Source organism: Halictus rubicundus, unplaced genomic scaffold (assembly GCF_050948215.1).
Source record: "Halictus rubicundus isolate RS-2024b unplaced genomic scaffold, iyHalRubi1_principal scaffold0031, whole genome shotgun sequence".
In the NCBI taxonomy this organism is placed as follows: domain Eukaryota; kingdom Metazoa; phylum Arthropoda; class Insecta; order Hymenoptera; family Halictidae; genus Halictus; species Halictus rubicundus.
Window position 1 is genome coordinate 1288292 of NW_027488572.1, and position 72089 is coordinate 1360380.

Consider the following 72089-nt stretch of genomic DNA (forward strand, 5'->3'; position numbering starts at 1 on the left):
GGATAGAGGACAGGATCGGATAGTTGATAGGATAGTGGATTGGATAGGATAGAGGATACGATAGGATAGAGGATAGGATAGGGTAGAGGATAGGATATGATAGAGAATAGTATAGGATAGAGGATACGATATTATAGAGGATAGGATAGGATAGAGGATAGGATCGGATAGAGGTTAGGATAGGGGATTGGATAGGATAGAGGATAGGATAGGATAGAGGATAGGATAGGATAGAGGATAGGATAGGATAGAGGATAGGATAGGGTAGAGGGTAGGATAGGATATGATAGAGAATAGTATAGGATAGAGGATACGATATTATAGAGGATAGGATAGGATAGAGGATAGGATCGGATAGAGGTTAGGATAGGGGATTGGATAGGATAGAGGATAGGATAGGATAGAGGATAGGATAGGATAGAGGATAGGATAGGATAGAGGATAGGATAGGGTAGAGGGTAGGATAGGATAGGATAGAGGATAGGATAGGGTAGAGGATAGGATAGGATTGAGGATAGGATAGGATAGAGGATACGATATTATAGAGGATAGGATAGGATAGAGGATAGGATCGGATAGAGGATAGGATAGGGATTTGGATAGCATAGAGGATAGGATAGGATAGAGGATAGGATAGGGTACAGGGTAGGATAGGATAGGATAGAGGATAGGATAGGATAAAGGATAGGATCGGATAGAGGATAGGATAGGGGATTGGATAGGATAGAGGATAGGATAGGGTAGATGTTAGGATAGAGAATAGGATAGGAAAGAGGATAGGATAGGATAGAGGATAGGATCGGATAGAGGATAGGATAGGGGATTGGATAGTATACAGGACAGGATAGGATAGAGGATAGGATAGGATAGAGGATAGGATAGGATAGAGGAGAGGATAGGGTTGAGGATAGGATAGGATTGAGGATAGGATAGGATAGTGGATAGGATAGGGGATTGGATAGGATAGAGGATAGGATAGGTTAGGATAGAGAATAGTATAGCATTGATGATATTATAGGATAGAGGATAGGATAGGATAGAGGATATGATCGTATAGAGGATGGGATAGGTGATTGGATAGGATAGAGGATAGGATAGGGTAGATGATAGGTTAGAGAATAGGATAGGATAGAGGATAGGATAGGATAGAGGATAGGATCGGATAGAGGATAGGATCGGATAGAGGATAGGATAGGGGATTGGATAGGATAGAGGATAGGATAGGATAGCGGATAGGATAGGATAGAGGATAGGATAGGATAGAGTACAGGATCGGATAGTTGATAGGATAGTTGATTGGATAGGATAGAGGATACGATAGGATAGAGGATAGGATAGGGTAGAGGATAGGATAGAGAATAGGATAGGATAGAGGATCAGATAGGATAGAGGATTGGATATGGTAGAGTATAGGATACAGAATAGGATAGGATAGAGGATAGGATAGGGTAGAGGATAGAGGATAGGATAGCATACAGGATAGGATCGGATAGAGGATAATATACGATAGAGGATAGTATAGGATAGAGGATGGGATAGGATAGAGAATAGTATAGGATAGATGATATTACAGGATGGAGGATAGGATAGGATAGAGGATAGGATCGTATAGAGGATAGGATAGGTGATTTTATAGGATAGAGGATAGGATAGGGTAGATGATAGGATAGAGAATAGGACAGGATAGAGGATATGATAGGATAGAGGATAGGATCGGATAGAGGATAGGATAGGGGATTGGATAGTATACAGGATAGGATAGGATAGAGGATAGGATAGGATAGAGGATAGGATAGGATAGAGGATAGGATATGATAGAGGATAGGTTAGGATAGAGGATAGGATAGGATAGAGGATAGGATAGGATAGTGGATAGGATAGGGGATTGGATAGGATAGAGGATAGGATAGGATACAGGATAGGATAGGATAGAGGAGACGATAGAGGATAGGATAGGATAGAGGATAGGATAGGATAGAGGATAGGATAGGATAGAGGATAGGATAGGATAGCGGATAGGAGACGATAGAGGATAGGATAGGATAGAGGATATTATAGGATAGAGGATAGGATAGGATAGAGGATAGAATAGGATAGGATAGAGGATAGGATAGGGTTGAGGATAGGATAGGATTGAGGATAGGATAGGATAGTGGATAGGATAGAGGATAGGATCGTATAGAGGATGGGATAGGTGATTGGATAGGATAGAGGATAGGATAGGGTAGATGATAGGTTAGAGAATAGGATAGGATAGAGGATAGGATAGGATAGAGGATAGGATCGGATAGAGGATAGGACATGATAGAGAATAGTATAGGATATAGGATAGGATAGGATAGAGGATACGATATTATAGAGGATAGGATAGGATAGAGGATAGGATCGGATAGAGGTTAGGATAGGGGATTGGATAGGATAGAGGATAGGATAGGATAGAGGATAGGATAGGATAGAGGATAGGATAGGATAGCGGATAGGATAGGATAGAGGATAGGATAGGATAGAGGACAGGATCGGATAGTTGATAGGATAGTGGATTGGATAGGATAGAGGATACGATAGGATAGAGGATAGGATAGGGTAGAGGATAGGATAGAGAATAGGATAGTATAGAGGATAAGATAGGATAGAGGATAGGATAGGATAGAGGATAGGATAGGATAGGATAGAGGATAGGGTAGGATAGGATAGAGGATATTATAGGATAGAGGATAGGATAGGATAGAGGATAGAATAGGATAGGATAGAGGATAGGATAGGGTTGAGGATAGGATAGGATTGAGGATAGGATAGGATAGTGGATAGGATAGGGGATTGGATAGGATAGAGGATAGGATAGGTTAGGATAGAGAATAGTATAGCATAGATGATATTATAGGATAGAGGATAGGATCGTATAGAGGATGGGATAGGTGATTGGATAGGATAGAGGATAGGATAGGGTAGACGATAGGTTAGAGAATAGGATAGGATAGAGGATAGGATAGTATAGAGGATAGGATCGGATAGAGGACAGGATCGGATAGAGGATAGTATAGGATATAGGATAGGATAGGATAGAGGATACGATATTATAGAGGATAGGATAGGATAGAGGATAGGATCGGATAGAGGTTAGGATAGGGGATTGGATAGGATAGAGGATAGGATAGGATAGAGGATAGGATAGGATAGGGGATAGGATAGGGTAGAGGGTAGGATAGGATAGGGTAGAGGATAGGATAGGGTAGAGGATAGGATAGGATTGAGGATAGGATAGGATAGAGGATACGATATTATAGAGGATAGGATAGGATAGAGGATAGGATCGGGTAGAGGATAGGATCGGATAGAGGATAGGATAGGGAATTGGATAGGATAGAGGATAGGATAGGATAGAGGATAGGATAGGATAGAGGATAGGATAGGGTAGAGGGTAGGATAGGATAGTATAGAGGATAGGATAGGGTAGAGGATAGGATAGGATAGAGGATAGGATCGGATAGAGGATAGGATTGGATAGAGGATAGGATAGGGGATTGGATAGGATAGAGGATAGGATAGGACACAGGATAGGATATGATAGAGGATAGGATAGAGGATAGGATAGAGGATAGGATAGAGGATAGGATAGAGGATAGGATAGAGGATAGGATAGAAGATTGGATAGGATAGAGGATAGGATAGAGGATAGGATAGAAGATTGGATAGGATAGAGGATAGGATGGGATAGCGGATAGGATAGGGGATTGGATAGTATAGAAGATAGGATTGGATGTAGGATAGGATAGGATAGAGGATAGGATAGGATAGAGGATAGGATCGGATAGAGGATAGGATAGGGTAGAGTATAGGATACAGAATAGGATAGGATAGAGGATAGAGGATAGGATCGGATAGAGGATAGGATACGATAGAGGATAGTGTAGGATAGAGGATACGATAGTATAGAGAATAGTATAGGATATATGATATTATAGGATAGAGCATAGGATAGGGTAGAGGATAGGATAGAGAATAGGATAGGATAGAGAATAGGATAGGATAGAGGATTGGATAGGATAGAGGATATAATAGGGGATTGGATAGGATAGAGGATACGATAGAGGATAGGATAGAGGATAGGATAGAGGATAGGATAGAGGATAGGATAGAGGATAGGATAGGATAGAGAATAGTATGGGATAGATGATATTATAGGATATAGGATAGGATCCTATAGAGGATAGGATAGGTGATTGGATAGGATAGAGGATAGGATAGGGTAGAGGATAGGATAGAGAATAGGATAGGATAGTGGATAGGATAGGATAGAGGATAGGATCGGATAGAGGATAGGATAGGATAGAGGATAGTATAGGATAGAGGATAGGATAGGATAGAGAATAGTATAGGATAGATGATATTATAGGATAGAGGATAGGATAGGATAGAGGATAGGATCGGATAGAGGATATAATAGGGGATTGGATAGGATAGAGGATACGATAGAGGATAGGATAGAGGATAGGATAGAGGATAGGATAGAGGATAGGATAGAGGATAGGATAGAGGATAGGATAGAGGATAGGATAGAGGATAGGATAGAGGATAGGATAGAAGATTGGATAGGATAGAGAATAGTATAGGATAGATGATACTATAGGATAGAGGATAGGATAGGATAAATGATAGGATCGGATAGAGGATAGGAAAGAGGATAGGATAGGATAGAGGATAGGATAGGGTAGAGCCTAGGATCTTATAGAGGATAGGATAGGTGATTGGATAGGATAGAGGATAGGATAGGGTAGATGATAGGATAGGGTAGATGATAGGATAGAGAATAGGACAGGATAGAGGATAGGATAGGATAGAGGATAGGATCGGATAGAGGATAGGATAGGGGATTGGATAGTATAGAGGATAGCATAGGATAGAGGATAGGATAGGATAGAGGAGCGGATAGGATAGAGGATAGGATAGGATAGAGGATAGCATAGGATAGAGGATAGGATAGGGGATTGGATAGGTTAGAGGATAGGATAGGATAGAGGATATTATAGGATAGAGGATTGGATAGGATAGAGGATACGACATTATAGAGGATAGGATAGGATAGACGATAGGATCGGATAGAGGATAGGATAGAGGATAGGATAGAGGATAGGATAGAGGATAGGATAGAGGATAGGATAGAAGATTGGATAGGATAGAGAATAGTATAGGATAGATGATACTATAGGATAGAGGATAGGATAGGATAAAGGATAGGATCGGATAGAGGATAGGAAAGAGGATAGGATAGGATAGAGGATAGGATAGGTTAGAGCCTAGGATCTTATAGAGGATAGGATAGGTGATTGGATAGGATAGAGGATAGGATAGGGTAGATGATAGGATAGGGTAGATGATAGGATAGAGAATAGGACAGGATAGAGGATAGGATAGGATAGAGGATAGGATCGGATAGAGGATAGGATAGGGGATTGGATAGTATAGAGGATAGCATAGGATAGAGGATAGGATAGGATAGAGGAGCGGATAGGATAGAGGATAGGATAGGATAGAGGATAGCATAGGATAGAGGATAGGATAGGGGATTGGATCGGTTAGAGGATAGGATAGGATAGAGGATATTATAGGATAGAGGATAGGATAGGGGATTGGATAGGTTAGAGGATAGGATCGGATAGAGGATAGGATAGGGGATTGGATAGGATAGAGGATAGGATAGGATAGAGGATAGGATAGGGTAGAGGATAGGATTGGATAGTTGATAGGATAGGGGATTGGATAGGATAGAGGATAGGATAGGATAGAGGATAGGATGGGATAGAGGATAGGATACGATAGAGGATAGTATAGGATAGAGGATAGGATAGGATAGAGAATAGTATGGGATAGATGATATTATACGATAGAAGATAGGATTGGATAGAGGATAGGAGAGGATTGAGGATAGGATATCATACTGGATAGGATAGGATAGAACAGACGATAGAGGATAGGATAGAGAATAGGATAGATGATAGTATAGGATAGAGGATTGGATAGGATAGAGGATAGGATCAGATAGAGGATAGGATATGGGATTGGGTAGTATAGAGGATAGGATAGGATAAAGGATAGGATAGGGTAGAGGATAGGATAGGATAGAGGATAGGATAGGGTAGAGGATAGGATATTATAGAGGATAGTATAGCATGGAGGATTATATAGGGGATTGGATAGGAGAGGCGATATTATAGGATAGAGGATAGGATAGGATAGATGATAGGATAGGATAGAGGATAGGATGGGGGATTGGATAGGATAGAGGATATGATAGGATAGAAGATAGGATAGGATAGAGGATAGGAGAGGATTGAGGATAGGATAGGATAGTGGATAGGTAGGATGGGGATGGCTCTTTTGCGCACAGACGATTGCGCACGACGGCATGGCACATCGTTCTTTTGGACACGGTATTATTGGACACACGGTTCTTTTGGACACAGTAACATTGGACACAGTGGGTTAGGGTTAGGGTTAGGGTTAGGAAAGAGGAAAACCCACTGTGTCCAATTTTACTGTGTCCAATAGAACCGTGTGCCATGCCGTCGTGCGCAATCGTCTGTGCGCAAAAGATGGCCTCTCGATAGGATAGGATAGAACAGACGATAGAGGATAGGATAGAGAATAGGATAGGTTAGATGATAGTATAGGATAGAGGATAGGATAGAGAATACGATATGATAGAGGATAGGATAGCATAGAGGATTATATAGGGGATTGGATAGGAGAGACGATAGGAGACGATAGAGGATAGTATAGGATAGAGGATAGGATAGGATAGAGAATAGTATAGGATAGAGGATAGGATAGGATAGAGGATACGATATTATAGAGGATAGGATAGGATAGAGGATAGGATCGGATAGTGGATAGGATAGGGGATTGGATAGGATAGAGGATAGGATAGGGGATTGGATAGGATAGAGGATAGGATAGTATAGAGGATAGGATAGGATAGAGGATAGGATAGGGTAGAGGATAGGATAGTATAGTGGATAGGATAGATGATAGTATAGGGTAGAGGATAGGATAGAGAATAGGATAGGATAGATGATAGGATAGGATAGAGGATTGGATCGGATAGAGGATAGGATAGAGGATATTACAGGATAGAGGATAGGATAGGGTACAGGATAGGATAGAATAGAGGATACGGGAGGATTGAGGATAGGATAGGATAGTGGATAGGATAGGATAGAACAGACAATAGAGGATAGGATAGAGAATAGGATAGGATAGAGAATAGGATAGGTTAGATGATAGTGTAGGATAGAGGATAGGATAGAGGACACGATATTATAGAGGATAGGATAGGATAGAGGATTGGATAGGGGATTGGATAGGATAGAGGATAGGATAGGATAGGATAGATGATAGTATAGGATAGAGGATAGGATAGGATTGAGGATAGGATAGGATAATGGATAGGATAGGATAGAGCAGACGATAGAGGATAGGATAGAGAATAGGATACGACAGATGATAGTATAGGATGGAGGATAGGAGAGGATTGAGGATAGGATAGGATAGTGGATGGAATAGGATAGAACTGACGATAGAGGATTGGATAGAGAATAGGATAGGTTCGATGATAGTATAGGATAGAGGATAGGATAGAGGATACGATATTATAGAGGATAGGATAGAGAATAGGATAGGTTAGAGGATAGGATAGGATAGAAGATAGGATCGGATAGAGGATAGGATAGGATAGAGGATAGGATAGGATAGAGGTTAGGATAGGGGATTGGATAGGATAGAGGATAGGATAGGGTAGATTTTAGGATAGAGAATAGGAGAGGAAAGAGGATAGGATAGGATAGAGGATAGGATAGGGTAGAGGATAGAGGATAGGATAGCATAGAGGATAGGATCGGATAGAGGATAGGATACGATAGAGGATAGTATAGGATAGAGTCTAGGATAGGATAGAGAATAGTATAGGATATATGATATTATAGGATAGAGGATAGGATAGGATAGAGGATAGGATCGTATAGAGGATAGGATAGGATAGAGGATAGGATAGGATGGAGGATAGGATATGATAGAGGATAGGATAGGATAGAGGATAGGATAGGGTTGAGGATAGGATAGGATTGAGGATAGGATAGGATAGAGGATAGGATAGGCGATTGGATAGGGTAGAGGATAGGATAGGATAGAAGACATTATAGGATAGAGGATAGGATAGGATAGAGGATAGGATAGGATAGAGGATAGGATAGGGTAGAGGATAGGATAGTATAGTGGATAGGATAGATGATAGTATAGGGTAGAGGATAGGATAGAGAATAGGATAGGATAGAGGATAGGATAGGATAGAGGATTGGATCGGATAGAGGATAGGATAGAGGATATTACAGGATAGAGGATAGGATAGGGTACAGGATAGGATAGAATAGAGGATAGGGGAGGATTGAGGATAGGATAGGATAGTGGATAGGATAGGATAGAACAGACAATAGAGGATAGGATAGAGAATAGGATAGGATAGAGAATAGGATAGGTTAGATGATAGTGTAGGATAGAGGATAGGATAGAGGACACGATATTATAGAGGATAGGATAGGATAGAGGATTGGATAGGGGATTGGATAGGATAGAGGATAGGATAGGATAGGATAGATGATAGTATAGGATAGAGGATAGGATAGGATTGAGGATAGGATAGGATAATGGATAGGATAGGATAGAGCAGACGATAGAGGATAGGATAGAGAATAGGATACGACAGATGATAGTATAGGATGGAGGATAGGAGAGGATTGAGGATAGGATAGGATAGTGGATGGAATAGGATAGAACTGACGATAGAGGATTGGATAGAGAATAGGATAGGTTCGATGATAGTATAGGATAGAGGATAGGATAGACGATACGATATTATAGAGGATAGGATAGAGAATAGGATAGGTTAGAGGATAGGATAGGATAGAAGATAGGATCGGATAGAGGATAGGATAGGATAGAGGATAGGATAGGATAGAGGTTAGGATAGGGGATTGGATAGGATAGAGGATAGGATAGGGTAGATTTTAGGATAGAGAATAGGAGAGGAAAGAGGATAGGATAGGATAGAGGATAGGATAGGGTAGAGGATAGAGGATAGGATAGCATAGAGGATAGAATCGGATAGAGGGTAGGATACGATAGAGGATAGTATAGGATAGAGTATAGGATAGGATAGAGAATAGTATAGGATATATGATATTATAGGATAGAGGATAGGATAGGATAGAGGATAGGATCGTATAGAGGATAGGATAGGATAGAGGATAGGATAGGATGGAGGATAGGATAGGATAGAGGATAGGATAGGATAGAGGATAGGATAGGGTTGAGGATAGGATAGGATTGAGGATAGGATAGGATAGAGGATAGGATAGGCGATTGGATAGGGTAGAGGATAGGATAGGATAGAAGACATTATAGGATAGAGGATTGGATAGGATAGAGGATAGGATCGGATAGAGGATAGGATAGGCGATTGGATAGGGTAGAGGATAGGATAGGATAGAAGATATTATAGGATAGAGGATTGGATAGGATAGAGGATAGGATAGGATAGAGGATCGGATAGGATAGAGGATAGGATAGGATAGAGGATAGGATAGGATAGAGGATAGGATCGTACAGAGGATAAGATATGTGATTGGATAGGATAGAGGATAGGATCGGATAGAGGATATAATAGGGGATTGGATAGGATAGAGGATAGGATAGGACACAGGATAGGATAAGATGGAGGGTAGGATAGAGGATAGGATAGAGGATAGGATAGATGATAGGATAGAGGATAGGATAGAAGATTGGATAGGATAGAGAATAGTATAGGATAGATGATACTATAGGATAGAGGATAGGATAGTATAAAGGATAGGAACGGATAGACGATAGGATAGGGGATTGGATAGGATAGAGAATAGGATAGGCTAGATGATAGGATAGAGAATAGGATAGGAAAAAGGATAGGATAGGATAGAGGATAGGATAGCGTAGAGGATAGGATCGTATAGAGGATAGGATAGATGATTGGATAGCATAGAGGATAGGATAGGGTAGATGATAGGAAAGAGGATAGGACAGGATAGAGGATAGGATAGGATAGAGGATAGGATCGGATAGAGGATAGGATAGGCGATTGGATAGGGTAGAGGATAGGATAGGATAGAAGACATTATAGGATAGAGGATTGGATAGGATAGAGGATAGGATCGGATAGAGGATAGGATAGTCGATTGGATAGGGTAGAGGATAGGATAGGATAGAAGATATTATAGGATAGAGGATTGGATAGGATAGAGGATTGGATAGGATAGAGGATAGGATAGGATAGAGGATCGGATAGGATAGGATTGCGGATAGGGTAGGATGGAGTATAGGTTAGGATTGATGATAGGAAAGGGTTGAGTTCTAGGATAGGATAGAGGATAGGATAGAGGATTGGATAGGATAGAGGATAGGATAGGATAGAGGATAGGATAGGTGATTGGATAGGATAGAGGATAGGATAGGGTTGAGGATAGGATAGAGAATAGGATAGGATAGAGGATAGGATAGGATAGAGGATAGGGACGGATAGAGGATAGGATATGGGATTGGATAGGTTAGAGGATAGGATAGGATAGAGGATAGGATAGGGTAGACGATAGGATAGGATAGAGGATAGGATAGGATAAAGGATAGGATAGGGTAGAGGATAGGATAGAGAATAGGATAGGATAGAGGATAGGATAGGATAGAGGATAGGATCGGATAGTGAATAGGATAGGGGATTGGATAGGATAGAGGATAGGATAGGGTAGAGGATAGGATAGGATAGAGGATAGGATAGGATAGAGGATAGGATAGAGTAGAGTATAGGATACAGAATAGGATAGGATAGGATAGAGAATAGTATATGATAGATGATATTATAGGATAGAGGATAGGATCGTATAGAGGATAGGATAGGTGATTGGATAGGATAGAGGATAGGATAGGATAAATGATCGGATAGGATAGAGGATAGGATAGGATATAGGATAGGATAGGATAGAGGATAGGATAGGATAGAGGATAGGATCGTATAGTGGATAGGATAGGGGATTGGATAGGATAGAGGATAGGATAGGATAGAGGATAGGATAGGATAGAGGTTAGGATAGGGGATTGGATAGGATAGAGGATAGGATAGGGTAGATTTTAGGATAGAGAATAGGAGAGGAAAGAGGATAGGATAGGATAGAGGATAGGATAGGGTAGAGGATAGAGGATAGGATAGCATAGAGGATAGGATCGGATAGAGGGTAGGATACGATAGAGGATAGTATAGGATAGAGTATAGGATAGGATAGAGAATAGTATAGGATATATGATATTATAGGATAGAGGATAGGATAGGATAGAGGATAGGATCGTATAGAGGATAGGATAGGATAGAGGATAGGATAGGATGGAGGATAGGATAGGATAGAGGATAGGATAGGATAGAGGATAGGATAGGGTTGAGGATAGGATAGGATTGAGGATAGGATAGGATAGAGGATAGGATAGGCGATTGGATAGGGTAGAGGATAGGATAGGATAGAGGATTGGATAGGATAGAGGATAGGATCGGATAGAGGATAGGATAGGCGATTGGATAGGGTAGAGGATAGGATAGGATAGAAGATATTATAGGATAGAGGATTGGATAGGATAGAGGATAGGATAGGATAGAGGATCGGATAGGATAGAGGATAGGATAGGATAGAGGATAGGATAGGATAGAGGATAGGATCGTACAGAGGATAAGATATGTGATTGGATAGGATAGAGGATAGGATCGGATAGAGGATATAATAGGGGATTGGATAGGATAGAGGATAGGATAGGACACAGGATAGGATAAGATAGAGGATAGGATAGAGGATAGGATAGAGGATAGGATAGATGATAGGATAGAGGATAGGATAGAAGATTGGATAGGATAGAGAATAGTATAGGATAGATGATACTATAGGATAGAGGATAGGATAGTATAAAGGATAGGAACGGATAGACGATAGGATAGGGGATTGGATAGGATAGAGAATAGGATAGGCTAGATGATAGGATAGAGAATAGGATAGGAAAAAGGATAGGATAGGATAGAGGATAGGATAGCGTAGAGGATAGGATCGTATAGAGGATAGGATAGATGATTGGATAGCATAGAGGATAGGATAGGGTAGATGATAGGAAAGAGGATAGGACAGGATAGAGGATAGGATAGGATAGAGGATAGGATCGGATAGAGGATAGGATAGGCGATTGGATAGGGTAGAGGATAGGATAGGATAGAAGACATTATAGGATAGAGGATTGGATAGGATAGAGGATAGGATCGGATAGAGGATAGGATAGTCGATTGGATAGGGTAGAGGATAGGATAGGATAGAAGATATTATAGGATAGAGGATTGGATAGGATAGAGGATTGGATAGGATAGAGGATAGGATAGGATAGAGGATCGGATAGGATAGAGGATAGGATAGGATAGAGGATAGGATAGGATAGAGGATAGGATCGTACAGAGGATAGGATATGTGATTGGATAGGATAGAGGATAGGATAGGGTAGATGATAGGATAGAGAATAGGATATGATAGAGGATAGGATAGGATAGAGGACAGGATCGGATAGAGGATAGGATAGGGGATTGAATAGGGTAGAGTATAGGATAGGATAGAGGATATTATAGGATAGAGGATTGGATAGGATTGAGGATAGGATAGGGGATCGGATAGGATAGTGGATAGGATAGGATAGATGATAGGATAGGGTAGAGAACAGGATAGGATAGGATTGCGGATAGGGTAGGATGGAGTATAGGTTAGGATTGATGATAGGAAAGGGTTGAGTTCTAGGATAGGATAGAGGATAGGATAGAGGATAGGATAGAGGATTGGATAGGATAGAGGATAGGATAGGATAGAGGATAGGATAGGTGATTGGATAGGATAGAGGATAGGATAGGGTTGAGGATAGGATAGAGAATAGGATAGGATAGAGGATAGGATAGGATAGAGGATAGGGACGGATAGAGGATAGGATATTGGATTGGATAGGTTAGAGGATAGGATAGGATAGAGGATAGGATAGGGTAGACGATAGGATAGGATAGAGGATAGGATAGGATAAAGGATAGGATAGGGTAGAGGATAGGATAGAGAATAGGATAGGATAGAGGATAGGATAGGATAGAGGATAGGATCGGATAGTGAATAGGATAGGGGATTGGATAGGATAGAGGATAGGATAGGATAGAGGATAGGATCGTACAGAGGATAGGATATGTGATTGGATAGGATAGAGGATAGGATAGGGTAGATGATAGGATAGAGAATAGGATATGATAGAGGATAGGATAGGATAGAGGACAGGATCGGATAGAGGATAGGATAGGGGATTGAATAGGGTAGAGTATAGGATAGGATAGAGGATATTATAGGATAGAGGATTGGATAGGATTGAGGATAGGATAGGGGATCGGATAGGATAGTGGATAGGATAGGATAGATGATAGGATAGGGTAGAGAACAGGATAGGATAGGATTGCGGATAGGGTAGGATGGAGTATAGGTTAGGATTGATGATAGGAAAGGGTTGAGTTCTAGGATAGGATAGAGGATAGGATAGAGGATAGGATAGAGGATTGGATAGGATAGAGGATAGGATAGGATAGAGGATAGGATAGGTGATTGGATAGGATAGAGGATAGGATAGGGTTGAGGATAGGATAGAGAATAGGATAGGATAGAGGATAGGATAGGATAGAGGATAGGGACGGATAGAGGATAGGATATTGGATTGGATAGGTTAGAGGATAGGATAGGATAGAGGATAGGATAGGGTAGACGATAGGATAGGATAGAGGATAGGATAGGATAAAGGATAGGATAGGGTAGAGGATAGGATAGAGAATAGGATAGGATAGAGGATAGGATAGGATAGAGGATAGGATCGGATAGTGAATAGGATAGGGGATTGGATAGGATAGAGGATAGGATAGGGTAGAGGATAGGATAGGATAGAGGATAGGATAGGATAGAGGATAGGATAGAGTAGAGTATAGGATACAGAATAGGATAGGATAGGATAGAGAATAGTATATGATAGATGATATTATAGGATAGAGGATAGGATCGGATAGAGGATAGGATAGGCGATTGGATAGGGTAGAGGATAGGATAGGATAGAAGATATTATAGGATAGAGGATTGGATAGGATAGAGGATAGGATAGGATAGAGGATCGGATAGGATAGAGGATAGGATAGGATAGAGGATAGGATAGGATAGAGGATAGGATCGTACAGAGGATAGGATATGTGATTGGATAGGATCGAGGATAGGATAGGGTAGATGATACGATAGAGAATAGGATATGATAGAGGATATTATAGGATAGAGGACAGGATCGGATAGAGGATAGGATAGGGGATTGAATAGGGTAGAGTATAGGATAGGATAGAGGATATTATAGGATAGAGGATTGGATAGGATTGAGGATAGGATAGGGGATCGGATAGGATAGTGGATAGGATAGGATAGATGATAGGATAGGGTAGAGAACAGGATAGGATAGGATAGCGGATAGGGTAGGATGGAGTATAGGATAGGATTGAGGATAGGAAAGGGTTGAGTTCTAGGATAGGATAGAGGATAGGATAGAGGATAGGATAGAGGATTGGATAGGATAGAGGATAGGATAGGATAGAGGATAGGATAGGTGATTGGATAGGATAGAGGATAGGATAGGGTTGAGGATAGGATAGAGAATAGGATAGGATAGAGGATAGGATAGGATAGAGGATAGGGACGGATAGAGGATAGGGACGGATAGAGGATAGGATATTGGATTGGATAGGTTAGAGGATAGGATAGGATAGAGGATAGGATAGGGTAGACGATAGGATAGGATATAGGATAGGATAGGATAGAGGATAGGATAGGGTAGAGGATAGGATAGAGAATAGGATAGGATAGAGGATAGGATAGGATAGAGGATAGGATCGGATAGTGGATAGGATAGGGGATTGGATAGGATAGAGGATAGGATAGGGTAGAGGATAGGATAGGATAGAGGATAGGATAGGATAGAGGATAGGATAGAGTAGAGTATAGGATACAGAATAGGATAGGATAGGATAGAGAATAGTATATGATAGATGATACTATAGGATAGAGGATAGGATCGTATAGAGGATAGGATAGGTGATTGGATAGGATAGAGGATAGGATAGGATAAATGATCGGATAGGATAGAGGATAGGATAGGATATAGGATAGGATAGGATAGAGGATAGGATAGGATAGAGGATAGGATCGGATAGTGGATAGGATAGGGGATTGGATAGGATAGAGGATAGGATAGGATAGAGGATAGGATAGGGTGGAGGATAGGATCGGATAGTTGATTGGATAGAGAATAGTATAGGATAGATGATATTATAGGATAGAGGATAGGATAGGATAAAGGATAGGATCGGATAGAGGATAGGATACGATAGAGGATAGTATAGGATAGAGGATAGGATAGGATAGAGAATAGTATAGGATAGATGTTATTATAGGATAGAGGATAGGATAGGGTAGAGGATAGGATAGAGAATAGGATACGATAGAGGATTGGATAGGATAGAGGATATTATAGGATAGAGGATAGGATAGGATACAGGATAGGATAGGATAGAGGATAGGAGAGGATTGAGGATAGGATAGGATAGAGGATGGAATAGGATAGAACTGACGATAGAGGATTGGATAGAGAATAGGAGAGGTTCGATGATAGTATAGGATAGAGGATAGGATAGAGGATACGATATTATAGAGGATAGGATAGGGTAGAGGATAGGATAGAGGATTGGATAGGATAGAGGATAGGATAGGATAGAGGATAGGATACGATAGAGGATAGTATAGGATAGAGGATAGGATAGGATAGAGAATAGTATAGGATAGATGTTATTATGGGATAGAGGATAGGATAGGGTAGAGGATAGGATAGAGAATAGGATAGGATAGAGTATAGGATAGGATAGAGGATAGAATCGGATAGAGGATAGGATAGGGGATTGGATAGGATAGAGGATAGGATAGGATAGAGGATAGGATAGGGTAGAGGGTAGGATAGGATAGGATAGAGGATAGGATAGGGTAGAGGATAGGATAGGATTGAGGATAGGATAGGATAGAGGATAGGATAGCATAGCGGATATGATAGGATGTAGGATTGGATAGGATAGAGGATAGGATGCGATAGAGGATAGAATAGGAAAGAGCATAGGATAGGACAGGATTGAGGATATGATAGGATAGAGGATAGGTTGGGGATTGGATAGGATAGAGGACAGGAGACGATAGAAGATAAGATAGGGGATTGGATAGGATAGAGGGCAGGTGACGATAGAGGATAAGATAGGGGATTTGCTAGGATAGAGGACAGGGGACGATAGAGGATAAGATAGGGGATTTGATAGAATAGAGGACAGGAGACGATAGAGAGTAGGATATGATAGAGGATAGGATAGGATAGAGGATAGGATAGGATAGAGGATAGGATAGGGGATTGGATAGGATAAAGGATAGGAGACGATGGGGGATAGGATAGGATGTAGGATTGGATAGGATAGAGGATATGATAGGATAGAGGATAGGGTAGGATAGGATAGAGGATAGGATAGCAAAGCGGATAGGATAGGATGTAGGATTGGATAGGATAGAGGATAGGATAGGATAGAGGATAGGATAGGATACATGATATTATAGGATAGAGGATAGAATATGATAGAGGATACGATATTATACAGGATACGATAGGATAGAGGATTGGATAGGATAGGGGATAGGATAGGATAGGGGATTGGATAGGATAGGGGATTGGATAGGATAGAGGACAGGAGACGATAGAGGATAGTATAGGATAGAGGATAGGATAGGATAGATGATATTATAGGAAAGAGGATAGAATATCATATAGGATACGATATTATAGAGGATAGGATAGGATAGAGGATAGGATCGGATAGATGATAGGATAGGGGATTGGATAGGATTGAGGATAGGAGACGATGGAGGATAGGATAGGATAGAGGATAGGATAGGATAGAGGATAGGATAGAGGATTGGTTAGTATAAAGGATAGGAGAGGATAGAGGATATGATAGGATTGAGGATAGGATAGGATAGAGGATAGGATAGGATAGAGGATGGGATAGGATAGAGGATAGGATAGGATAGAGGATAGGATAGGATAGAGGATAGGATAGGAAAGGGGATTGGATAGGATAGGGGATTGGATAGGATAGAGGACAGGAGACGATAGAGGATAGTATAGGATAGAGGATAGAATAGGATAGATGATATTATAGGAAAGAGGATAGAATATGATATAGGATACGATATTATAGAGGATAGGATAGGATAGAGGATAGGATCGGATAGATGATAGGATAGGGGATTGGATAGGATTGAGGATAGGAGACGATGGAGGATAGGATAGGATAGAGGATAGGATAGGATAGAGGATAGGATAGAGGATTGGTTAGTATAAAGGATAGGAGAGGATAGAGGATATGATAGGATTGAGGATAGGATAGGATAGAGGATAGGATATGATATAGGATAGGATAGGGGATTGGATAGGATAGAGGATTGGAGACGATGGAGGATAGGACAGGATGTAGGATTGGATAGGATAGAGGATAGGATAGGATAGAGGATAGGGTAGGGGATTGGATAGGATAGAGGATAGGAGACGATGGACGATAGGATAGGATAGAGGATAGGATAGGGGATTGGATAGGATAGAGGATAGGATAGGGTAGATTTTAGGATAGAGAATAGGAGAGGAAAGAGGATAGGATAGGATAGAGGATAGGATAGGGTAGAGGATAGAGGATAGGATAGCATAGAGGATAGGATCGGATAGAGGGTAGGATACGATAGAGGATAGTATAGGATAGAGTATAGGATAGGATAGAGAATAGTATAGGATATATGATATTATAGGATAGAGGATAGGATAGGATAGAGGATAGGATCGTATAGAGGATAGGATAGGATAGAGGATAGGATAGGATGGAGGATAGGATAGGATAGAGGATAGGATAGGATAGAGGATAGGATAGGGTTGAGGATAGGATAGGATTGAGGATAGGATAGGATAGAGGATAGGATAGGCGATTGGATAGGGTAGAGGATAGGATAGGATAGAGGATTGGATAGGATAGAGGATAGGATCGGATAGAGGATAGGATAGGCGATTGGATAGGGTAGAGGATAGGATAGGATAGAAGATATTATAGGATAGAGGATTGGATAGGATAGAGGATAGGATAGGATAGAGGATCGGATAGGATAGAGGATAGGATAGGATAGAGGATAGGATAGGATAGAGGATAGGATCGTACAGAGGATAAGATATGTGATTGGATAGGATAGAGGATAGGATCGGATAGAGGATATAATAGGGGATTGGATAGGATAGAGGATAGGATAGGACACAGGATAGGATAAGATAGAGGATAGGATAGAGGATAGGATAGAGGATAGGATAGATGATAGGATAGAGGATAGGATAGAAGATTGGATAGGATAGAGAATAGTATAGGATAGATGATACTATAGGATAGAGGATAGGATAGTATAAAGGATAGGAACGGATAGACGATAGGATAGGGGATTGGATAGGATAGAGAATAGGATAGGCTAGATGATAGGATAGAGAATAGGATAGGAAAAAGGATAGGATAGGATAGAGGATAGGATAGCGTAGAGGATAGGATCGTATAGAGGATAGGATAGATGATTGGATAGCATAGAGGATAGGATAGGGTAGATGATAGGAAAGAGGATAGGACAGGATAGAGGATAGGATAGGATAGAGGATAGGATCGGATAGAGGATAGGATAGGCGATTGGATAGGGTAGAGGATAGGATAGGATAGAAGACATTATAGGATAGAGGATTGGATAGGATAGAGGATAGGATCGGATAGAGGATAGGATAGTCGATTGGATAGGGTAGAGGATAGGATAGGATAGAAGATATTATAGGATAGAGGATTGGATAGGATAGAGGATTGGATAGGATAGAGGATAGGATAGGATAGAGGATCGGATAGGATAGAGGATAGGATAGGATAGAGGATAGGATAGGATAGAGGATAGGATCGTACAGAGGATAGGATATGTGATTGGATAGGATAGAGGATAGGATAGGGTAGATGATAGGATAGAGAATAGGATATGATAGAGGATAGGATAGGATAGAGGACAGGATCGGATAGAGGATAGGATAGGGGATTGAATAGGGTAGAGTATAGGATAGGATAGAGGATATTATAGGATAGAGGATTGGATAGGATTGAGGATAGGATAGGGGATCGGATAGGATAGTGGATAGGATAGGATAGATGATAGGATAGGGTAGAGAACAGGATAGGATAGGATTGCGGATAGGGTAGGATGGAGTATAGGTTAGGATTGATGATAGGAAAGGGTTGAGTTCTAGGATAGGATAGAGGATAGGATAGAGGATAGGATAGAGGATTGGATAGGATAGAGGATAGGATAGGATAGAGGATAGGATAGGTGATTGGATAGGATAGAGGATAGGATAGGGTTGAGGATAGGATAGAGAATAGGATAGGATAGAGGATAGGATAGGATAGAGGATAGGGACGGATAGAGGATAGGATATTGGATTGGATAGGTTAGAGGATAGGATAGGATAGAGGATAGGATAGGGTAGACGATAGGATAGGATAGAGGATAGGATAGGATAAAGGATAGGATAGGGTAGAGGATAGGATAGAGAATAGGATAGGATAGAGGATAGGATAGGATAGAGGATAGGATCGGATAGTGAATAGGATAGGGGATTGGATAGGATAGAGGATAGGATAGGGTAGAGGATAGGATAGGATAGAGGATAGGATAGGATAGAGGATAGGATAGAGTAGAGTATAGGATACAGAATAGGATAGGATAGGATAGAGAATAGTATATGATAGATGATATTATAGGATAGAGGATAGGATCGGATAGAGGATAGGATAGGCGATTGGATAGGGTAGAGGATAGGATAGGATAGAAGATATTATAGGATAGAGGATTGGATAGGATAGAGGATAGGATAGGATAGAGGATCGGATAGGATAGAGGATAGGATAGGATAGAGGATAGGATAGGATAGAGGATAGGATCGTACAGAGGATAGGATATGTGATTGGATAGGATCGAGGATAGGATAGGGTAGATGATACGATAGAGAATAGGATATGATAGAGGATATTATAGGATAGAGGACAGGATCGGATAGAGGATAGGATAGGGGATTGAATAGGGTAGAGTATAGGATAGGATAGAGGATATTATAGGATAGAGGATTGGATAGGATTGAGGATAGGATAGGGGATCGGATAGGATAGTGGATAGGATAGGATAGATGATAGGATAGGGTAGAGAACAGGATAGGATAGGATAGCGGATAGGGTAGGATGGAGTATAGGATAGGATTGAGGATAGGAAAGGGTTGAGTTCTAGGATAGGATAGAGGATAGGATAGAGGATAGGATAGAGGATAGGATAGAGGATTGGATAGGATAGAGGATAGGATAGGATAGAGGATAGGATAGGTGATTGGATAGGATAGAGGATAGGATAGGGTTGAGGATAGGATAGAGAATAGGATAGGATAGAGGATAGGATAGGATAGAGGATAGGGACGGATAGAGGATAGGGACGGATAGAGGATAGGATATTGGATTGGATAGGTTAGAGGATAGGATAGGATAGAGGATAGGATAGGGTAGACGATAGGATAGGATATAGGATAGGATAGGATAGAGGATAGGATAGGGTAGAGGATAGGATAGAGAATAGGATAGGATAGAGGATAGGATAGGATAGAGGATAGGATCGGATAGTGGATAGGATAGGGGATTGGATAGGATAGAGGATAGGATAGGGTAGAGGATAGGATAGGATAGAGGATAGGATAGGATAGAGGATAGGATAGAGTAGAGTATAGGATACAGAATAGGATAGGATAGGATAGAGAATAGTATATGATAGATGATACTATAGGATAGAGGATAGGATCGTATAGAGGATAGGATAGGTGATTGGATAGGATAGAGGATAGGATAGGATAAATGATCGGATAGGATAGAGGATAGGATAGGATATAGGATAGGATAGGATAGAGGATAGGATAGGATAGAGGATAGGATCGGATAGTGGATAGGATAGGGGATTGGATAGGATAGAGGATAGGATAGGATAGAGGATAGGATAGGGTGGAGGATAGGATCGGATAGTTGATTGGATAGAGAATAGTATAGGATAGATGATATTATAGGATAGAGGATAGGATAGGATAAAGGATAGGATCGGATAGAGGATAGGATACGATAGAGGATAGTATAGGATAGAGGATAGGATAGGATAGAGAATAGTATAGGATAGATGTTATTATAGGATAGAGGATAGGATAGGGTAGAGGATAGGATAGAGAATAGGATACGATAGAGGATTGGATAGGATAGAGGATATTATAGGATAGAGGATAGGATAGGATACAGGATAGGATAGGATAGAGGATAGGAGAGGATTGAGGATAGGATAGGATAGAGGATGGAATAGGATAGAACTGACGATAGAGGATTGGATAGAGAATAGGAGAGGTTCGATGATAGTATAGGATAGAGGATAGGATAGAGGATACGATATTATAGAGGATAGGATAGGGTAGAGGATAGGATAGAGGATTGGATAGGATAGAGGATAGGATAGGATAGAGGATAGGATACGATAGAGGATAGTATAGGATAGAGGATAGGATAGGATAGAGAATAGTATAGGATAGATGTTATTATGGGATAGAGGATAGGATAGGGTAGAGGATAGGATAGAGAATAGGATAGGATAGAGTATAGGATAGGATAGAGGATAGAATCGGATAGAGGATAGGATAGGGGATTGGATAGGATAGAGGATAGGATAGGATAGAGGATAGGATAGGGTAGAGGGTAGGATAGGATAGGATAGAGGATAGGATAGGGTAGAGGATAGGATAGGATTGAGGATAGGATAGGATAGAGGATAGGATAGCATAGCGGATATGATAGGATGTAGGATTGGATAGGATAGAGGATAGGATGCGATAGAGGATAGAATAGGAAAGAGCATAGGATAGGACAGGATTGAGGATATGATAGGATAGAGGATAGGTTGGGGATTGGATAGGATAGAGGACAGGAGACGATAGAAGATAAGATAGGGGATTGGATAGGATAGAGGGCAGGTGACGATAGAGGATAAGATAGGGGATTTGCTAGGATAGAGGACAGGGGACGATAGAGGATAAGATAGGGGATTTGATAGAATAGAGGACAGGAGACGATAGAGAGTAGGATATGATAGAGGATAGGATAGGATAGAGGATAGGATAGGATAGAGGATAGGATAGGGGATTGGATAGGATAAAGGATAGGAGACGATGGGGGATAGGATAGGATGTAGGATTGGATAGGATAGAGGATATGATAGGATAGAGGATAGGGTAGGATAGGATAGAGGATAGGATAGCAAAGCGGATAGGATAGGATGTAGGATTGGATAGGATAGAGGATAGGATAGGATAGAGGATAGGATAGGATACATGATATTATAGGATAGAGGATAGAATATGATAGAGGATACGATATTATACAGGATACGATAGGATAGAGGATTGGATAGGATAGGGGATAGGATAGGATAGGGGATTGGATAGGATAGGGGATTGGATAGGATAGAGGACAGGAGACGATAGAGGATAGTATAGGATAGAGGATAGGATAGGATAGATGATATTATAGGAAAGAGGATAGAATATCATATAGGATACGATATTATAGAGGATAGGATAGGATAGAGGATAGGATCGGATAGATGATAGGATAGGGGATTGGATAGGATTGAGGATAGGAGACGATGGAGGATAGGATAGGATAGAGGATAGGATAGGATAGAGGATAGGATAGAGGATTGGTTAGTATAAAGGATAGGAGAGGATAGAGGATATGATAGGATTGAGGATAGGATAGGATAGAGGATAGGATAGGATAGAGGATGGGATAGGATAGAGGATAGGATAGGATAGAGGATAGGATAGGATAGAGGATAGGATAGGAAAGGGGATTGGATAGGATAGGGGATTGGATAGGATAGAGGACAGGAGACGATAGAGGATAGTATAGGATAGAGGATAGAATAGGATAGATGATATTATAGGAAAGAGGATAGAATATGATATAGGATACGATATTATAGAGGATAGGATAGGATAGAGGATAGGATCGGATAGATGATAGGATAGGGGATTGGATAGGATTGAGGATAGGAGACGATGGAGGATAGGATAGGATAGAGGATAGGATAGGATAGAGGATAGGATAGAGGATTGGTTAGTATAAAGGATAGGAGAGGATAGAGGATATGATAGGATTGAGGATAGGATAGGATAGAGGATAGGATATGATATAGGATAGGATAGGGGATTGGATAGGATAGAGGATTGGAGACGATGGAGGATAGGACAGGATGTAGGATTGGATAGGATAGAGGATAGGATAGGATAGAGGATAGGGTAGGGGATTGGATAGGATAGAGGATAGGAGACGATGGACGATAGGATAGGATAGAGGATAGGATAGAGGATTGGTTAGTATATAGGATAGGAGAGGATACAGGACAGGATAGGATTGAGGATAGGATAGGATAGAGGATAGGATAGGATAGAGGATATGCTAGGATAGAGGATAGGATAGGCTAGAGGATAGGATAGGATAGAGGATAGGATAGGATAGAGGATAGGATAGGATAGAGGATAGGATAGGATAGAGGATAGGATAGGATAGAGGATAGGATAGGATAGAGGATAGGATAGGATAGAGTATAGAATAGGAAAGAGCATAGGATAGGATATGATTGAGGATAGGATAGGATAGAGGATAGGATAGGATAGAGGATAGGTTGGGGATTGGATAGGATAGAGGACAGGAGACGATAGAAGATAAGATAGGGGATTGGGTAGGATAGAGGGCAGGTGACGATAGAGGATAAGATAGGGGATTTGCTAGGATAGAGGACAGGGGACGATAGAGATTGGATAGAATAGATGAAATTATAGGATACAGGATAGGATAGGATAGAGAATAGGATAGGGGATTGGATAGGATAGAGGATAGGAGACGATGGAAGATAGGATAGGATGTAGGATTGGATAGGATAGAGGATAGGATACGATAGAGGATAGGATAGGATAGAGGATAGGATAGGCTAGAGGATAGGATAGGATAGAGAATAGGATAGGGGATTGGATAGGATAGAGGATAGGAGACGACGGAGGATAGGATAGGATAAAGGATAGGATAGGATAGAGGATTGGATAGTATAAAGGATAGGTGAGGATAGAGAATAGGATAGCATTGAGGAGAGGATAGGATAGTGGATAGGATAGGATAGAGCAGACGATAGAGGATAGGATAGGATCGAGGATAGGATAGGGGATTGGATAGGATAGAGGATAGGAGACGATGGAGGATAGGATAGGATAGAGGATAGGATAGGATAGAGGATAGGATAGGATAGAGGATTGGATAGTATAAAGGATAGGTGAGGATAGAGAATAGGATAGCATTGAGGATAGAATAGGATATTGGATAGGATAGGATAGAGCAGACAATAGAGGATAGGATAGGATAGAGGATAGGATAGGATAGAGGATAGGATAGGATAGAGGATAGGATAGGATAGAGGATAGGATAGGATAGAGGATAGGATAGAGGATAGGATAGGATAGGATAGAGGATAGGATAGGATAGAGGATAGGATAGGATAGAGGATAGGATAGGAAAGGGGATTGGATAGGATAGGGGATTGGATAGGATAGAGGACAGGAGACGATAGAGGATAGTATAGGATAGAGGATAGAATAGGATAGATGATATTATAGGAAAGAGGATAGAATATGATATAGGATACGATATTATAGAGGATAGGATAGGATAGAGGATAGGATCGGATAGATGATAGGATAGGGGATTGGATAGGATTGAGGATAGGAGACGATGGAGGATAGGATAGGATAGAGGATAGGATAGGATAGAGGATAGGATAGAGGATTGGTTAGTATAAAGGATAGGAGAGGATAGAGGATATGATAGGATTGAGGATAGGATAGGATAGAGGATAGGATATGATATAGGATAGGATAGGGGATTGGATAGGATAGAGGATTGGAGACGATGGAGGATAGGACAGGATGTAGGATTGGATAGGATAGAGGATAGGATAGGATAGAGGATAGGGTAGGGGATTGGATAGGATAGAGGATAGGAGACGATGGACGATAGGATAGGATAGAGGATAGGATAGAGGATTGGTTAGTATATAGGATAGGAGAGGATACAGGACAGGATAGGATTGAGGATAGGATAGGATAGAGGATAGGATAGGATAGAGGATATGCTAGGATAGAGGATAGGATAGGCTAGAGGATAGGATAGGATAGAGGATAGGATAGGATAGAGGATAGGATAGGATAGAGGATAGGATAGGATAGAGGATAGGATAGGATAGAGGATAGGATAGGATAGAGGATAGGATAGGATAGAGTATAGAATAGGAAAGAGCATAGGATAGGATATGATTGAGGATAGGATAGGATAGAGGATAGGATAGGATAGAGGATAGGTTGGGGATTGGATAGGATAGAGGACAGGAGACGATAGAAGATAAGATAGGGGATTGGGTAGGATAGAGGGCAGGTGACGATAGAGGATAAGATAGGGGATTTGCTAGGATAGAGGACAGGGGACGATAGAGATTGGATAGAATAGATGAAATTATAGGATACAGGATAGGATAGGATAGAGAATAGGATAGGGGATTGGATAGGATAGAGGATAGGAGACGATGGAAGATAGGATAGGATGTAGGATTGGATAGGATAGAGGATAGGATACGATAGAGGATAGGATAGGATAGAGGATAGGATAGGCTAGAGGATAGGATAGGATAGAGAATAGGATAGGGGATTGGATAGGATAGAGGATAGGAGACGACGGAGGATAGGATAGGATAAAGGATAGGATAGGATAGAGGATTGGATAGTATAAAGGATAGGTGAGGATAGAGAATAGGATAGCATTGAGGAGAGGATAGGATAGTGGATAGGATAGGATAGAGCAGACGATAGAGGATAGGATAGGATCGAGGATAGGATAGGGGATTGGATAGGATAGAGGATAGGAGACGATGGAGGATAGGATAGGATAGAGGATAGGATAGGATAGAGGATAGGATAGGATAGAGGATTGGATAGTATAAAGGATAGGTGAGGATAGAGAATAGGATAGCATTGAGGATAGAATAGGATATTGGATAGGATAGGATAGAGCAGACAATAGAGGATAGGATAGGATAGAGGATAGGATAGGATAGAGGATAGGATAGGATAGAGGATAGGAGACGATGGAGGATAGGATAGGATAGAGGATAGGATAGGATAGAGGATAGGATAGGATAGAGGATTGGATAGTATAAAGGATAGGTGAGGATAGAGAATAGGATAGCATTGAGGATAGAATAGGATATTGGATAGGATAGGATAGAGCAGACAATAGAGGATAGGATAGGATAGAGGATAGGATAGGATAGAGGATAGGATAGGATAGAGGATAGGATAGGATAGAGGATAGGATAGGATAGAGGATAGGATAGAGGATAGGATAGGATAGGATAGAGGATAGGATAGGATAGAGGATAGGATAGGATAGAGGATAGGATAGAGGATAGGATAGAGGATAGGATAGAGGATAGGATAGAGGATAGGATAGAGGATATGATAGGATAGCGGATAGGATATAATGGAGTATAGAATAGGAATGAGGATAGGATAGGGTTCAGGATAGGATAGGATAGAGGATAGGATAAGATAGAGGATAGGTTAGGATAGAGGATATGATAGAGGATAGGATAGCGGATTGGATAGGATAGAGGATATTATAGGATAGAGGAAATGATACGATAGCGGATAGGATATAATGGAGTATAGGATAGTAATGAGGATAGGATAGCGTTGAGGATAGGATAGGATAGAGGATAGGATAGGATAGAGGATAGGTTAGGATAGAGGATAGGATAGGATAGAGGATAGGATAGGATAGAGGATAGGATAGGATAGAGGAGAGGATAGGATAGAGGATAGGATAGGATAGAGGATAGGATAGGATAGAGGATAGGATAGAGGATAGGATAGGATAGAGGATAGGATAGAGGATTGGATAGGATAGAGGATATTATAGGATAGAGGATATGATAGGATAGCGGATTGGATAGTATAAAGGATAGGTGAGGATAGAGAATAGGATAGCATTGAGGATAGAATAGGATAGTGGATAGGATAGGATAGAGCAGACAATAGAGGATAGGATAGGATAGAGGATAGGATAGGATAGAGGATAGGATAGGATAGAGGATAGGATAGGATAGAGGATAGGATAGGATAGAGGATAGGATAGGATAGAGGATAGGATAGGATAGAGGATAGGATAGGATAGAGGATAGGATAGGATAGAGGATAGGATAGGATAGAGGATAGGATAGGATAGAGGATAGGATAGAGGATAGGATAGGATAGAGGATATGATAGAGGATAGGATAGAGGATTGGATAGGATAGAGGATTGGATAGGATAGAGGATATTATAGGATAGAGGATATGATAGGATAGAGGATAGGATAGAGGATTGGTTAGTATACAGGATAGGAGAGGATAGAGGATAGGATAGGATTGAGGATGGGATAGGATAGAGGATAGGATAGGATAGAGGATAGGTTAGGATAGAGGATAGGATAGGATAGAGGATAGGATAGGATAGAGGATAGGATAGGATAGAGGATAGGATAGGATAGAGGATAGGATAGGATAGAGGATAGGATAGAGGATTGGATAGGATAGAGGACAGGAGACGATATAAGATAAGATAGGGGATTGGATAGGATAGAGGATAGGATAGGATAGAGGATAGGATAGGATAGAGGATAGGATAGGATAGAGGATAGGATAGGATAGAGGATAGGATAGGATAGAGGATAGGATAGGATAGAGGATAGGATGGGATAGGATAGAGGATAGGATAGGATAGAGGATAGGATAGGATAGAGGATAGGATAGGATAGAGGATAGGATAGGATAGAGGATAGGATAGGATAGAGGATAGGATAGGATAGAGGATAGGATAGGATAGAGGATAGGATAGGATAGAGGATAGGATAGGATAGGATAGAGGACAGGATAGGATAGAGGATAGGATAGGATAGAGGATAGGATAGGATAGAGGATAGGATAGGATAGAGGATAGGATAGGATAGAGGATAGGATAGGATAGAGGATAGGATAGGATAGAGGATAGGATAGGATAGAGGATAGGATAGGATAGAGGATAGGAGAGGATTGGTTAGTATAAAGGATAGAGGATAGGATAGAGGATAGGATAGAATAGAGGATATGATAGAGGATAGGATAGAGGATTGGATAGGATAGAGGATATTATAGGATAGAGGATATGATACGATAGCGGATAGGATATAATGAAGTATAGGATAGTAATGAGGATAGGATAGCGTTGAGGATAGGATAGGATAGAGGATAGGATAGGATAGAGGATAGGTTAGGATAGAGGATAGGATAGGATAGAGGATAGGATGGGATAGGATAGAGGATAGGATAGGATAGAGGATAGGATAGGATAGAGGATAGGATAGGATAGAGGATAGGATAGGATAGAGGATAGGATAGGATAGAGGATAGGATAGGATAGAGGATAGGATAGGATAGAGGATAGGATAGGATAGAGGATAGGATAGGATAGAGGATAGGATAGGATAGAGGATAGGATAGGATAGAGGATAGGATAGGATAGAGGATAGGATAGAATAGAGGATAGGATAGAGGATTGGTTAGTATAAAGGATAGGAGAGGATAGAGGATAGGATAGGATTGAGGATAGGATAGGATAGAGCATAGGATAGGATAGGATTGAGGGTAGGATAGAGGATAGGATAGGATAGAGGATAGGATAGGGGATTGGATAGGATAGATGACAGGAGACGATAGAAGATAGGATAGGGGATTGGATAGGATAGAGGAAAGGAGACGATAGAGATTGGATAGGATAGATGATATTATAGGAAAGAGGATAGGATATGATAGAGTATACGATATTATAGAGGATAGGACATGATAGAGGATAGGATAGGATAGAGGATAGGATAGGATACAGGATAGGATTGGATAGAGGATAGGATAGGATAGAGGATAGGTTAGTATAGAGGATAGGATAGGATAGAGGATAGGATAGGATAGAGGATAGGATAGGATAGAGGATGGGATAGGATAGAGTATAGAATAGGATAGAGCATAGGATAGGATAGGATTGAGGGTAGGATAGGATAGAGGATAGGATAGGATAGAGGATAGGATAGAGGATAGGATAGGATAGAGGATATGATAGAGGATAGGATAGACGATTGGATAGGATAGAGGATAGGATGGGATAGGATAGAGGATAGGATAGGATAGAGGATAGGATAGGATAGAGGATAGGATAGGATAGAGGATAGGATAGGATAGAGGATAGGATAGGATAGAGGATAGGATAGGATAGAGGATAGGATAGGATAGAGGATAGGATAGGATAGAGGATAGGATAGGATAGAGGATAGGATAGGATAGAGGATAGGATAGGATAGAGGATAGGATAGGATAGAGGATAGGATAGGATAGGATAGAGGATAGGATAGGATAGAGGATAGGATAGGATAGAGGATAGGATAGAGGATAGGATAGAGGATAGGATAGAGGATAGGATAGAGGATAGGATAGAGGATATGATAGGATAGCGGATAGGATATAATGGAGTATAGAATAGGAATGAGGATAGGATAGGGTTCAGGATAGGATAGGATAGAGGATAGGATAAGATAGAGGATAGGTTAGGATAGAGGATATGATAGAGGATAGGATAGCGGATTGGATAGGATAGAGGATATTATAGGATAGAGGATATGATACGATAGCGGATAGGATATAATGGAGTATAGGATAGTAATGAGGATAGGATAGCGTTGAGGATAGGATAGGATAGAGGATAGGATAGGATAGAGGATAGGTTAGGATAGAGGATAGGATAGGATAGAGGATAGGATAGGATAGAGGATAGGATAGGATAGAGGATAGGATAGGATAGAGGATAGGATAGGATAGAGGATAGGATAGGATAGAGGATAGGATAGGATAGAGGATAGGATAGAGGATAGGATAGGATAGAGGATAGGATAGAGGATAGGATAGAGGATTGGATAGGATAGAGGATATTATAGGATAGAGGATATGATAGGATAGCGGATTGGATAGTATAAAGGATAGGTGAGGATAGAGAATAGGATAGCATTGAGGAGAGGATAGGATAGTGGATAGGATAGGATAGAGCAGACGATAGAGGATAGGATAGGAGCGAGGATAGGATAGGGGATTGGATAGGATAGAGGATAGGAGACGATGGAGGATAGGATAGGATAGAGGATAGAATAGGATAGAGGATTGGATAGTATAAAGGATAGGTGAGGATAGAGAATAGGATAGCATTGAGGATAGAATAGGATAGTGGATAGGATAGTATAGAGCAGACAATAGAGGATAGGATAGGATAGAGGATAGGATAGGATAGAGGATAGGATAGGATAGAGGATAGGATAGGATAGAGGATAGGATAGGATAGAGGATAGGATAGGATAGAGGATAGGATAGGATAGAGGATAGGATAGGATAGAGGATAGGATAGGATAGAGGATAGGATAGAGGATTGGATAGGATAGAGGACAGGAGACGATATAAGATAAGATAGGGGATTGGATAGGATAGAGGATAGGATAGGATAGAGGATAGGATAGGATAGAGGATAGGATAGGATAGAGGATAGGATGGGATAGGATAGAGGATAGGATAGGATAGAGGATAGGATAGGATAGAGGATAGGATAGGATAGAGGATAGGATAGGATAGAGGATAGGATAGGATAGAGGATAGGATAGAGGATAGGATAGGATAGAGGATAGGATAGGATAGAGGATAGGATAGGATAGGATAGAGGACAGGATAGGATAGAGGATAGGATAGGATAGAGGATAGGATAGGATAGAGGATAGGATAGGATAGAGGATAGGATAGGATAGAGGATAGGATAGGATAGAGGATAGGATAGGATAGAGGATAGGATAGGATAGAGGATAGGATAGGATAGAGGATAGGAGAGGATTGGTTAGTATAAAGGATAGAGGATAGGATAGAGGATAGGATAGAATAGAGGATATGATAGAGGATAGGATAGAGGATTGGATAGGATAGAGGATATTATAGGATAGAGGATATGATACGATAGCGGATAGGATATAATGGAGTATAGGATAGTAATGAGGATAGGATAGCGTTGAGGATAGGATAGGATAGAGGATAGGATAGGATAGAGGATAGGTTAGGATAGAGGATAGGATAGGATAGAGGATAGGATGGGATAGGATAGAGGATAGGATAGGATAGAGGATAGGATAGGATAGAGGATAGGATAGGATAGAGGATAGGATAGGATAGAGGATAGGATAGGATAGAGGATAGGATAGGATAGAGGATAGGATAGGATAGAGGATAGGATAGGATAGAGGATAGGATAGGATAGAGGATAGGATAGGATAGAGGATAGGATAGGATAGAGGATAGGATAGGATAGAGGATAGGATAGGATAGAGGATAGGATAGAGGATTGGTTAGTATAAATGATAGGAGAGGATAGAGGATAGGATAGGATTGAGGATAGGATAGGATAGAGCATAGGATAGGATAGGATTGAGGGTAGGATAGAGGATAGGATAGGATAGAGGATAGGATAGGGGATTGGATAGGATAGATGACAGGAGACGATAGAAGATAGGATAGGGGATTGGATAGGATAGAGGAAAGGAGACGATAGAGATTGGATAGGATAGATGATATTATAGGAAAGAGGATAGGATATGATAGAGTATACGATATTATAGAGGATAGGACATGATAGAGGATAGGATAGGATAGAGGATAGGATAGGATACAGGATAGGATTGGATAGAGGATAGGATAGGATAGAGGATAGGTTAGTATAGAGGATAGGATAGGATAGAGGATAGGATAGGATAGAGGATAGGATAGGATAGAGGATGGGATAGGATAGAGTATAGAATAGGATAGAGCATAGGATAGGATAGGATTGAGGGTAGGATAGGATAGAGGATAGGATAGGATAGAGGATAGGATAGAGGATAGGATAGGATAGAGGATATGATAGAGGATAGGATAGACGATTGGATAGGATAGAGGATAGGATGGGATAGGATAGAGGATAGGATAGGATAGAGGATAGGATAGGATAGAGGATAGGATAGGATAGAGGATAGGATAGGATGGAGGATAGGATAGGATAGAGCAGACGATAGAGGATAGGATAGGATCGAGGATAGGATAGGGGATTGGATAGGATAGAGGATAGGAGACGATGGAGGATAGGATAGGATAGAGGATAGGATAGGATAGAGGATTGGATAAGATAGAGGATAGGTTAGGATAGAGGATAGGATAGGATAGGATAGAGGATAGGATAGGATAGAGGATAGGATAGGATAGAGGATAGGATAGGATAGAGGATAGGATAGGATAGAGGATAGGATAGGATAGAGGATAGGATAGGATAGAGGATAGGATAGGATAGAGGATAGGATAGGATAGAGGATAGGATAGGATAGAGGATAGGATAGGATAGAGGATAGGATAGGATAGAGGATAGGATAGGATAGAGGATAGGATAGGATAGAGGATAGGATAGGATAGAGGATAGGATAGGATAGAGGATAGGATAGGATAGAGGATAGGATAGGATAGAGGATAGGATAGGATAGAGGATAGGATAGGATAGAGGATAGGATAGGATAGAGGATAGGATAGGATAGAGGATAGGATAGGATAGAGGATAGGATAGGATAGAGGATAGGATAGGATAGAGGATAGGATAGGATAGAGGATAGGATAGGATAGAGGATAGGATAGGATAGAGGATAGGATAGAGGATTGGATAGGATAGAGGATATTATAGGATAGAGGATATGATAGGATAGCGGATAGGATATAATGGAGTATAGGATAGGAATGAGGATAGGATAGCGATGAGGATAGGATAGGATAGAGGATAGGATAGGATAGAGGGTAGGTTAGGATAGAGGATAGGATAGGATAGAGGATTGGATAGGAAAGAGGATAGGATAGGATAGAGGATAGGATAGGATAGAGGATAGGATAGGATAGAGGATAGGATAGGATAGAGGATAGGATAGGATAGAGGATAGGATAGGATAGAGGATAGGATAGAGGATATTATAGGATAGAGGATATGATAGGATAGCGGATAGGATATAATGGAGTATAGGATAGGAATGAGGATAGGATAGCGTTGAGGATAGGATAGGATAGAGGATAGGATAGGATAGAGGGTAGGTTAGGATAGAGGATAGGATAGGATAGAGGATAGGATAGGAAAGAGGATAGTATAGGATAGAGGATAGGTTAGGATAGAGGATTGGATAGTATAAAGGATAGGTGAGGATAGAGAATAGGATAGCATTGTGGATAGGATAGGATAGTGGATAGGATAGGATAGTGGATAGGATAGGATAGAGGAGACGATAGAGGATAGGATAGGATAGAGCAGACGATAGAGGATAGGATAGGATAGAGGATAGGGTAGGATAGAGGATAGGATAGGGTAGATGATATTATAGGCAAGAGGATAGGATATGATAGAGGATACAATATTATAGAGGATAGGATAGTATAGAGAATAGGATAGGATAGAGGATAGGTTAGGATAGAGTATAGGATAGGATAGAGGATAGGATAGAATAGAGGATAGGATAGGATAGAGGATAGGATAGGATAGAGGATATGATAGAGGATTGGATAGGATAGAGGATATTATAGGATAGAGGATATGATACGATAGCGGATAGGATATAATGGAGTATACGATAGTAATGAGGATAGGATAGCGTTGAGGATAGGATAGGATAGAGGATAGGATAGGATAGAGGATACGTTAGGATAGAGTATAGGATAGGATAGAGGATAGGATAGGATAGAGGATAGGATAGGATAGAGGATAGGATAGGATAGAGGATAGGATAGGATAGAGGATAGGAGAGGATTGGTTAGTATAAAGGATAGAGGATAGGATAGAGGATAGCATAGAATAGAGGATATGATAGAGGATAGGATAGAGGATTGGATAGGATCGAGGATATTATAGAATAGAGGATATGATACGATAGCGGATAGGATATAATGGAGTATAGGATAGTAATGAGGATAGGATAGCGTTGAGGATAGGATAGGATAGAGGATAGGTTAGGATAGAGGATAGGATAGGATAGAGGATAGGATGGGATAGGATAGAGGATAGGATAGGATAGAGGATAGGATAGGATAGAGGATAGGATAGGATAGAGGATAGGATATGATAGAGGATAGGATAGGATAGAGGATAGGATAGGATACAGGATAGGATAGGATAGAGGATAGGATAGGATAGAGGATAGGATAGGATAGAGGATAGGATAGGATAGAGGATAGGATAGAGGATTGGTTAGTATAAAGGATAGGAGAGGATAGAGGATAGGATAGGATTGAGGATAGGATAGGATAGAGCATAGGATAGGATAGGATTGAGGGTAGGATAGAGGATAGGATAGGATAGAGGATAGGATAGGGGATTGGATAGGATAGATGACAGGAGACGATAGAAGATAGGATAGGGGATTGGATAGGATAGAGGAAAGGAAACGATAGAGATTGGATAGGATAGATGATATTATAGGAAAGAGGATAGGATATGATAGAGTATACGATATTATAGAGGATAGGACATGATAGAGGATAGGATAGGATAGAGGATAGGATAGGATACAGGATAGGATTGGATAGAGGATAGGATAGGATAGAGGATAGGTTAGTATAGAGGATAGGATAGGATAGAGGATAGGATAGGATAGAGGATAGGATAGGATAGAGGATGGGATAGGATAGAGTATAGAATATTATAGAGCATAGGATAGAGGATAGGATAGAGGATAGGATAGGATAGAGGATATGATAGAGGATAGGATAGACGATTGGATAGGATAGAGGATAGGATGGGATAGGATAGAGGATAGGATAGGATAGAGGATAGGATAGGATAGAGGATAGGATAGGATAGAGGATAGGATAGGATGGAGGATAGGATAGGATAGAGCAGACGATAGAGGATAGGATAGGATCGAGGATAGGATAGGGGATTGGATAGGATAGAGGATAGGAGACGATGGAGGATAGGATAGGATAGAGGATAGGATAGGATAGAGGATTGGATAAGATAGAGGATAGGTTAGGATAGAGGATAGGATAGGATAGGATAGAGGATAGGATAGGATAGAGGATAGGATAGGATAGAGGATAGGATAGGATAGAGGATAGGATAGGATAGAGGATAGGATAGGATAGAGGATAGGATAGGATAGAGGATAGGATAGGATAGAGGATAGGATAGGATAGAGGATAGGATAGGATAGAGGATAGGATAGAGGATTGGATAGGATAGAGGATATTATAGGATAGAGGATATGATAGGATAGCGGATAGGATATAATGGAGTATAGGATAGGAATGAGGATAGGATAGCGATGAGGATAGGATAGGATAGAGGATAGGATAGGATAGAGGGTAGGTTAGGATAGAGGATAGGATAGGATAGAGGATTGGATAGGAAAGAGGATAGGATAGGATAGAGGATAGGATAGGATAGAGGATAGGATAGGATAGAGGATAGGATAGGATAGAGGATAGGATAGGATAGAGGATAGGATAGGATAGAGGATAGGATAGAGGATAGGATAGAGGATAGGATAGGATAGAGGATAGGATAGAGGATAGGATAGAGGATTGGATTGGATAGAGGATATTATAGGATAGAGGATATGATACGATAGCGGATAGTATATAATGGAGTATAGGATAGTAATGAGGATAGGATAGCGTTGAGGATAGGATAGGATAGAGGATAGGATAGGATAGAGGATAGGTTAGGATAGAGGATAGGATAGGATAGAGGATAGGATAGGATAGAGGATAGGATAGGATGGAGGATAGGATAGAGGATAGAGGATAGGATAGAGGATAGGATAGAGGATAGGATAGAGGATAGGATAGGATAGAGGATAGGATAGAGGATAGGATAGAGGATAGGATAGAGGATTGGATAGGATAGAGGATATTATAGGATAGACGATATGATAGGATAGCGGATAGGATATAATGGAGTATAGGATAGGAATGAGGATAGGATAGCGTTGAGGATAGGATAGGATACAGGATAGGATAGGATAGGATAGAGGATAGGTTAGGGTAGAGGATAGGATAGGATAGAGGATAGGATAGGATGTAGGATTGGATAGGATAGAATATAGGATAGGATAGAGGATAGGGTAGGGGATTGGATAGGATAGAGTATAGGAGACGATGGAGGATAGGATAGGATAGAGGATAGGATAGGATAGAGGATAGGATAGAGGATTGGTTAGTATAAAGGATAGGAGAGGATAGAGGATAGGATAGGATTGAGGATAGGATAGGATAGAGGATAGCATAGGATAGAGGATAGGATAGGATAGAGGATAGGATAGAGGATTGGTTAGTATAAAGGATAGGAGAGGATAGAGGATAGGATAGGATTGAGGATAGGATAGGATAGAGGATAGGATAGGATAGAGGATAGGATAGGATAGAGGATAGGATAGGATAGAGGATAGGATAGGATAGAGGATAGGATGGGATAGAGGATATGATAGGTTATTGGATAGGATAGAGGACAGGAGACGATAGAAGATAAGATAGGGGATTGGATAGGATAGAGGAAAGGAGACGATAGAGATTGGATAGGATAGAGGATAGGATAGGATAGAGGATAGGATAGGATAGGATAGAGGATAGGATACGATAGAGGATATAATAGGATAGAGGATAGGATTGGATAGAGGATAGGATAGGATAGAGGATAGGATGGGGTAGAGGATAACATAGGATAGAGGATAGGATAGTATATAGGATAGGATAGAGGATAGGATGGGATAGAGGATAGGATAGGATAGAGGAGAGGATGGGATAGAGGATAACATAGGATAGAGGATAGGATAGGATATAGGATAGGATAGATGATAGGATAGGATAGAGGATAGGATAGGATAGAGGATAGGATAGGATAGACGATAGGATATGATAGAGGAAACGATATTATAGAGAATAGGATAGGAGAGAGGATAGGATAGGATAGAGGATAGGATAGCAAAGCGGATAGGATAGGATAGGATACAGGATAGGATAGCAAAGCGGATAGGATAGGATGTAGGATTAGATAGGATAGAGGATAGGATAGGATAGAGGATAGGATAGGATAGATGATATTATAGGATAGAGGATAGAATATGATAGAGGATACGATATTATACAGGATACGATAGGATAGAGGATTGGATAGGGGATTGGATAGGATAGAGGATAGGAGACGATAGAGGATAGGATAGGATAGAGGATAGGATAGGATAGAGAATAGGATAGGATAGATGATATTATAGGCAAGAGGATAGGATATGATAGAGGATACGATATTATAGAGGATAGGATAGGATAGAGGATAGGATAGGCTAGAGGATAGGATCAGATAGAGGATAGGATAGGATAGAGGATAGGATAGGATAGAGGATAGGATAGGATAGAGGATAGGATAGGATAGAGGATAGGATAGGATAGAGGATAGGATAGGATAGAGGATAGGATAGGATAGAGGATAGGATAGGATAGAGGATAGGATAGGATAGAGGATAGGATAGGATAGAGGATAGGATAGGATAGAGGATAGGATAGGATAGAGGATAGGATAGGATAGAGGATAGGATAGGATAGAGGATAGGATAGGATAGAGGATAGGATAGGATAGAGGATAGGATAGGATAGAGGATAGGATAGGATAGAGGATAGGATAGGATAGAGGATAGGATAGGATAGAGGATAGGATAGGATAGAGGATAGGATAGGATAGGATAGAGGATAGGATAGGATAGAGGATATTATAGGATAGAGGATATGATACGATAGCGGATAGGATATAATGGAGTATAGGATAGTAATGAGGATAGGATAGCGTTGAGGATAGGATAGGATAGAGGATAGGATAGGATAGAGGATAGGTTAGGATAGAGGATAGGATAGGATAGAGGATAGGATAGGATAGAGGATAGGATAGGATAGAGGATAGGATAGAGGATAGAGGATAGGATAGAGTATAGAGGATAGGATAGAGGATAGGATAGAGGATATGATAGGATAGAGGATAGGATAGAGGATAGGATAGAGGATTGGATAGGATAGAGGATATTATAGGATAGAGGATATGATAGGATAGCGGATAGGATATAATGGAGTATAGGATAGGAATGAGGATAGGATAGCGTTGAGGATAGGATAGGATACAGGATAGGATAGGATGTAGGATTGGATAGGATAGAATATAGGATAGGATAGAGGATAGGATAGGATAGAGGATAGGATAGGATAGGATAGAGGATAGGATAGGATAGGATAGAGGATAGGATACGATAGAGGATATAATAGGATAGAGGATAGGATTGGATAGAGGATAGGATAGGATAGAGGATAGGATGGGGTAGAGGATAACATAGGATAGAGGATAGGATAGGATATAGGATAGGATAGAGGATAGAATAGGATAGAGGATATGATAGGATAGAGGATATGATAGGATAAAGGATAGGATTGGATAGAGGATAGGATAGGATAGAGAATAGGATAGGATAGAGGATAGGATAGGATAGAGGATAGGATAGGATAGAGGATAGGATAGGATAGAGGATAGGATAGGATAGAGGATGTGATAGGATAGAGTATAGAATAGGATAGAGCATAGGATAGGATTGAGGGTAGGATAGGATAGAGGATAGGATAGGATAGAGGATAGGATAGGGGATTGGATAGGATAGAGGACAGGAGACGATAGAAGATAAGATAGGGGATTGGATAGGATAGAGGAAAGGAGACGATAGAGATTGGATAGGATAGGTGATATTATAGGAAAGAGGATAGGATATGATAGAGGATAAGATATTATAAAGGATAGGACAGGATAGAGGATAGGATAGGATAGAGGATAGGATAGGATAGAGGATAGGTTAGGATAGAGGATGGGATAGGATAGAGTATAGAATAGGATAGAGCATAGGATAGGATAGGATTGAGGGTAGGATAGGATAGAGGATAGGATAGGGGATTGGATAGGATAGAGGAAAGGAGACGATAGAGATTGGATAGGATAGATGATATTATAGGAAAGAGGATAGGATATGATAGAGGATACGATATTATAGAGGATAGGATAGGATAGAGGATAGGATAGGATAGAGGATAGGATAGGATAGAGGATAGGATAGGATAGAGGATAGGATAGGATAGAGGATAGGATAGGATAGAGGATAGGATAGGATAGAGGATAGGATAGGATAGAGGATAGGATAGGATAGAGCATAGGATAGGATAGAGGATAGGATAGGATAGAGGATAGGATAGGATAGAGGATAGGATAGGATAGAGGATAGGATAGGATAGAGGATAGGATAGGATAGAGGATAGGATAGGATAGAGGATAGGATAGGATAGAGGATAGGATAGGATAGAGGATAGGATAGGATAGAGGATAGGATAGGATAGAGCATAGGATAGGATAGAGGATAGGATAGGATAGAGGATAGGATAGGATAGAGGATAGGATAGGATAGAGGATAGGATAGGATAGAGGATAGGATAGGATATAGGATAGGATAGGATAGAGGATAGGATAGAGGATAGGATAGGATAGAGGATAGGATAGAGGATAGGATAGAGGTTTGGATTGGATAGAGGATATTATAGGATAGAGGATATGATACGATAGCGGATAGGATATAATGGAGTATAGGATAGTAATGAGGATAGGATAGCGTTGAGGATAGGATAGGATAGAGGATAGGATAGGATAGAGGATAGGTTAGGATAGAGGATAGGACAGGATAGAGGATAGGATAGGATAGAGGATAGGATAGGATAGAGGATAGGATAGAGGATAGAGGATAGGATAGAGGATAGGATAGAGGATATGATAGGATAGAGGATAGGATAGAGGATAGGATAGAGGATTGGATAGGATAGAGGATAATATAGGATAGAGGATATGATATTATAGCGGATAGGATATAATGGAGTATAGGATAGGAATGAGGATAGGATAGCGTTGAGGATAGGATAGGATACAGGATAGGATAGGATGTAGGATAGGATAGGATAGAGGATAGGATAGGATAGAGGATAGGATAGGATAGGATAGAGGATAGGATACGATAGAGGATATAATAGGATAGAGGATAGGATTGGATAGAGGATAGGATAGGATAGAGGATAGGTTAGGATAGAGGATAGGATAGGATAGAGGATAGGATAGGATAGGATAGAGGATAGGATAGGATAGAGGATAGGATAGGATAGAGGATAGGATAGGATAGAGCATAGGATAGGATAGAAGATAGGATAGAGGATAGGATAGGATAGAGGATAGGATAGAGGATAGGATAGAGGGTTGGATTGGATAGAGGATAGGATAGGATAGAGGATAGGATAGGATAGAGGATAGGATAGGATAGAGGATAGGATAGAGGATAGGATAGGATAGAGGATAGGATAGAGGATAGGATAGAGGGTTGGATTGGATAGAGGATATTATAGGATAGAGGATATGATACGATAGCGGATAGGATATAATGGAGTATAGGATAGTAATGAGGATAGGATAGCGTTGAGGATAGGATAGGATAGAGGATAGGATAGGATAGAGGATAGGTTAGGATAGAGGATAGGATAGGATAGAGGATAGGGTAGGATAGAGGATAGGATAGGATAGAGGATAGGATAGAGGATAGAGGATAGGATAGAGGATAGGATAGAGGATAGGATAGAGGATAGGATAGGATAGAGGATAGGATAGGATAGAGGATAGGATAGAGGATAGGATAGAGGATAGGATACAGGATTGGATAGGATAGAGGATATTGTAGGATAGAGGATATGATAGGATAGCGGATAGGATATAATGGAGTATAGGATAGGAATGAGGATAGGATAGCGTTGACGATAGGATAGGATACAGGATAGGATAGTATGTAGGATAGGATAGGATAGAGGATAGGATAGGATAGAGGATAGGATAGGATAGGATAGAGGATAGGATACGATAGAGGATATAATAGGATAGAGGATAGGATTGGATAGAGGATAGGATAGGATAGAGGATAGGATGGGGTAGAGGATAACATAGGATAGAGGATAGGATAGGATATAGGATAGGATAGAGGATAGGATAGAATAGAGGATATGATAGGATAAAGGATAGGATTGGATAGAGGATAGGATAGGATAGAGAATAGGATAGGATAGAGGATAGGATAGGATAGAGGATAGGGTAGGATAGAGGATAGGATAGGATAGAGGATAGGATAGGATAGAGGATAGGATAGGATAGAGAATAGGATAGGATAGAGGATAGGATAGGATAGAGGATAGGATAGTATAGAGGATAGGATAGGATAGAGGATAAGATAGGATAGAGGATAGGATAGGATAGAGGATAGGATAGGATAGAGGATACGATATTATAGAGGATAGGACAGGATAGAGGATAGGATAGGATTGAGGGTAGGATAGGATAGAGGATAGGATAGGATAGAGGATAGGATAGGGGATTGGATAGGATAGAGGACAGGAGACGATAGTAGATAAGATAGGGGATTGGATAGGATAGAGGAAAGGAGACGATAGAGATTGGATAGGATAGATGATATTATAGGAAAGAGGATAGGATATGATAGAGGATACGATATTATAGAGGATAGGATAGGATAGAGGATAGGATAGGATAGAGGATAGGATAGGATAGAGGATAGGATAGGATAGAGGATAGGATAGGATAGAGGATAGGATAGGATAGAGGATAGGATAGGATAGAGGATAGGATAGGATAGAGGATAGGATAGGATAGAGGATAGGATAGGATAGAGGATAGGATAGGATAGAGGATAGGATAGGATAGAGGATAGGATAGGATAGAGGATAGGATAGGATAGAGGATAGGATAGGATAGAGGATAGGATAGAGGATAGGATAGGATAGAGGATAGGATAGAGGATAGGATAGAGGGTTGGATTGGATAGAGGATATTATAGGATAGAGGATATGATACGATAGCGGATAGGATATAATGGAGTATAGGATAGTAATGAGGATAGGATAGCGTTGAGGATAGGATAGGATAGAGGATAGGATAGGATAGAGGATAGGTTAGGATAGAGGATAGGATAGGATAGAGGATAGGGTAGGATAGAGGATAGGATAGGATAGAGGATAGGATAGAGGATAGAGGATAGGATAGAGGATAGGATACAGGATAGGATAGGATAGAGGATAGGATAGAGGATAGGATAGAGGATTGGATAGGATAGAGGATATTATAGGATAGAGGATATGATAGGATAGCGGATAGGATATAATGGAGTATAGGATAGGAATGAGGATAGGATAGCGTTGAGGATAGGATAGGATACAGGATAGGATAGGATGTAGGATTGGATAGGATAGAATATAGGATAGGATAGAGGATAGGATAGGATAGAGGATAGGATAGGATAGGATAGAGGATAGGATAGGATAGGATAGAGGATAGGATACGATAGAGGATATAATAGGATAGAGGATAGGATTGGATAGAGGATAGGATAGGATAGAGGATAGGATGGGGTAGAGGATAACATAGGATAGAGGATAGGATAGGATATAGGATAGGATAGTGGATAGAATAGGATAGAGGATATGATAGGATAGAGGAGATGATAGGATAAAGGATAGGATTGGATAGAGGATAGGATAGGATAGAGAATAGGATAGGATAGAGGATAGGATAGGATAGAGGATAGGATAGGATAGAGGATAGGATAGGATAGAGGATAGGATAGGATAGAGGATGTGATAGGATAGAGTATAGAATAGGATAGAGCATAGGATAGGATTGAGGGTAGGATAGGATAGAGGATAGGATAGGATAGAGGATAGGATAGGGGATTGGATAGGATAGGGGACAGGAGACGATAGAAGATAAGATAGGGGATTGGATAGGATAGAGGAAAGGAGACGATAGAGATTGGATAGGATAGGTGATATTATAGGAAAGAGGATAGGATATGATAGAGGATCAGATATTATAAAGGATAGGACAGGATAGAGGATAGGATAGGATAGAGGATAGGATAGGATAGAGGATAGGTTAGGATAGAGGATGGGATAGGATAGAGTATAGAATAGGATAGAGCATAGGATAGGATAGGATTGAGGGTAGGATAGGATAGAGGATAGGATAGGGGATTGGATAGGATAGAGGAAAGGAGACGATAGAGATTGGATAGGATAGATGATATTATAGGAAAGAGGATAGGATATGATAGAGGATACGATATTATAGAGGATAGGATAGGATAGAGGATAGGATAGGATAGAGGATAGGATAGGATAGAGGATAGGATAGGATAGAGGATAGGATAGGATAGAGGATAGGATAGGATAGAGGATAGGATAGGATAGAGGATAGGATAGGATAGAGGATAGGATAGGATAGAGGATAGGATAGGATAGAGCATAGGATAGGATGGAGGATAGGATAGGATAGAGGATAGGATAGGATAGAGGATAGGATAGGATAGAGGATAGGATAGGATAGAGGATAGGATAGGATAGAGGATAGGATAGGATAGAGGATAGGATAGGATAGAGGATAGGATAGGATAGAGGATAGGATAGAGGATAGGATAGGATAGAGGATAGGATAGGATAGAGGATAGGATAGAGGATAGGATAGGATAGAGGATAGGATAGAGGATAGGATAGGATAGAGGATAGGATAGGATAGAGGATAGGATAGGATAGAGCATAGGATAGGATAGAGGATAGGATAGGATAGAGGATAGGATAGGATAGAGGATAGGATAGGATAGAGGATAGGATAGGATAGAGGATAGGATAGGATATAGGATAGGATAGGAGAGAGGATAGGATAGAGGATAGGATAGGATAGAGGATAGGATAGAGGATAGGATAGAGGTTTGGATTGGATAGAGGATATTATAGGATAGAGGATATGATACGATAGCGGATAGGATATAATGGAGTATAGGATAGTAATGAGGATAGGATAGCGTTGAGGATAGGATAGGATAGAGGATAGGATAGGATAGTAATGAGGATAGGATAGCGTTGAGGATAGGATAGGATAGAGGATAGGATAGGATAGAGGATAGGTTAGGATAGAGGATAGGACAGGATAGAGGATAGGATAGGATAGAGGATAGGATAGAGGATAGAGGATAGGATAGAGGATAGAGGATAGGATAGAGGATAGGATAGAGGATATGATAGGATAGAGGATAGGATAGAGGATAGGATAGAGGATTGGATAGGATAGAGGATAATATAGGATAGAGGATATGATATTATAGCGGATAGGATATAATGGAGTATAGGATAGGAATGAGGATAGGATAGCGTTGAGGATAGGATAGGATACAGGATAGGATAGGATAGAGGATAGGTTAGGATAGAGGATAGGATAGGATAGAGGATAGGATAGGATAGAGGATAGGATAGGATAGAGGATAGGATAGGATAGAGGATAGGATAGGATAGAGGATAGGATAGGATAGAGCATAGGATAGGATGGAGGATAGGATAGGATAGAGGATAGGATAGGATAGAGGATAGGATAGGATAGAGGATAGGATAGGATAGAGGATAGGATAGGATAGAGGATAGGATAGGATAGAGGATAGGATAGGATAGAGGATAGGATAGGATAGAGGATAGGATAGGATAGAGGATAGGATAGAGGATAGGATAGGATAGAGAATAGGATAGAGGATAGGATAGGATAGAGGATAGGATAGGATAGAGGATAGGATAGGATAGAGCATAGGATAGGATAGAGGATAGGATAGGATAGAGGATAGGATAGGATAGAGGATAGGATAGGATAGAGGATAGGATAGGATAGAGGATAGGATAGGATATAGGATAGGATAGGAGAGAGGATAGGATAGAGGATAGGATAGGATAGAGGATAGGATAGAGGATAGGATAGAGGTTTGGATTGGATAGAGGATATTATAGGATAGAGGATATGATACGATAGCGGATAGGATATAATGGAGTATAGGATAGTAATGAGGATAGGATAGCGTTGAGGATAGGATAGGATAGAGGATAGGATAGGATAGTAATGAGGATAGGATAGCGTTGAGGATAGGATAGGATAGAGGATAGGATAGGATAGAGGATAGGTTAGGATAGAGGATAGGACAGGATAGAGGATAGGATAGGATAGAGGATAGGATAGGATGGAGCATAGGATAGGATGGAGGATAGGATAGGATAGAGGATAGGATAGGATAGAGGATAGGATAGGATAGAGGATAGGATAGGATAGAGGATAGGATAGGATAGAGGATAGGATAGGATAGAGGATAGGATAGGATAGAGGATAGGATAGGATAGAGGATAGGATAGGATAGAGGATGTGATAGGATAGAGTATAGAATAGGATAGAGCATAGGATAGGATTGAGGGTAGGATAGGATAGAGGATAGGATAGGATAGAGGATAGGATAGGGGATTGGATAGGATAGGGGACAGGAGACGATAGAAGATAAGATAGGGGATTGGATAGGATAGAGGAAAGGAGACGATAGAGATTGGATAGGATAGGTGATATTATAGGAAAGAGGATAGGATATGATAGAGGATCAGATATTATAAAGGATAGGACAGGATAGAGGATAGGATAGGATAGAGGATAGGATAGGATAGAGGATAGGTTAGGATAGAGGATGGGATAGGATAGAGTATAGAATAGGATAGAGCATAGGATAGGATAGGATTGAGGGTAGGATAGGATAGAGGATAGGATAGGGGATTGGATAGGATAGAGGAAAGGAGACGATAGAGATTGGATAGGATAGATGATATTATAGGAAAGAGGATAGGATATGATAGAGGATACGATATTATAGAGGATAGGATAGGATAGAGGATAGGATAGGATAGAGGATAGGATAGGATAGAGGATAGGATAGGATAGAGGATAGGATAGGATAGAGGATAGGATAGGATAGAGGATAGGATAGGATAGAGGATAGGATAGGATAGAGGATAGGATAGGATAGAGGATAGGATAGGATAGAGCATAGGATAGGATGGAGGATAGGATAGGATAGAGGATAGGATAGGATAGAGGATAGGATAGGATAGAGGATAGGATAGGATAGAGGATAGGATAGGATAGAGGATAGGATAGGATAGAGGATAGGATAGGATAGAGGATAGGATAGGATAGAGGATAGGATAGGATAGAGGATAGGATAGAGGATAGGATAGGATAGAGGATAGGATAGGATAGAGGATAGGATAGAGGATAGGATAGGATAGAGGATAGGATAGAGGATAGGATAGGATAGAGGATAGGATAGGATAGAGGATAGGATAGGATAGAGCATAGGATAGGATAGAGGATAGGATAGGATAGAGGATAGGATAGGATAGAGGATAGGATAGGATAGAGGATAGGATAGGATAGAGGATAGGATAGGATATAGGATAGGATAGGAGAGAGGATAGGATAGAGGATAGGATAGGATAGAGGATAGGATAGAGGATAGGATAGAGGTTTGGATTGGATAGAGGATATTATAGGATAGAGGATATGATACGATAGCGGATAGGATATAATGGAGTATAGGATAGTAATGAGGATAGGATAGCGTTGAGGATAGGATAGGATAGAGGATAGGATAGGATAGTAATGAGGATAGGATAGCGTTGAGGATAGGATAGGATAGAGGATAGGATAGGATAGAGGATAGGTTAGGATAGAGGATAGGACAGGATAGAGGATAGGATAGGATAGAGGATAGGATAGAGGATAGAGGATAGGATAGAGGATAGAGGATAGGATAGAGGATAGGATAGAGGATATGATAGGATAGAGGATAGGATAGAGGATAGGATAGAGGATTGGATAGGATAGAGGATAATATAGGATAGAGGATATGATATTATAGCGGATAGGATATAATGGAGTATAGGATAGGAATGAGGATAGGATAGCGTTGAGGATAGGATAGGATACAGGATAGGATAGGATAGAGGATAGGTTAGGATAGAGGATAGGATAGGATAGAGGATAGGATAGGATAGAGGATAGGATAGGATAGAGGATAGGATAGGATAGAGGATAGGATAGGATAGAGGATAGGATAGGATAGAGCATAGGATAGGATGGAGGATAGGATAGGATAGAGGATAGGATAGGATAGAGGATAGGATAGGATAGAGGATAGGATAGGATAGAGGATAGGATAGGATAGAGGATAGGATAGGATAGAGGATAGGATAGGATAGAGGATAGGATAGGATAGAGGATAGGATAGGATAGAGGATAGGATAGAGGATAGGATAGGATAGAGAATAGGATAGAGGATAGGATAGGATAGAGGATAGGATAGGATAGAGGATAGGATAGGATAGAGCATAGGATAGGATAGAGGATAGGATAGGATAGAGGATAGGATAGGATAGAGGATAGGATAGGATAGAGGATAGGATAGGATAGAGGATAGGATAGGATATAGGATAGGATAGGAGAGAGGATAGGATAGAGGATAGGATAGGATAGAGGATAGGATAGAGGATAGGATAGAGGTTTGGATTGGATAGAGGATATTATAGGATAGAGGATATGATACGATAGCGGATAGGATATAATGGAGTATAGGATAGTAATGAGGATAGGATAGCGTTGAGGATAGGATAGGATAGAGGATAGGATAGGATAGTAATGAGGATAGGATAGCGTTGAGGATAGGATAGGATAGAGGATAGGATAGGATAGAGGATAGGTTAGGATAGAGGATAGGACAGGATAGAGGATAGGATAGGATAGAGGATAGGATAGAGGATAGAGGATAGGATAGAGGATAGAGGATAGGATAGAGGATAGGATAGAGGATATGATAGGATAGAGGATAGGATAGAGGATAGGATAGAGGATTGGATAGGATAGAGGATAATATAGGATAGAGGATATGATATTATAGCGGATAGGATATAATGGAGTATAGGATAGGAATGAGGATAGGATAGCGTTGAGGATAGGATAGGATACAGGATAGGATAGGATAGAGGATAGGTTAGGATAGAGGATAGGATAGGATAGAGGATAGGATAGGATAGAGGATAGGATAGGATAGAGGATAGGATAGGATAGAGGATAGGATAGGATAGAGGATAGGATAGGATAGAGGATAGGATAGAGGATAGGATAGGATAGAGGATAGGATAGAGGATAGGATAGGATAGAGGATAGGATAGGATAGAGGATAGGATAGAGGATAGGATAGAGGATAGGATACAGGATTGGATAGGATAGAGGATATTATAGGATAGAGGATATGATAGGATAGCGGATAGGATATAATGGAGTATAGGATAGGAATGAGGATAGGATAGCGTTGAGGATAGGATAGGATACAGGATAGGATAGGATGTAGGATAGGATAGGATAGAGGATAGGATAGGATAGAGGATAGGATAGGATAGGATAGAGGATAGGATACGATAGAGGATATAATAGGATAGAGGATAGGATTGGATAGAGGATATAATAGGATAGAGGATAGGATTGGATAGAGGATAGGATAGGATAGAGGATAGGATGGGGTAGAGGATAACATAGGATAGAGGATAGGATAGGATATAGGATAGGATAGAGGATAGGATAGAATAGAGGATATGATAGGATAAAGGATAGGATTGGATAGAGGATAGGATAGGATAGAGAATAGGATAGGATAGAGGATAGGATAGGATAGAGGATAGGATAGGATAGAGGATAGGATAGGATAGAGGATAGGATAGTATAGAGAATAGGATAGGATAGAGGATAGGATAGGATAGAGGATAGGATAGCATAGAGGATAGGATAGGATAGAGGATAAGATAGGATAGAGGATAGGATAGGATAGAGGATAGGATAGGATAGAGGATACGATATTATAGAGGATAGGACAGGATAGAGGACAGGATAGGATTGAGGGTAGGATAGGATAGAGGATAGGATAGGATAGAGGATAGGATAGAGGATTGGATAGGATAGAGGACAGGAGACGATACTAGATAAGATAGGGGATTGGATAGGATAGAGGAAAGGAGACGATAGAGATTGGATAGGATAGATGATATTATAGGAAAGAGGATAGGATATGATAGAGGATACGATATTATAGAGGATAGGATAGGATAGAGGATAGGATAGGATAGAGGATAGGATAGGATAGAGGATAGGATAGGATAGAGGATAGTATAGGATAGAGGATAGGATAGGATAGAGGATACGATATTATAGAGGATAGGACAGGATAGAGGATAGGATAGGATAGAGGATAGGATAGGATAGAGGATAGGTTAGGATAGAGGATGGGATAGGATAGAGTATAGAATAGGATAGAGCATAGGATAGGATAGGATTGAGGGTAGGATAGGATAGAGGATAGGATAGGATAGAGGATAGGATAGGGGATTGGATAGGATAGAGGACAGGAGACGATAGTAGATAAGATAGGGGATTGGATAGGATAGAGGAAAGGAGACGATAGAGATTGGATAGGATAGATGATATTATAGGAAAGAGGATAGGATATGATAGAGGATACGATATTATAGAGGATAGGATAGGATAGAGGATAGGATAGGATATAGGATAGGATAGGATAGAGGATAGGATAGGATAGGATAGAGGATAGGATAGGATAGAGGATAGGATAGGATAGAGGATAGGATAGGATAGAGCATAGGATAGGATAGAGGATAGGATAGGATAGAGGATAGGATAGGATAGAGGATAGGATAGGATAGAGGATAGGATAGGATAGAGGATAGGATAGGATATAGGATAGGATAGGATAGAGGATAGGATAGAGGATAGGATAGGATAGAGGATAGGATAGAGGATAGGATAGAAGATTGGATTGGATAGAGGATATTATAGGATAGACGATATGATACGATAGCGGATAGGATATAATGGACTATAGGATAGTAATGAGGATAGGATAGCGTTGAGGATAGGATAGGATAGAGGATAGGATAGGATAGAGGATAGGATAGGATAGAGGATAGGATAGGATAGAGGATAGGATAGAGGATAGAGGATAGGATAGAGGATAGGATAGAGGATATGATAGGATAGAGGATAGGATAGAGGATAGGATAGAGGATTGGATAGGATAGAGGATATTATAGGATAGAGGATATGATAGGATAGCGGATAGGATATAATGGAGTATAGGATAGGAATGAGGATAGGATAGCGTTGAGGATAGGATAGGATAGAGGATAGGATAGGATAGAGGATAGGATAGGATAGAGGATAGGATAGGATAGAGGATAGGATAGGATAGAGGATAGGATAGGATAGAGGATAGGATAGGATAGAGGATAGGATAGAGGATAGGATAGGATAGAGGATAGGATAGGATAGAGGATAGGATAGAGGATAGGATAGAGGGTTGGATTGGATAGAGGATATTATAGGATAGAGGATATGATACGATAGCGGATAGGATATAATGGAGTATAGGATAGTAATGAGGATAGGATAGCGTTGAGGATAGGATAGGATAGAGGATAGGATAGGATCGAGGATAGGTTAGGATAGAGGATAGGATAGGATAGAGGATAGGGTAGGATAGAGGATAGGATAGGATAGAGGATAGGATAGAGGATAGAGGATAGGATAGAGGATAGGATACAGGATAGGATAGGATAGAGGATAGGATAGAGGATAGGATAGAGGATTGGATAGGATAGAGGATATTATAGGATAGAGGATATGATAGGATAGCGGATAGGATATAATGGAGTATAGGATAGGAATGAGGATAGGATAGCGTTGAGGATAGGATAGGATAGAGGATAGGATAGGATAGAGGATAGGATAGGATAGAGTATAGAATAGGATAGAGCATAGGATAGGATAGGATTGAGGGTAGGATAGGATAGAGGATAGGATAGGATAGAGGATAGGATAGGGGATTGGATAGGATAGAGGACAGGAGACGATAGAAGATAAGATAGGGGATTGGATAGGATAGAGGAAAGGAGACGATAGAGATTGGATAGGATAGATGATATTATAGGAAAGAGGATAGGATATGATAGAGGATACGATATTATAGAGGATAGGACAGGATAGAGGATAGGATAGGATAGAGGATAGGATAGGATAGAGGATAGGATAGGGGATTGGATAAGATAGAGGATAGGAGACGATGGAGGATAGGATAGGATAGAGGATAGGATAGGATAGAGGATTGGATACTATAAAGGATAGGTGAGGATAGAGAATAGGATAGCATTGAGGATAGGATAGGATAGTGGATAGGATAGGATAGAGCAGACGATAGAGGATAGGATAGGATAGAGGATAGGGTAGGGGATTGGATAGGATAGAGGATAGGATAGGGTAGATGATATTATAGGCAAGAGGATAGGATATGATAGAGGATACGATATTATAGAGGATAGGATAGGATAGAGAATAGGATAGGATAGAGAATAGGATAGGATAGAGGATATGTTAGGATAGAGTATAGGATAGGATAGGATAGGATAGAGGGTAGGATAGGATAGAGGAGAGGAGAGGATAGAGGATAGGATAGAGGATAGGATAGAGGATTGGATAGGATAGAGGATATGATAGGATAGCGGATAGGATATAATGGAGTATAGGATAGGAATGAGGATAGGATAGGGTTGAGGATAGGATAGGATAGAGGATAGGATAGAGGATTGGATATGATAGAGGATATGATAGGATAGCGGATAGGATATAATGGAGTATAGGATAGGAATGAGGATAGGATAGGGTTCAGGATAGGATAGGATAGAGGATAGGATAGAATAGAGGATAGGATAGGATAGAGGATAGGATAGGATAGAGGATAGGATAGGATAGAGGATGGGATAGGATAGAGGATAGGATATAATGGAGTATAGGATAGGAATGAGGATAGGCTGGGTTGAGGATAGGATAGGATAGAGGTTAGAATAGTGTAGAGAATAGGATAGGATAGAGGATAGGATTGGATACAGTATAGAATAGGATAGAGCATAGGATAGGATAGGATTGAGGATAGGATAGGATAGGGGATAGGATAGGATAGGATAGGGGATAGGATAGGATAGGGGATATTATAGGAAAGAGGATAGGATATGATAGAGGATAGGATAGGATAGAGGATACGATAGGATAGAGGATAGGATAGGATAGATGATAGGATAGGATAGAGGGTAGGATAGGATAGAGGATAGGATAGGATAGGATAGAGGATAGGATTGGATAGAGGATATGATAGGATAGAGGATAGGATGGGATAGAGGATAGGATAGGATAGAGGAGAGGATGGGATAGAGGATAACATAGGATAGAGGATAGGATAGGATATAGGATAGGATAGGATATAGGATAGGATAGATGATAGGATAGGATAGAGGATAGGATAGGATAGAGGATAGGATAGGATAGAGGATAGGATAGGATACAGGATAGGATAGGATAGGATTGCGGATAGGATAGGATAGAGGATAGGACAGGATAGGGGATTGGATAGGATAGAGGACAGGAGACGATAGAAGATAGGATAGGGGATTGGATAGGATAGAGGGCAGGAGACTATAGAGATTGGATAGGATAGATGATATTATAGGATAGAGGATAGGATAGGATAGAGGATAGGATAGGGGATTGGATAGGATAGAGGATTGGAGACGATGGAGGATAGGATAGGATGTAGGATTGGATAGGATAGAGGATAGGATAGGATAGAGGATAGGGTAGGGGATTGGATAGGATAGAGGATAGGAGACGATGGACGATAGGATAGGATAGAGGATAGGATAGAGGATTGGTTAGTATATAGGATAGGAGAGGATACAGGACAGGATAGGATTGAGGATAGGATAGGATAGAGGACACGATAGGATAGAGGATATGCTAGGATAGAGGATAGGATAGGATAGAGGATAGGATAGGATAGAGGATAGGATAGGATAGAGGATAGGATAGGATAGAGGATAGGATTGGATAGAGGATAGGATAGGATAGAGGATAGGATAGAGGATAGGATAGGATAGAGGATAGGATAGGATCGAGGATAGGATAGAGGATAGGATAGGATAGAGGATAGGATAGGATAGAGGATAGGATAGAGGATAGGACAGAGGATTGGATTGGATAGAGGATATTATAGGATAGAGGATATGATACGATAACGGATAGGTTATAATGGAGTATAGGATAGTAATGAGGATAGGATAGCGTTGAGGATAGTATAGGATAGAGGATAGGATAGGATAGAGGATAGGTTAGGATAGAGGATAGGATAGGATAGAGGATAGGATAGGATAGAGGGTAGGATAGGATAGAGGATGGGATAGGATAGAGGATAGGATAGAGGATAGGATAGAGGATAGGTTAGGATAGAGGATAGGATAGGATAGAGGACAGGATAGGATAGAGGATAGGATAGGATAGAGGATAGGTTAGGATAGAGGATAGGATAGGATAGAGGATAGGATAGGATAGAGGATAGGATAGGATAGAGTATAGAATAGGATAGAGCATAGGATAGGATAGGATTGAGGGTAGGATAGGATAGAGGATAGGATAGGATAGAGGATAGGATAGGGGATTCGATAGGATAGAGGACAGGAGACGATAGAAGATAAGATAGGTTATTGGATAGGATAGAGGAAAGGAGACGATAGAGATTGGATAGGATGTATGATATTATAGGAAGGAGGATAGGATATGATAGAGGATACGATATTATAGAGGATAGGACAGGATAGAGGATAGGATAGGATAGAGGATAGGATAGGATAGAGGATAGGATAGGGGATTGGATAAGATAGAGGATAGGAGACGATGGAGGATAGGATAGGATAGAGGATAGGATAGGATAGAGGATTGGATACTATAAAGGATAGGTGAGGATAGAGAATAGGATAGCATTGAGGATAGGATAGGATAGTGGATAGGATAGGATAGAGCAGACGATAGAGGATAGGAGCGGATAGAGGATAGGGTAGGGGATTGGATAGGATAGAGGATATGATAGGATAGCGGATAGGATATAATGGAGTATAGGATAGGAATGAGGATAGGATAGGGTTCAGGATAGGATAGGATAGAGGATAGGATAGAATAGAGGATAGGTTAGGATAGAGGATAGGATAGGATAGAGGATAGGATAGGATAGAGGATAGGATAGGATAGAGGATAGGATAGGATAGAGGATAGGATAGGATAGAGGATATAATAGGATAGAGGATAGGATAGGATAGAGGATACGATAGGATAGGATAGAGGATACGATAGGATAGGATAGAGGGTAGGATAGGATAGAGGAGAGGATAGGATAGAGGATAGGATAGAGGATAGGATAGAGGATTGGATAGGATAGAGGATATGATAGGATAGCGGATAGGATATAATGGAGTATAGGATAGGAATGAGGATAGGATAGGGTTGAGGATAGGATAGGATAGAGGATAGGATAGAGGATTGGATATGATAGAGGATATGATAGGATAGCGGATAGGATATAATGGAGTATAGGATAGGAATGAGGATAGGATAGGGTTCAGGATAGGATAGGATAGAGGATAGGATAGAATAGAGGATAGGTTAGGATAGAGGATAGGATAGGATAGAGGATAGGATAGGATAGAGGATAGGATAGGATAGAGGATAGGATAGAATAGAGGATAGGATAGGATAGAGGATAGGATAGGATAGAGGATAGGATAGGATAGAGAATGGGATAGGATAGAGGATAGGATATAATGGAGTATAGGATAGGAATGAGGATAGGCTGGGTTGAGGATAGGATAGGATAGAGGTTAGGATAGTGTAGAGAATAGGATAGGATAGAGGATAGGATTGGATACAGTATAGAATAGGATAGAGCATAGGATAGGATAGGATTGAGGATAGGATAGGATAGGGGATAGGATAGGATAGGATAGGGGATAGGATAGGATAGAGGATATTATAGGAAAGAGGATAGGATATGATAGAGGATAGGATAGGATAGAGGATAGGATAGGATAGAGGGTAGGATAGGATAGAGGATAGGATAGGATAGGATAGAGGATAGGATTGGATAGAGGATATGATAGGATAGAGGATAGGATGGGATAGAGGATAGGATAGGATAGAGGAGAGGATGGGATAGAGGATAACATAGGATAGAGGATAGGATAGGATATAGGATAGGATAGATGATAGGATAGGATAGAGGATAGGATAGGATAGAGGATAGGATAGGATAGAGGATAGGATAGGGGATTGGATAGGATAGTGGATAGGAGACGATGGAGGATAGGATGGGATGTAGGATTGGATAGGATAGAGGATAGGATAGGATAGAGGATAGGGTAGGGGATTGGATAGGATAGAGGATAGGAGACGATGGAGGATAGGATAGGATAGAGGATAGGATAGGATAGAGGATAGGATAGAGGATTGGTTAGTATAAAGGTTAGGAGAGGATAGAGGATATGATAGGATTGAGTATAGGATAGGATAGAGGATAGGATATGATAGAGGATAGGATAGGATAGAGGATTTGATAGGATAGAGGATAGGATAGGATAGAGGATAGGATAGGATAGGATTGAGGATAGGATAGGATAGAGGATAGGACAGGATAGGGGATTGGATAGGATAGAGGACAGGAGACGATAGAAGATAGGATAGGGGATTGCATAGGATAGAGGGCAGGAGACGATAGAGATTGGATAGGATAGATGATATTATAGGATAGAGGATAGGATAGAGGATTGGTTAGTATAAAGGATAGGAGAGGCTAGAGGATATGATAGGATTGAGTATAGGATAGGATAGAGGATAGGATATGATAGAGGATAGGATAGGATAGAGGATAGGATAGGATAGAGGATAGGATAGGATAGAGGATAGGATAGTATAGGATTGAGGATAGGATAGAATAGAGGATAGGACAGGATAGGGGATTGGATAGGATAGAGGACAGGAGACGATAGAAGATAGGATAGGGGATTGGATAGGATAGAGGGCAGGAGACGATAGAGATTGGATAGGATAGATGATATTATAGGATAGAGGACAGGATAGGATAAAAGATAGGATAGGGGATTGGATAGGATAGAGGATTGGAGACGATGGAGGATAGGATATAATGTAGGATTGGATAGGATAGAGGATAGGATAGGATAGAGGATAGGGTAGGGGATTGGATAGGATAGAGGATAGGAGACGATGGACGATAGGATAGGATAGAGGATAGGATAGAGGATTGGTTAGTATATAGGATAGGAGAGGATACAGGACAGGATAGGATTGAGGATAGGATAGGATAGAGGACAGGATAGGATAGAGGATATGCTAGGATAGAGGATAGGATAGGATAGAGGATAGGATAGGATAGAGGATAGGATAGGATAGAGGATAGGATAGGATAGAGGTTACGATAGGATAGAGTATAGAATAGGAAAGAGCATAGGATAGGATAGGATTGAGGATAGGATAGGATAGAGGATAGGATAGGATAGAGGATAGGATAGGATAGAGGATAGGATAGGATAGAGGATAGGATAGGATAGAAGATAGGATAGGATAGAGGATAGGATAGGATAGAGGATAGGATTGGATAGAGGATAGGATAGGATAGAGGATAGGATAGAGGATAGGATAGGATAGAGGATAGGATAGAGGATAGGATAGGATAGAGGATAGGATAGGATCGAGGATAGGATAGAGGATAGGATAGGATAGAGGATAGGATAGGATAGAGGACAGGATAGGATAGAGGATATGCTAGGATAGAGGATAGGATAGGATAGAGGATAGGATAGGATAGAGGATAGGATAGGATAGAGGATAGGATAGGATAGAGGATAGGATAGGATAGAGGATAGGATAGGATAGAGGATAGGATAGGATAGAGTATAGAATAGGAAAGAGCATAGGATAGGATAGGATTGAGGATAGGATAGGATAGAGGATAGGATAGGATAGAGGATAGGATAGGATAGAGGATAGGATAGGATAGAGGATAGGATAGGATAGAGGATAGGATAGGATAGAGGATAGGATAGGATAGAGGATAGGATAGGATAGAGGATAGGATAGGATAGAGGATAGGATTGGATAGAATATAGGATAGGATAGAGGATAGGATAGAGGATAGGATAGGATAGAGGATAGGATAGGATAGAGGATAGGATAGGATAGAGGATAGGATAGGATAGAGGATAGGATAGGATAGAAGATAGGATAGGATAGAGGATAGGATAGGATAGAGGATAGGATTGGATAGAGGATAGGATAGGATAGAGGATAGGATAGAGGATAGGATAGGATAGAGGATAGGATAGAGGATAGGATAGGATAGAGGATAGGATAGGATCGAGGATAGGATAGAGGATAGGATAGGATAGAGGATAGGATAGGATAGAGGATAGGATAGAGGATAGGATAGAGGATTGGATTGGATAGAGGATATTATAGGATAGAGGATATGATACGATAGCGGATAGGTTATAATGGAGTATAGGATAGTAATGAGGATAGGATAGCGTTGAGGATAGGATAGGATAGAGGATAGGATAGGATAGAGGATAGGTTAGGATAGAGGATAGGATAGGATAGAGGATAGGATAGGATAGAGGATAGGATAGGATAGAGGTTACGATAGGATAGAGTATAGAATAGGAAAGAGCATAGGATAGGATAGGATTGAGGATAGGATAGGATAGAGGATAGGATAGGATAGAGGATAGGATAGGATAGAGGATAGGATAGGATAGAGGATAGGATAGGATAGAAGATAGGATAGGATAGAGGATAGGATAGGATAGAGGATAGGATTGGATAGAGGATAGGATAGGATAGAGGATAGGATAGAGGATAGGATAGGATAGAGGATAGGATAGAGGATAGGATAGGATAGAGGATAGGATAGGATCGAGGATAGGATAGAGGATAGGATAGGATAGAGGATAGGATAGGATAGAGGATAGGATAGAGGATAGGATAGAGGATTGGATTGGATAGAGGATATTATAGGATAGAGGATATGATACGATAGCGGATAGGTTATAATGGAGTATAGGATAGTAATGAGGATAGGATAGCGTTGAGGATAGGATAGGATAGAGGATAGGATAGGATAGAGGATAGGTTAGGATAGAGGATAGGATAGGATAGAGGATAGGATAGGATAGAGGATAGGATAGGATAGAGGTTACGATAGGATAGAGTATAGAATAGGAAAGAGCATAGGATAGGATAGGATTGAGGATAGGATAGGATAGAGGATAGGATAGGATAGAGGATAGGATAGGATAGAGGATAGGATAGGATAGAGTATAGGATAGGATAGAAGATAGGATAGGATAGAGGATAGGATAGGATAGAGGATAGGATTGGATAGAGGATAGGATAGGATAGAGGATAGGATAGAGGATAGGATAGGATAGAGGATAGGATAGAGGATAGGATAGGATAGAGGATAGGATAGGATCGAGGATAGGATAGAGGATAGGATAGGATAGAGGATAGGATAGGATAGAGGATAGGATAGAGGATAGGATAGAGGATTGGATTGGATAGAGGATATTATAGGATAGAGGATATGATACGATAGCGGATAGGTTATAATGGAGTATAGGATAGTAATGAGGATAGGATAGCGTTGAGGATAGGATAGGATAGAGGATAGGATAGGATAGAGGATAGGTTAGGATAGAGGATAGGATAGGATAGAGGATAGGATAGGATAGAGGATAGGATAGGATAGAGGATAGGATAGGATAGAGGATAGGATAGGATAGAGGATAGGATAGAGGATAGGATAGGATAGGATAGAGGATAGGATAGAGGATAGGATAGAGGATTGGATAGGATAGAGGATATTATAGGATAGAGGATATGATAGGATAGCGGATAGGATATAATGGAGTATAGGATAGGAATGAGGATAGGATAGCGTTGAGGATAGGATAGGATAGAGGATAGGATAGGATAGAGGATAGGTTAGGATAGAGGATAGGATAGGATAGAGGATAGGATAGGATAGAGGATAGGATAGGATACAGGATAGGTTAGGATAGAGGATAGGATAGGATAGAGGATAGGATAGGATAGAGGATAGGATAGGATAGAGTATAGAATAGGATAGAGCATAGGATAGGATAGGATTGAGGGTAGGATAGGATAGAGGATAGGATAGGATAGAGGATAGGATAGGGGATTCGATAGGATAGAGGACAGGAGACGATAGAAGATAAGATAGGGGATTGGATAGGATAGAGGAAAGGAGACGATAGAGATTGGATAGGATATATGATATTATAGGAAAGAGGATAGGATATGATAGAGGATACGATATTATAGAGGATAGGACAGGATAGAGGATAGGATAGGATAGAGGATAGGATAGGATAGAGGATAGGATAGGGGATTGGATAAGATAGAGGATAGGAGACGATGGAGGATAGGATAGGATAGAGGATAGGATAGGATAGAGGATAGGATAGGATAGAGGATATAATAGGATAGAGGATAGGATAGGATAGAGGATACGATAGGATAGGATAGAGGATACGATAGGATAGGATAGAGGGTAGGATAGGATAGAGGAGAGGATAGGATAGAGGATAGGATAGGATAGAGGATAGGATAGGATAGGATTGAGGATAGGATAGGATAGAGGATAGGACAGGATAGGGGATTGGATAGGATAGAGGACAGGAGACGATAGAAGATAGGATAGGGGATTGGATAGGATAGAGGGCAGGAGACGATAGAGATTGGATAGGATAGATGATATTATAGGATAGAGGATAGGATAGGATAGAGGATAGGATAGGGGATTGGATAGGATAGAGGATTGGAGACGATGGAGGATAGGATAGGATGTAGGATTGGATAGGATAGAGGATAGGATAGGATAGAGGATAGGGTAGGGGATTGGATAGGATAGAGGATAGGAGACGATGGACGATAGGATAGGATAGAGGATAGGATAGAGGATTGGTTAGTATATAGGATAGGAGAGGATACAGGACAGGATAGGATTGAGGATAGGATAGGATAGAGGACAGGATAGGATAGAGGATATGCTAGGATAGAGGATAGGATAGGATAGAGGATAGGATAGGATAGAGGATAGGATAGGATAGAGGATAGGATAGGATAGAGGATAGGATAGGATAGAGGATAGGATAGGATAGAGGATACGATAGGATAGAGTATAGAATAGGAAAGAGCATAGGATAGGATAGGATTGAGGATAGGATAGGATAGAGGATAGGATAGGATAGAGGATAGGATAGGATAGAGGATAGGATAGGATAGAGGATAGGATAGGATAGAGGATAGGATAGGATAGAGGATAGGATAGGATAGAGGATAGGATAGGATAGAGGATAGGATTGGATAGAATATAGGATAGGATAGAGGATAGGATAGAGGATAGGATAGGATAGAGGATAGGATAGGATAGAGGATAGGATAGGATAGAGGATAGGATAGGATAGAGTATAGAATAGGAAAGAGCATAGGATAGGATAGGATTGAGGATAGGATAGGATAGAGGATAGGATAGGATAGAGGATAGGATAGGATAGAGGATAGGATAGGATAGAGGATAGGATAGGATAGAGGATAGGATAGGATAGAGGATAGGATAGGATAGAGGATAGGATTGGATAGAATATAGGATAGGATAGAGGATAGGATAGAGGATAGGATAGGATAGAGGATAGGATAGGATAGAGGATAGGATAGAGGATAGGATAGGATAGAGGATAGGATAGAGGATAGGATAGAGGATAGGATAGAGGATTGGATTGGATAGAGGATATTATAGGATAGAGGATATGATACGATAGCGGATAGGTTATAATGGAGTATAGGATAGTAATGAGGATAGGATAGCGTTGAGGATAGGATAGGATAGAGGATAGGATAGGATAGAGGATAGGTTAGGATAGAGGATAGGATAGGATAGAGGATAGGATAGGATAGAGGATAGGATAGGATAGAGGATAGGATAGGATAGAGTATAGAATAGGATAGAGCATAGGATAGGATAGGATTGAGGGTAGGATAGGATAGAGGATATGATAGGATAGCGGATAGGATATAATGGAGTATAGGATAGGAATGAGGATAGGATAGGGTTCAGGATAGGATAGGATAGAGGATAGGATAGGATAGAGGTTAGGATAGTGTAGAGAATAGGATAGGATAGAGGATAGGATTGGATACAGTATAGAATAGGATAGAGCATAGGATAGGATAGGATTGAGGATAGGATAGGATAGGGGATAGGATAGGATAGGATAGGGGATAGGATAGGATAGGATAGGGGATAGGATAGGATAGAGGATATTATAGGAAAGAGGATAGGATATGATAGAGGATAGGATAGGATAGAGGATAGGATAGGATAGAGGATAGGATAGGATAGAGGATAGGATAGGATAGAGGATAGGATAGGATAGAGAATAGGATAGGATAGATGATATTATAGGCAAGAGGATAGGATATGATAGAGGATACGATATTATAGAGGATAGGATAGGATAGAGGATACGATATTATAGAGGATAGGATAGGATAGAGGATAGGATAGGATAGAGGATAGGATAGGATAGAGGATAGGTTAGGATAGAGGATAGGATAGGATAGAGGATAGGATAGGATAGAGGATAGGATAGGATAGAGGATAGGATAGGATAGAGGATAGGATAGGATAGAGGATAGGATAGGATAGAGGATAGGATAGGATAGAGGATAGGATAGGATAGAGGATAGGATAGGATAGAGGATAGGATAGGATAGAGGATAGGATAGGATAGAGGATAGGATAGGATAGAGGATAGGATAGGATAGAGGATAGGATAGGATAGAGGATAGGATAGGATAGAGGATAGGATAGGATAGGATAGAGGATAGGATAGGATAGATGATATTATAGGAAAGAGGATAGGATACGATAGAGGATACGATATTATAGAGAATAGGATAGGATAGAGTATCGGATAGGATAAGACAGAGGATAGGATAGGGGATTGGATAGGATATAGGGCAGGAGACGATAGAGGATAGTATAGGATAGAGGATAGGATAGGATAGAGGATAGGATAGGGGATTGGATAGGATAGAGGATAGGAGACGATGGAGGATAGGATAGGATGTAGGATTGGATAGGATAGAGGATAGGATAGGATAGAGGATAGGGTAGGGGATTGGATAGGATAGAGGATTGGTTAGTATAAAGGATAGGAGAGGATAGAGGATATGATAGGATTGAGTATAGGATAGGATAGATGATAGGATATGATAGAGGATAGGATAGGATAGAGGATAGGATAGGATAGAGGATAGGATAGGATAGAGGATAGGATAGGATAGGATTGAGGATAGGATAGGATAGAGGATAGGACAGGATAGGGGATTGGATAGGATAGAGGACAGGAGACGATAGAAGATAGGATAGGGGATTGGATAGGATAGAGGGCAGGAGACGATAGAGATTGGATAGGATAGATGATATTATAGGATAGAGGATAGGATAGGATAGAGGATAGGATAGGGGATTGGATAGGATAGAGGATTGGAGACGATGGAGGATAGGATAGGATGTAGGATTGGATAGGATAGAGGATAGGATAGGATAGAGGATAGGGTAGGGGATTGGATAGGATAGAGGATAGGAGACGATGGACGATAGGATAGGATAGAGGATAGGATAGAGGATTGGTTAGTATATAGGATAGGAGAGGATACAGGACAGGATAGGATTGAGGATAGGATAGGATAGAGGACAGGATAGGATAGAGGATATGCTAGGATAGAGGATAGGATAGGATAGAGGATAGGATAGGATAGAGGATAGGATAGGATAGAGGATAGGATAGGATAGAGGATACGATAGGATAGAGTATAGAATAGGAAAGAGCATAGGATAGGATAGGATTGAGGATAGGATAGGATAGAGGATAGGATAGGATAGAGGATAGGTTGAGGATTGGATAGGATAGAGGACAGGAGACGATAGAAGATAAGATAGGGGATTGGATAGAATAGAGGGCAGGTGACGATAGAGGATAAGATAGGGGATTTGCTAGGATAGAGGACAGGGGACGATAGAGATTGGATAGGATAGAGGATAGGATAGGATAGGATAGAGTATAGGATAGGATAGATGATATTATAGGATAGAGGATAGAATATGATAGAGGTTACGATATTATAGAGGATACGATAGGATAGAGGATAGGATAGGGGATTGGAGAGGGTAGAGGACAGGACACGATAGAGGATAAGATAGGGGATTTGATAGAATAGAGGACAGGAGATGATCGAGAGTAGGATATGATAGAGGATAGGATAGGATAGAGGATAGGATAGGGGATTGGATAGGATAGAGGATAGGAGACGATGGGGGATAGGATAGGATGTAGGATTGGATAGGATAGAGGATATGATAGGATAGAGGATATTGTAGGGGATTGGATAGGATAGAGGATAGGAGACGATGGAGGATAGGATAGGAGAGAGGATAGGATAGGATAGAGGGTAGGTTAGGATAGAGGATAGGATAGGATAGAGGATAGGATAGGAAAGAGGATAGGATAGGATAGAGGATAGGTTAGGATAGAGGATAGGATAGGATAGAGGATAGGATAGGATAGAGTATAGAATAGGATAGAGCATAGGATAGGATAGGATTGAGGGTAGGATAGGATAGAGGATAGGATAGGATAGAGGATAGGATAGGGGATTGGATAGGATAGAGGACAGGAGACGATAGAAGTTAAGATAGGGGATTGGATAGGATACAGGATAGGATAGCATAGAGGATAGGATAGGATAGAGGATAGGATAGGATAGAGGGTAGGATAGGATAGAGGATAGGATAGGATAGGATAGAGGATAGGATAGGATAGAGGATAGGATATGATAGAGGATAGGATAGGATAGAGGATAGGATAGGATAGAGGATAGGATAGGATAGGATAGAGGATAGGACAGGGTAGAGGATAGGATAGGATAGAGGATAGGATAGGATAGATGATAGGATAGGATAGAGGATAGGATAGGATAGAGGATAGGATAGGATAGAGGATAGGATAGGATAGAGGATAGGATAGGATAGAGGATAGGATAGGATAGAGGATAGGATAGGATAGAGGATAGGATAGGATAGAGGATAGGATAGAGGATTGGTTAGTATAAAGGATAGGAGAGGATAGAGGATAGGATAGGATTGAGGATAGGATAGGATAGAGGATAGGATAGGATATAGGATAGGATATGGTAGAGCATAGGATAGGATAGGATTGAGGGTAGGATAGAGGATAGGATAGGATAGAGGATAGGATAGGGGATTGGATAGGATAGATGACAGGAGACGATAGAAGATAGGATAGGGGATTGGATAGGATAGAGGAAAGGAGACGATAGAGATTGGATAGGATAGATGATATTATAGGAAAGAGGATAGGATATGATAGAGAATACGAAATTATAGAGGATAGGACAGGATAGAGGATAGGATAGGATAGAGGATAGGATAGGATACAGGATAGGATAGGATAGAGGATAGGATAGGATAGAGGATAGGTTTGGATAGAGGATAGAATAGGATAGAGCATAGGATAGGATAGGATTGAGGGTAGGATAGGATAGAGGATAGGATAGGATAGAGGATAGGATAGGGGATTGTATAGGTTAGAGGACAGGAGACGATAGAAGATAAGATAGGGGATTGGATAGGATGGAGGAAAGGAGACGATAGAGATTGGATAGGATAGGTGATATAATAGGAAAGAGGATAGGATATGATAGAGGATACGATATTATAGAGGATAGGACAGGATAGAGGATAGGATAGGATAGAGGGTAGGATAGGATAGAGGATAGGATAGGATAGGATAGAGGATAGGATAGGATAGAGGATAGGATAGGATAGAGGATAGGATATGATAGAGGATAGGATAGGATAGAGGATAGGATAGGATAGAGGATAGGATAGGATAGGATAGAGGATAGGACAGGGTAGAGGATAGGATAGGATAGAGGATAGGATAGGATAGAGGATAGGATAGGATAGAGGATAGGATAGGATAGAGGATAGGATAGGATAGAGGATAGGATAGGATAGAGGATAGGATAGGATAGAGGATAGGATAGGATAGAGGATAGGATAGAGGATTGGTTAGTATAAAGGATAGGAGAGGATAGAGGATAGGATAGGATTGAGGATAGGATAGGATAGAGGATAGGATAGGATATAGGATAGGATAGGATAGAGCATAGGATAGGATAGGATTGAGGGTAGGATAGAGGATAGGATAGGATAGAGGATAGGATAGGGGATTGGATAGGATAGAGGATAGGATAGGATAGAGGATAGGATAGGATAGAGGATAGGATAGGATAGAGGATAGGATAGGATAGAGGATAGGATAGGATAGAGGATAGGATAGGATAGAGGATAGGATAGGATAGAGGATAGGATAGAGGATTGGTTAGTATAAAGGATAGGAGAGGATAGAGGATAGGATAGGATTGAGGATAGGATAGGATAGAGGATAGGATAGGATAGAGGATAGGATAGGATAGAGGATAGGATAGGATAGAGGATAGGATAGGATAGAGGATAGGATAGGATAGAGGATAGAGGATAGGATAGGAGAGGATAGAGGATAGGATAGGATAGAGGATAGGATAGGATAGAGGATAGGATAGGATAGAGGATAGGATAGGATAGAGGATAGGATAGGATAGAGGATAGGATAGGATAGAGGATAGGATAGGATAGAGGATAGGATAGGATAGAGGATAGGATAGGATAGAGGATAGGATAGGATAGAGGATAGGATAGGATAGAGGATAGGATAGGATAGAGGATAGGATAGGATAGAGGATAGGATAGGATAGAGGATAGGATAGAGGATAGGATAGGATAGAGGATAGGATAGGATAGAGGATAGAGGATAGGATAGGAGAGGATAGAGGATTGGGTAGGATAGAGGATATGATAGGATAGCGGATAGGATAGGATAGAGGATAGGATAGGATAGAGGTTAGGATAGGATAGAGGATAGGATAGAGGATAGGATAGGATAGAGGATAGGATAGAGGATAGGATAGAGGATATTATAGGATAGAGGATATGATAGGATAGCGGATAGGATATAATGGAGTATAGGATAGGAATGAGGATAGGATAGGATAGAGGATAGGATAGGAAAGAGGATAGGATAGGATAGAGGATAGGTTAGGATAGAGGATTGGATAGTATAAAGGATAGGTGAGGATAGAGAATAGGATAGCATTGAGGATAGGATAGGATAGTGGATAGGATAGGATAGAGCAGACGATAGAGGATAGGATAGGATGGAGGATAGGGTAGGACATTGGATAGGATAGAGGATACGATAGGATAGATGATATCATAGGCAAGGGGATAGGATATGATAGAGGATACGATATTATAGAGGATAGGATAGGATAGAGAATAGGATAGAATAGAGGATAGGTTAGGATAGAGTATAGGATAGGATAGAGGATAGGATAGCATAGAGGATAGGATAGGATAGAGGATAGGACAGGATAGAGGATAGGATAGGATAGAGGGTAGGATAGGATAGAGGATAGGATAGGATAGGATAGAGGATAGGAATAGGATAGAGGATAGGATAGGATAGAGGATAGGATATGATAGAGGATAGGATAGGATAGAGGATAGGATAGGATAGAGGATAGGATAGGATAGGATAGAGGATAGGACAGGGTAGAGGATAGGATAGGATAGAGGATAGGATAGGATAGAGGATAGGATAGGATAGAGGATAGGATAGGATAGAGGATAGGATAGGATAGAGGATAGGATAGGATAGAGGATAGGATAGGATAGAGGATAGGATAGGATAGGATAGGATAGGATAGAGGATAGGATAGGATAGAGGATAGGATAGGATAGAGGATAGGATAGGATAGAGGATAGGATAGAGGATGGTTAGTATAAAGGATAGGAAGAGGATAGAGGATAGGATAGGATTGAGGATAGGATAGGATAGAGGATAGGATAGGATAGAGGATAAGGATAGGATGGAGGATAGGATAGGATAGAGGATAGGATAGGATAGAGGATAGGATAGGATAGAGGATAGGATAGGATAGAGGATAGGATAGGATAGAGGATAGGATAGGATAGAGGATAGGATAGGATAGAGGATAGGATAGAGGATTGGTTAGTATAAAGGATAGGAGAGGATAGAGGATAGGATAGGATTGAGGATAGGATAGGATAGAGGATAGGATAGGATATAGGATAGGATAGGATAGAGCATAGGATAGGATAGGATTGAGGGTAGGATAGAGGATAGGATAGGATAGAGGATAGGATAGGGGATTGGATAGGATAGAGGATAGGATAGGATAGAGGATAGGATAGGATAGAGGATAGGATAGGATAGAGGATAGGATAGGATAGAGGATAGGATAGGATAGAGGATAGGATAGGATAGAGGATAGGATAGGATAGAGGATAGGATAGGATAGAGGATAGGATAGGATAGAGGATAGGATAGAGGATTGGTTAGTATAAAGGATAGGAGAGGATAGAGGATAGGATAGGATTGAGGATAGGATAGGATAGAGGATAGGATAGGATAGAGGATAGGATAGGATAGAGGATAGGATAGGATAGAGGATAGGATAGGATATAGGATAGGATAGGATAGAGCATAGGATAGGATAGGATTGAGGGTAGGATAGAGGATAGGATAGGATAGAGGATAGGATAGGGGATTGGATAGGATAGAGGATAGGATAGGATAGAGGATAGGATAGGATAGAGGATAGGATAGGATATAGGATAGGATAGGATAGAGGATAGGATAGGATAGAGGATAGGATAGGATAGAGGATAGGATAGGATAGAGGATAGGATAGAGGATTGGTTAGTATAAAGGATAGGAGAGGATAGAGGATAGGATAGGATGGAGGATAGGATAGGATAGAGGATTGGTTAGTATAAAGGATAGGAGAGGATAGAGGATAGGATAGGATTGAGGATAGGATAGGATAGAGGATAGGATAGGATATAGGATAGGATAGGATAGAGCATAGGATAGGATAGGATTGAGGGTAGGATAGAGGATAGGATAGGATAGAGGATAGGATAGGGGATTGGATAGGATAGAGGATAGGATAGGATAGAGGATAGGATAGGATAGAGGATAGGATAGGATAGAGGATAGGATAGGATAGAGGATAGGATAGGATAGAGGATAGGATAGGATAGAGGATAGGATAGGATAGAGGATAGGATAGGATAGAGGATAGGATAGGATAGAGGATAGGATAGAGGATTGGTTAGTATAAAGGATAGGAGAGGATAGAGGATAGGATAGGATTGAGGATAGGATAGGATAGAGGATAGGATAGGATAGAGGATAGGATAGGATAGAGGATAGGATAGGATAGAGGATAGGATAGGATAGAGGATAGGATAGGATATAGGATAGGATAGGATAGAGCATAGGATAGGATAGGATTGAGGGTAGGATAGAGGATAGGATAGGATAGAGGATAGGATAGGGGATTGGATAGGATAGAGGATAGGATAGGATAGAGGATAGGATAGGATAGAGGATAGGATAGGATAGAGGATAGGATAGGATAGAGGATAGGATAGGATAGAGGATAGGATAGGATAGAGGATAGGATAGAGGATTGGTTAGTATAAAGGATAGGAGAGGATAGAGGATAGGATAGGATTGAGGATAGGATAGGATAGAGGATTGGTTAGTATAAAGGATAGGAGAGGATAGAGGATAGGATAGGATTGAGGATAGGATAGGATAGAGGATAGGATAGGATATAGGATAGGATAGGATAGAGCATAGGATAGGATAGGATTGAGGGTAGGATAGAGGATAGGATAGGATAGAGGATAGGATAGGGGATTGGATAGGATAGAGGATAGGATAGGATAGAGGATAGGATAGGATAGAGGATAGGATAGGATAGAGGATAGGATAGGATAGAGGATAGGATAGGATAGAGGATAGGATAGAATAGAGGATAGGATAGGATAGAGGATAGGATAGAGGATTGGTTAGTATAAAGGATAGGAGAGGATAGAGGATAGGATAGGATTGAGGATAGGATAGGATAGAGGATAGGATAGGATATAGGATAGGATAGGATAGAGCATAGGATAGGATAGGATTGAGGGTAGGATAGAGGATAGGATAGGATAGAGGATAGGATAGGGGATTGGATAGGATAGAGGATAGGATAGGATAGAGGATAGGATAGGATAGAGGATAGGATAGGATAGAGGATAGGATAGGATAGAGGATAGGATAGGATAGAGGATAGGATAGGATAGAGGATAGGATAGGATAGAGGATAGGATAGAGGATTGGTTAGTATAAAGGATAGGAGAGGATAGAGGATAGGATAGGATTGAGGATAGGATAGGATAGAGGATAGGATAGGATAGAGGATAGGATAGGATAGAGGATAGGATAGGATAGAGGATAGGATAGGATATAGGATAGGATAGGATAGAGCATAGGATAGGATAGGATTGAGGGTAGGATAGAGGATAGGATAGGATAGAGGATAGGATAGGGGATTGGATAGGATAGAGGATAGGATAGGATAGAGGATAGGATAGGATAGAGGATAGGATAGGATAGAGGATAGGATAGGATAGAGGATAGGATAGGATAGAGGATAGGATAGGATAGAGGATAGGATAGGATAGAGGATAGGATAGGATAGAGGATAGGATAGAGGATTGGTTAGTATAAAGGATAGGAGAGGATAGAGGATAGGATAGGATTGAGGATAGGATAGGATAGAGGATTGGTTAGTATAAAGGATAGGAGAGGATAGAGGATAGGATAGGATTGAGGATAGGATAGGATAGAGGATAGGATAGGATATAGGATAGGATAGGATAGAGCATAGGATAGGATAGGATTGAGGGTAGGATAGAGGATAGGATAGGATAGAGGATAGGATAGGGGATTGGATAGGATAGAGGATAGGATAGGATAGAGGATAGGATAGGATAGAGGATAGGATAGGATAGAGGATAGGATAGGATAGAGGATAGGATAGGATAGAGGATAGGATAGGATAGAGGATAGGATAGGATAGAGGATAGGATAGGATAGAGGATAGGATAGAGGATTGGTTAGTATAAAGGATAGGAGAGGATAGAGGATAGGATAGGATTGAGGATAGGATAGGATAGAGGATAGGATAGGATAGAGGATAGGATAGGATAGAGGATAGGATAGGATAGAGGATAGGATAGGATAGAGGATAGAGGATAGGATAGGAGAGGATAGAGGATAGGATAGGATAGAGGATAGGATAGGATAGAGGATAGGATAGGATAGAGGATAGGATAGGATAGAGGATAGGATAGGATAGAGGATAGGATAGGATAGAGGATAGGATAGGATAGAGGATAGGATAGGATAGAGGATAGGATAGGATAGAGGATAGGATAGGATAGAGGATAGGATAGGATAGAGGATAGGATAGGATAGAGGATAGGATAGGATAGAGGATAGAGGATAGGATAGGAGAGGATAGAGGATTGGGTAGGATAGAGGATATGATAGGATAGCGGATAGGATAGGATAGAGGATAGGATAGGATAGAGGTTAGGATAGGATAGAGGATAGGATAGAGGATAGGATAGGATAGAGGATAGGATAGAGGATAGGATAGAGGATATTATAGGATAGAGGATATGATAGGATAGCGGATAGGATATAATGGAGTATAGGATAGGAATGAGGATAGGATAGGATAGAGGATAGGATAGGAAAGAGGATAGGATAGGATAGAGGATAGGTTAGGATAGAGGATTGGATAGTATAAAGGATAGGTGAGGATAGAGAATAGGATAGCATTGAGGATAGGATAGGATAGTGGATAGGATAGGATAGAGCAGACGATAGAGGATAGGATAGGATGGAGGATAGGGTAGGACATTGGATAGGATAGAGGATACGATAGGATAGATGATATCATAGGCAAGGGGATAGGATATGATAGAGGATACGATATTATAGAGGATAGGATAGGATAGAGAATAGGATAGAATAGAGGATAGGTTAGGATAGAGTATAGGATAGGATAGAGGATAGGATAGCATAGAGGATAGGATAGGATAGAGGATAGGACAGGATAGAGGATAGGATAGGATAGAGGGTAGGATAGGATAGAGGATAGGATAGGATAGGATAGAGGATAGGATAGGATAGAGGATAGGATAGGATAGAGGATAGGATATGATAGAGGATAGGATAGGATAGAGGATAGGATAGGATAGAGGATAGGATAGGATAGGATAGAGGATAGGACAGGGTAGAGGATAGGATAGGATAGAGGATAGGATAGGATAGAGGATAGGATAGGATAGAGGATAGGATAGGATAGAGGATAGGATAGGATAGAGGATAGGATAGGATAGAGGATAGGATAGGATAGAGGATAGGATAGGATAGAGGATAGGATAGGATAGAGGATAGGATAGGATAGAGGATAGGATAGGA